We start from the raw sequence: 72,089 nt of genomic DNA on the forward strand, positions 1-72,089 counted from the left end.
ATTTGTGTAACATTCTGTTTGACATATAAGATGGCTAGAAAGCTTCTTCACTTGTGTAAGATTTTGTTTCACATATAAGAGGGAAAGAAAGCTTTTTCACTTGTGTAGGATTCTGTTTGACATATAAGATGGCAAGAAATCGTATTCCCTTGTGTAGGATTCAGTTTGACATATAAGATAGCAAGAAAGCTTATTCACTTGTTTAGGATTCTGTTTGACATATAAGATGGCAAGACAGATTCTTCCCTTGTGTAGGATTCAATTTGACATATAAGATGGCAAGAAAGGTTTTTCACTTGTATAGGATTCTGTTTGACATATAAGATGACAAGAATACTCCTTCTCTTGTGTAGAATTCTGTTTGACATGTACGATAGCAAGAAAGCTTCTTCACTTGTTTAGGATTCTGTTTGACATATAAGATGACAAGAATGCTCCTCCTCTTGTCTAGGATTCTGTTTGACATATAAGATAGCAAGAAATCTTCTTCCCTTGAGTAGGATTCTATTTATTCAGTTTCACATATAAGATGGCAAGAAAGCTTCTTCACTTGTGTAAGATTCTGTTTGACGTATAAGATGGCAAGAAAGCTACTTCACTTGTGTAAGATTCTGTTTGACATATAAGATGGCAAGAAATCTTCTTCACTTGTGTAAGATTCTGTTTGACATATAAGATGGCAAAAAAGCTTCTTCATTTGTGTAAGATTCTGTTTGACATATAAGAGGGCAAAAAAGCTTCTTCACTTGTGTAAGATTCTGTTTGACATATCAGAGGGCATGAAAGCTTCTTCTCTTGTGTAAGATTCTGTTTGACATATAAGATGGCAAGAAATCTTCTTCACTTGTGTAAGATTCTGTTTGACATATAAGATGGCAAAAAGCTTCTTCTCTTGTGTAAGATTCTGTTTGACATATAAGAGGGCATGAAAGCTTCTTCTCTTGTGTAAGATTCTGTTTGACATATAAGATGGCAAGAAATCTTCTTCACTTGTGTAAGATTCTGTTTGACATATAAGATGGCAAAAAGCTTCTTCTCTTGTGTAAGATTCTGTTTGACATATAAGATGGCAAAAAGCTTCTTCACTTGTGTAAGATTCTGTTTGACATATAAGATGGCAAAAAAGCTTCTTCTCTTGTGTAAGATTCTGTTTGACATATAAGATGGCAAGAAATCTTCTTCACTTGTGTAAGATTCTGTTTGACGTATAAGATGGCAAAAAAGCTTCTTCTCTTGTGTAAGATTCTGTTTGACGTATAAGATGGCAAGAAATCTTCTTCACTTGTGTAAGATTCTGTTTCGCATATAAGATGGCAAGAAAGCTTCTTCTGTTGCTTCTTCCCTTGTGTAGGGTTCTGTTTGACATATAAGATGGCAAGAAAGCTTCTTCTCTTGTGTAAGATTCTATTTCACATATAAGATGGCAAGAAAGCTTCTTCTCTTGTGTAAGATTCTATTTGACATATAAGATGGTGGCAAGAAAGCTTCTTCTCTTGTGTAAGATTCTGTTTGACATATAAGATGTCAAGAAATCCTCTTCATTTGTGTAGGATTCTGTTTGACATATAAGATAGCAAGAAAGCTTCTTCCCTCGTGTAGGGTTCTGTTTGACGTATAAGATGGCAAGAAAGCTTCTTCTCTTGTGTAAGATTCTATTTCACATATAAGATGGCAAGAAAGCTTCTTCTGTTGCTTCTGCCCTTGTGTAGTGTTCTGTTTGACGTATAAGATGGCAAGAAAGCTTCTTCTCTTGTGTAAGATTCTGTTTCACATATAAGATTGCAAGAAAGCTTCTTCTGTTGTGTAAGATTCTATTTCACTTATAAGATGACAAGAAAGCTTCTTCTCTTGTGTAAGATTCTATTTGACATATAAGATGGCAAGAAAGCTTCTTCTCTTGTGTAAGATTCTGTTTGTCATATAAGATGGCAAGAAAGCTTCTTCTCTTGTGAAAGATTCTATTTCGCATATAAGATGGCAAGAATGCTTCTTCTCTTGTGTAAGATTCTATTTGACATATAAGATGGCAAGAAAGTTTCTTCTCTTGTGTAAGATTCTATTTCACATATAAGATGGCAAGAAAGCTTCTTCATTTATGTAGGATTCTATTTGACATATAAGATGGCAAGAAAGCTTCTTCTCTTGTGTAAAATTCTATTTGACATATAAGATTGCAAGAAAGCTTCTTCATTTGTGTAGGATTCTATTTGACATGTAAGATGGCAAGAAAGCTTCTTCTCTTGTGTAAAATTCTATTTGACATATAAGATGGCAAGAAAGCTTCTTCGCTTGTGTAAGATTCTATTTGACATTTAAGATGGCAAAAAAGCTACTAGAGGTACACTTGTGTAAGATTCAGTTTGATATTTTAGATGGCAATAAACTACTACATTTGTTTACAGATTAGGTTCGACATCTAAGATGGTAAGAAAAAACTACATTTCTTGTACATGTTATATAGAATTCGGTTTGGCATCTTCGATGGCAAGTAACAACAACACTTCCTGTACATTTAGGGCCCGAGTCGACTGCTTTAAAAAGCTATTTACTTTAACAACATTTTAAACAACATGTTTTGCTTGACATTTAATGCATTTTCGCTAGAAACGTCATCAAGAAGAGATTTGTGTGTTATAAAATTTATTATATCCATCACATTAAAGAATCATGTTTCATGTAGTACAAAAATAGAATAATCTCATTTTACTTCATAAAGTTAAAACATCTCATTTAAAGACACATCTGACAGTTTCCTGTATGTATATAGGCAAAACATTTCCTACGGATAGAATTTCTTTAAGCTTTGTGTACTGACTGAGAATCAAGTTTAAATCGGAAATATGTATTAAAAAGCATAGGTACCGGTGCTTGATTTTGAATTATCTGCCCTTGAAAATCAGAAACTATTTTAAAATATCCAATTTTCAAGGGCAGATAATTCAGGATTAAGGCAAGGAAACTGTGCATTTTAATTCATATTTCTGTTTAGTCATCATTTGCATTCAGTATACAAAGTTTAAAGAAATCCGCTCCGTGGGAAAGACCAGGACTTTGAGGTATCATTTTGTCATGTTCATAGTCAAGGACAATTGCCACAGTGTCTATATTGACATGGGGCAAAATTTTCTTACGGATAGAATTTCATCTTTAAACTGTGTTTACTGACAGAGAATCAAATCAAAGGCAGACAATTCAAGATCAAGCACCGGTACCTATGATTTTTAATAATATTTCCGTTTTAAACTTGATTCTCAGTCAGTACACAAAGTTGAAAGAAATTCTGTCCGTAGGAAAATTGTTGCCTATGTACATATAGGAAACTGTCAGATGTGTCTTTAGCAGAATACTAAGTATTATATAACTCAGTTATTTGTGTTTACCCATTATGTGTTCACTGAATCTATTCAGAGTGGACACAGGTCTGGTGTAACACCGTCTGACTATGAAACCAAAGCTTTTGAGTTCGATTCTCTTTCCTCCATGCAGCTGTCAATTATTAGCATTCATGTAATAATCCCGTTATTCGACGCCGCCAGGAGGCGGCGTCGAGTATCTGGGATACACTTTTATTTTGGACCATGTAAAGGTAGTTATGAATAGTTTCAAAACGATAAGTAGAACACAGTGAATAATGTGTTAAAGGACCCACGATATTGCACAATGGATTTTAGTGAATAAACAAAAAATGGCAAAAAGAAAACATCAAAAATGTATGTTATGCAAATAATCATGTGATATAAAACAATGTTATTTGTCATTCCTCTCCTCATTTGAAGAGCAGATTTTTTTTATTTAAAAATTCTTCAAAATGTTGATCCGATTTATTGATAAGGGAGGTTACTGTAAGTCAAGTTTTCTATTTCTGACCTTAGTATAACCTACTTACCTGATAACAATGGCATTTATACCACAGTTATTATGCTTGCTAAATTTCCTGTAACCAGACACTGACATATTTCTTGTAACCTTTTGGTTCAACCAAAGAGGACTTCAGGTTCACCGTTCGTCCGAAAAATAAAAACTGAATTCTATGATATTCCAAAAGTATATAAGAAAGGTTAATGACATTTGCTTTGTGTGTAGGGGCAATATAGAGTTTATGCATGTTATATCATTCTTTTCTTGGACAAAAAGTTTGGTTACTTTGGCAACGGAAACAGCAAAATACTGTGTATAATCTGAAATGTAGGTGACTAAGGTCAGGTCCATGAAACTTTATCAGTGAATAGAAAATGATAGTAAAAAACATTTTGGTTTCTATGAACCACGACTTTGAAATAATTAATTTTCAACATATCCTCATTTCCAAACATACTGCATTTATGTGAACTTCATACACATGCACCTGCATATAAGAACTTTCCACAGGTGCTGACCTTAGCTGAATAGATGAAATAATAACTTTAATTTTGTAAACGTAAGACCGCCAACTCGCAACGTCAAGGTCATTGAGGTAAAGTATTTGTATTGCATGGTAATACTTCTTTATCATGTTTATTCTTGACTGTTTTTAACAGTTTATAACATATATTGTATTTAAGAAATAATAAATCTGTTCCTATATTTTATCAGTTAATAAAATATGGGCAGGAGTTTGGATGCGTAATAATTAAATCACGAGTGCGCAGCACGAGTGATTTAATCATTCGCATCCAAACGACTGCCCATGTTTTATTAATTGATAAAATTATTGGAACATATTTATTATTTCGATTCTAACAACGCAAATAATTCGCATTTTACAGTACTACATTTTCAGCGTAATACGTCATTCGGGTTATATGCTGTTACAATTTACCCCCTATGGTTAGAAGGAGTTTGCATAGCCAGTGGAACGTATAGATATTTGTTTCTTTTTATCAGATTTTCGAGAAGTATTCATAATTTAGTAATCTAACAGCTCGCAAACTAATTATGAAGAGAATCATCAAATTAGGCGAGTTGACCCTGTCTTACAAGTTACGAGCTTAACTTTATATGACGTCACATCATTATGACGTCATACTTTATGTCATACATTTATGACGTCACCGCTGAATCTTAATTAAGCTAATTGAATTCGCTCGTAGAGATCGAAACGTGTTTTACGGTCCTACACATAAGTCAGTATGACGTTTTATCATATTTATGTTTTTGAAATGCTGTTTTCAACCGTTTGGCCCTGAAATAATTTCTATGTAATGGAACTGAAGTAGAATCTCTTATGCCACAATCGTAGGGGGTGAAATGTAACAGCCAACCATATTTTATCGTAGATTCATGTATAGGCGATTTCGCTATATGTTTATATAGCAATTGCTGCAGATCGTGTTAGAATACGTGCTAATGTTGACCATTTGTAACCAGTCAGTCTAACACAGTAATGATTAGGTAATTTTTCATATTGCAGTAAATGTACTTCAGACACAGCACTTGGCGGTGTCTTTGATGCTTACATCAATGAATTTCCTTGTATTATAATCTGTTCTGTAAAGGAACCACCCAGCTGTGTTACCGGTGAGGACTATAAATAATCTTACACACAAACAAGGTGATACCTCAGTCAATGATATGCTTGTTAGCGTTTTTATTTACCTCATATGATACAGGTGTAAAATTTACCTCGTACACAACATATTTACATGAAACTGTGATGATCTTAGTTCTCATTAGTCACTTTAGTTTACAAAAATAAACGTCTTATTTTATAAGATAGTAAATGAATGATTACTTCGAAGAAGGCGGATATTTAAGCGCTTTCAAACGCAATGTAGTAACGAAAGATCAACATCTATCAGAAATAAAACGGTGTTAAAATTATGTACAACTTTGTGGATAATAAATCTGACAAATATGTGTAAACATAAACAAATGATGTAACCACAAAAATTGACAAATGACACGCAAACATAGTTGTAAAATGTCAAACTGATATTAGGGTCATAACGGGGATAAACAATATATGAAACGTCGCATATGACATCCAGTTAAGAAATAATAAATATCAAAATTAGGTTTATTGTAGAATGTTCTTATGCTTATGAAAATATCACGAAGGTCGTAGGCCTGAGTGATATATTTCTACGCATAAAAACGACAAACGAGGGTTTTTTTTTTCTACGAATCTAACATGACTTACTACAAATACTGTTAGACGAGAAATCAGAGGAGTATTTTCATCAAAGATTTTTACGTAAATTACAACTGCGTGCTACGCCGCAACATAGCCAAAACATGGTGCGCGCGCAGCATAGTTCAATGTCGGTTTATTGCAGAATAACCCGATATAGATTTTGCTCTACATGTATGTAGGTTATTAGCTGCTTCATAGACATTGTCCTTCGTTAGTTACTCGTTTCAATTAGATTGATTAGGCCTAAAAAAATCAGAAAATGAATACAAACAAGGAGCCGGGTTGTGCCTTTAGAGCATCAGTAAGTTGATTTTTAACATCACTGAGCATGTTTAAAGCATAAAAAGTGCAGTTTTGCAATTTTTTGTTAAAAAGTTGAAAAAATATTCTCCAAGGCCATAAAAACATTTAGGGTCGGGTCAAAAATTTAGGGTAGGTCGGGATACCGGAAACAAACAATCTTTTTTGACGCCTTATACGATCTTTATGATTTTCCAGATCTTGTGCAGTTCTGACATCGATATAGTTGTTAAAACCCGATATCTCGAATTCCAGGAGATCGAGCGTTTTACTTCGACATAACCGAAATTCGACTTAAAATGATATTTTGTTTTCTTGCGCTTTCGAGACGGGACTTGAAAATGCCTTCGAGATAGCCAGAATTTTGAGATAAGAGAGTTCAAGATATAGCTAGAGTTTCAACAGTACTTTTCCAGATATTTTTTTACTCAAAAGTGTATTTGCCTGTAAATTTATACCATAAAGTTCGTCAGGTGACATGTTTTGCTCTCGCTTTCTTAAAAATATTTGATAAAACTAGTTCTTTTTTGTGTAACTAGCTAGCATAAAAAAATATTTAAACTATATTTTTTTTAAATTGAGAATAACATTATTTAAATGTTATAGACTACAAAATCAATATTCAACATACGGTTTTGTAAAAAACACCTTGTTACTGTTCATATACCTTTTTTCAAAATATGTCTACATTTTCTTCAAGCCAGTAGAAACTGTGTTAAATGCTACCGCATCGACAGCTAACAGAGAAGTGAAGCTATTCACAGTAACTTAAATCCTCCACAGAGCTGACGTATAGATGGATGTCGATGAAACACTTTGATAAAATCAAGAAACTTAGAGGTATGACTACAGTATTGATACTTCAACATGTGAGAGTCGCTACAAGTGTAACTAGGACATTCTTGTTCTAAAGAACGCATTCAGAGTACACTTACACCTACTCGACATCCAGCCACTTTTAGGGTAATGACAGGTGTGTACAAGCTGGTTAGGAACCTTTGACTACAACACTCAGTGCCAATAGCTGTCCATGTAATAAGAAAATATTTATAGTGTAAATATATATTTTCAATGAGAGGCGGTTAAAATACAACATACAATGTAGGGATAACGCATGTTTTTTCGTGTTATAACATCTGCAGAATCCCGAGGGATTGGTTGGTGCCCGAGCCCGTTAGGGCGAGGGTACCAACGTATCCCGAGGGATTCTGCAGATGTTATAACACGAAATCAACATGCGCTAACGCTATTCTAGCATAAAACGCGTAAAAAACTGCTAAATAAATACATTGTCACTCAACGTCATTAAATTTCCACGAAATGCGCGGGAATGTCTTTGTTGTTTTTTACGTTGACGTCATTTCGTTTTGAATTATCCGTTTTGTGGCCGAATGGCGTTTACGCTTTGCCACGGAACGCGCATATATAAAAAGGTATTATAACAGCACGTGATCGCGAGAATCTCTGTTAACACACGTTTTCTCTCCTGTTAAAACACCCCCGAAAAGTGACAATAACTGCAGTTTTATGCTAGAATAAGTATTCATACGACAATATGATCAGTAATCTGCTTCAAAAAGGCGTATGAGTCAAATTACCATACAACAATATAGCCTATACCTTCGTACAAAGTAGACAATGACATGGAATAAAAATGCAAAGCTGAAAACAACATCAATATGCAATAAATCTGTGTGAAATTACTTATCACCTTATGACATATTAAACTTATGCTGAAAGCATTTTGTTAACGAAACTAGTGTGAACATGCAAAAATGACGTAACCACAAAAATTTGACGAATTATAGTATTTTGACTCATGACACAGTAATAAAATGTCAAAGTGATATCAATTCTTTACGACGGAAGACTTTTCCAGCGCAAACATTGTGCGGGACGACGTGTAGGCCATTAAGACCATCCTAGACATATCTCTTATCTTAACCATAGGATGTGACATGCCTGTCAGAAAAAAAATTATAATATTATGATAATGTTGTCTTATTTACACTATAAGAAATTCAAGAGTTGATTTTGAAGATCCTAAATGCATCTCAGACATTGAGATATAATCAAAAATGACTTTGAGAAACAAAAATGTTGTTTGTATTCAAGAACTTATTTTAATATATAAGCGCTTCGTGTAACGTTTTTGCACATTGCATGGGCGTTGCAGAAGTGTATATGCCAGAAAATCCACCAAATATATCCATTTATGTTGCAATCTTGCTTAATAAATTTTGTTATTTTTCATGGACCCACTATTCTACGTGAAAGTCGTGATGATAACGATATATATTAAGCTTTCGTCAATAATTACTCCCCTTGATTTGTCTCGTGCAAAAAAAATCTGTCATTTCATTTTTTGACAGCACAACATCATGTCTCTTCAAATAATTCTTAAATAATCTGCGTGGCATTAGTTTCATTCGTAAATTAGCCGCTCACTATCAGGTATCAACTTCTTCAAATGTATTTAATTATGTATTGCTGTTTTTCAGGTGAATTATTTGTAATTACAGAAATATTGTGCTTTGAAGCCTTTTTCAGTTTGTGTTATGCCTAGGGAAATGCGTAGACGGGCGAGGCGTGACGGCCGACCAGGCGTGAGACAGCCACGTGAGAGAGCAGCGAGAGCTAATGCCAGGCAACGAACAACGACAAGTGCAGCATGCGCTACAAGCCGCTATGCAGGATGACAATGGACGTAACGGCCAGGGGGTCGCGCCCCCTCTGCCCCCATTAAACGACGGCGCAGTTGTTGGTGCGAACGGCCAGGGGGTCCAGCCTCCTCTGCCCCCAATAAACAACGGCGCAGCTGGAGTTAACGGCCAGGAGGATCTGCCACCTGTGCTCCCAATACAAGATCTGGTGGTCGGTGGAGGTGACTGCCAGGGGGTTCCACCCCCTCTGCCCCCACAAGTTGCTACAGGCCAGGTTCTTGAAAATCCTCAGCAGCAACCAGCAAGACCACATGTTGCATGGATTGTGAGCTCGTCTATTCCCTTCTGGGCAAAGAAACGGGCCTTAACACGCTCTTCTAACAATCTAGGCCTGGAAGGGAGAAACATCAAAATCAGATGGTTGACTTAAAGGGGAATGCAGTGGAATGAAGTTTTACCGCTTGTAGAATTAAATCTTAGCAGAGCGGCAGACTACCCAGACGTTGTTGTGATACATTGTGGTGGGAACTCATTAGTCAGGACACCAAAGGCAAGGCTAATTCCAAACATTTCTATTGATATTAAAAAGATATGGAAGTTAACGAAAGAGTCTGTGCCAATTGTATGGTCGAATATCTTGCCCCGTCTTGTCTGGGGTTCTCCCCGGTCGGTCTGTGGTGTGGAACGAAAAAGAAATGCCGTAAACCACGCGGCTGCTCGCGAAGCTCTTTACTGCGATGCACGTGGTGCCTGGCTCAAAAGTGTTGAGCTCACCATGGACTGCCCGGGACTGTTCCGGCAGGACGGAGTCCATCTTTCAGATATTGGCCTTGACATCCTTATTATTACTCTTTTTTAAAGGGAGTAGTTGAGTCATGCGTTTTTTCTGATGAACGCCACTGAACAAATTCTATTTTTGACTAGAAAACTATATAAGTATTTTCCTTGGCTACAGTTAATAGGTGGAACAAATTAGTTTAATAGTATCTGTACGTAAATTAATTTCAGTGGCTCTTCAACACACATAAGTGCATTTCAGACATGGCGTATGGCAGGTTGATTTAGTATTTACGGGTATTCCAAGCAAATATTGAAGAAAGTTCCGCTACTTTTGGAATTTAAATTTTTGCTATTAGTTTGTACCTTTACAGTGTCGTTGGGGCAAATTGTTAGCATCAATTTTTGTTCTCTGTTTTTATGTGAAAATTGATAATTTCATAATATTTTGATATGATTATAGGAAATTATGACATAATAATTTCCATTCTTGCCATATGCCATGATTTATAGTATTCATGTTAAAATCAAGTCGCGGCCTTATTCCATTTTATAATGTCTTATAGTTGTTTTTTAGTAAAGCATCCAGTGCCTACTAAGAAGTTGGCGGTAGCGATGCGTTTGCGGGAAGTCTATTCATGAGCTGCTATTATAAATCCAGAAAGTTTATTAAATTGAATTTACTAAGTAATGGCTCATGCATTGGCTATCCGCTATCAGCTAATTCTTACCTGCTGTCCGTCTACGGCTTCGGCCAGTTAATGATTACCAATGTGAGGAAGTTGTCAGTTACTTCCGGTGAATAGTCTGGTACTGGTATGGAATCCAGGAACAGTCGGGTTGTCTGAATACAGTTACAGTAAGAAATAATATACTTACATGTCCTTGATAAAATAACACGTTTACTTGCGTTTCTATTTGTCAGACTAATTTACGATTGTTTTGTCAACAAAGAAGTATTCTCAAAATCTGTTTAAGCGAGCACTTTGTATACAATAAGCTATCAAAAATCATTTTAACTGCAGAATCGTTTTCAGTGGAGTAACACATTTGAAACTAGAACTTCTTTTGAGAAAAGCGCATGTCTCCCACAACTGCCTAATCATCTAAATAGTAAGTCAGTCTTTATATACTGTTTACTCACTACAGATATACCTTTGAAGAGTAAAAAGGCTGATTTTCGGTAATTCAAGTGCCATAATTCCGAAGTGCCTGGGCCGATTTGGCTAGTGATCGACTTGGCCGAAGACTTATGGTGAAACACATTTGCTCAAGTTTGGTGAAGATCAGATGAGGAAAGTTCGACTTTGAGCGCGGACAAGAGTAAAAAGACCGATTTTCGGTAATTCAAGTGCCATAATTCCGAAGTGCCTGGGCCGATTTAACTAATTATCGAACTTGGCCGAGGACTTATGGTCAAACAAATTTTGTTCAAGTTTGGTGAAGATCGGATGAGACTGTTCGACTTGGAGCGCGGACAAGATTTGTGACAGCCGGACGGATTGACGGACAGATTTGTGACAGACGGACGCACGGACGGACGCACACACACGCACGCACGCACACACACACACACGCGCGCACGCATACACACACACACACAGAGGAGATATTCAATATGTCTCAGTGGTGGGGGACATAATAATAGAAGGTAATAGGCATTGTAAATATTTAACATCAGATTCACTTACTGTATTTGCAAAACAGTCCTCATTTTGACATCTCGGATGACAAAATTTACAAACAATTGCCTGTTAAGATATAGAATTAACAGCAGAAGTAACAGTCCCTAATTATGTTAACGAATTAACCGAACAAAAAAGCCTCTGTATCTTTTTCATGTGGGCCTGGGACGATCTGTGTATGAAAAGAATTGGAACCACTGCCTTACCCGTGCATGATCGTAATAGGCGACTAATAGGGTCTCAACACTTGGTTTTGCTGTAACTCTGTGATTCCAGCAGGTATGCAAATTTTGATTCCATACCATGTCCTCATGTTTTTATTTCGATGTAAATGAGATGTGAAACCAAAATTTGTACTCCTGTTTGGTGCCATATAACCTATACTGTGTTGGTGCGCCGTAAAACCCATATAAAATAAAATAAAGTATCTTTTTCAACTTTTACCGCCTCGGTAGCCTAGTGGTAGAGCGCCCGCTTTGAGTACGGGTGGTCGTGGGTTTGATCCCTGGCCGCGTCATACCAAAGACGTAAAAAATGGCACTAGTAGCTTCCTTGCTCGGCGCTCAGCATTAAGATGATAGTGCTAGGGCAGGTCAGCACGGTGTCAGTTTAATGTGACTTGGTGAGATATCATGTCATGTGTCTAAGGCGTAATATTCCGGTGAGACAGCACTACAAAGTCGGGCATTGTGCTCACTGCTACAAGCAGACACCTTCGTTTATATGACTGAAAAAAAAAATGTTGAAAAAGACGTTAAACCTGACATTTTTCAACTTTTGTCTCTGAGAATTCCGGAAGCTAACACCGCCTCCTGCTTAAATATATACACCATAATCTCATACACACCTACATATTAACTTTAACAACATTTTATATTAAATAGCATGAAGAGAGTGATGTTTATGAAAATAACCATCTCCAGCACAAATAAAAATCATGTTTCACAAAAATATTTTGTTATTTCGTAAGATTGAAAACAAGTAAATTAAGAAGTCATGCATAATTTAGTTACTAGTACTTGTATTTTGCCCAATAGATATTTTAGCTATTACGTTTATGGGTCAGTCAATGATGACAGTGCTTGGAAATTTTATTTACATTGTTTGCTTATACAACGATATTCGTTTAAGATACATCATACATGTGAATGTGATCGTCTCAATACTCTGCATAAAAAGGCTTATCGGTCAACACTGTACGGCATGAATTATTGTATTAGTAGATAGCGAAAAAATATTTCAAGTAAGGCGGATATCTGATAACTTTGGTAGTAAAAAGAAATGCAAAATGTGACAACAACATTGTACTTCCTTAAATTAGTGCTTGAACAAAATATGTTTACGAAAATTGTTTAAATATGCAAAACTATGCAAAAACAAAAAGTTGACGAATGCGAATATTGACACGTTGACACATGCAAAGACACAGTAATATAATTTCTAACTGATTTTAGATCATCAAATTGTAATTGCGTGGGACAGGGTAAAAACATCGTCTTTTTTTTTCTCTTCGTGATGCGGTTTTTGGTGTTACGTAGGCCAACCTCCCATTCATGGACACAATGTTAGACTAACGTAAACAATGGTATGTTGTTTATTCATTAATACCTATGGTTTTATATTTATTAATGACTATTTTCTTTTTAAGATTTATCAAACTTAGACAAGACACCTTTTGAAGTGATCTATTAAAACGCAATAAAATTATCGTTTTCAAGGTGTAATAAAATACGCAAACGTTTTATTATTAGTGTTTGACATGTTAATCTTAGTACTGCAATTGGTCTTCAAACTAAAAAAGAAAACGTGTATTAAGAATTCCACCAAACACCATTATTAACAAGAACTATCTTTCAAAACGATCAATCAATAAATGAGCCGTGCCATGAGAAAACCAACATAGTGGGTTTGCGGCCAGCATGGATCCAGGCCAGCCTGCGCGTTCGCGCAGTCTGGTCAGGATCCATGCTGTTCGCTTTTAAAGCCTACTGCAATTAGAGAAACCGTTAGCGAACAGCATGGATCCTAACCAAACTGCGCATTCGTGCAGGCTGGTCTGGATCCATGCTGGCCGCAAACCCACTATGTTGGTTTTCTCATGGCACGGCTCAAATCAAGAAGTTCTGTGTATACCTCCGTGATAAAAAATTGTCCCTTTCTTTACCTGTAGCACTGAGCTTGAACATCAGTTACGCTTATCAATGAACACGTTTTCAAATCTCAAAGTATATCAACCCCTGTTTTTTCTTTCCGATGTGTACCGCCATTTTATATAAAACCAAGTATCCATTTTAATAATTGCCTATTTGACATAAAACCATGTCTACTATTATCTGGCACAGCAGATCAAAAGTAACTAGTTTCTAATTGCGGATTTATATTTCAATACATAAAAAACTTTACCTTTCAAAATTATTTTTACTATTATTATTTATCTATTTTATTCTAATTTGAATATGAAGAAAATAATATTACGATGAATATAGTAGTGCCGTGTGTAGTCAGGCAAATAAAATTAATGTTGGTGTTCAGTGTTACTAGAAAAAGTAAGAGTGTTCCATCGATCATAGAAAATTGCGTAACTGCTCTACACATCAACTATATCAGCCTCGAGTCAGAAACAATTGTGTTGGTGTTGATGGGCTGTTTACGTAATATAAAAATATAAAAGCCGGAAAACACAACAGTACTCATTGACCTTTTCATGCGATATCATCAAATCAACAAGTGCCTAACATAATTATTTTGCTGCTTAGAGCTTTTCGACTTCCGGACAAAAGCGAACTTAATATGACTGCGCCGAAAAGTAATAATATTATTATGCTATGACTAGGAACATGTTAAGGCTATATTTAACTTAAGTACAAAATATAATTCACCGTCTAGATTTTCAGAGTCAGAGTTCAAACATTGTTCATTCCTGATTCCTTTTGAATGTTCAATATAATAATACTGATTTATTTATCACAGGAAAGTATTGTACAACAAAAACAAATAATAAGTTAATGTTTTAGAACAAAAAGAGACATCAATCAAGCTAAACAAATGGTTTCTGTCGTGGTTTGAACGATGACACTTTCTTCTGACCAGAGTTTTAACCACCTACCAGCTACTCAGTCAACTGGACAGCATCTACAAGGCGATCGCCAGTGAAGTATATAAATCTTTGAAACTGAAATTTTGGCGGTAATAAGCAGTGTCACATGCACTTTTGACGCTGTTAAAAATGATAAAATCTCCTTTATAAGGGGGACTACTCATCGAGAACTACACATTAAAGTACTGAAAATGTATGGCATGCGGAAGAGGTCCAGCTACACTGGCAGTAAGTACAAAGTAAAAGTGACTGATTTTGATATGCACTTTCTCATCAAGTTTCATAAGCTTAAAAGGTTTCTGTAGCGAGAGTATCTATATAGGTATTAACGTCCCTTGAAACCAGCCAATACAATCTTTAAGGGGTCAGGGGTCAGAGGAAGGATATTTTAAGTGCATATTGAGCCTCGATATGAAAAGTTATTATTCCTTATATACAAACGCGTCAAACATCACAAAATAAGATGACTGTACATATTACAAAAGTGTCATTCACTGTATGTATATGTATTTGTTTTCACAGGAAGCATTGCCGGTGATTCTCAGTTAATGTTGTTGTTTTTTACCTAGGATAATACAAGGTCTGTTAGCATTGTTCTATGCAAAGCGATCATATATTTAGTCCTTTCCGACTGACAATACTGTACGAGTCAATGCTCGATTGCTTTAGGATAGACCATCAAGAAATGAGTCCAATTATATCTTCGGCAAAATATCCTCTTCATTATCTGCGTATTTTTCTTGTCAAGAAGAAACAAAATCAGGCGGTTGCGACCTTCTGATTTGGGTGGTAGAAAAGACTAATAATAACTCGTTTGCCTTATTTTCATTTATTGCAGTCACATTGCAGGACAATGAGTGACAACTTGGTAGCATAGCTTAACGTTACAACTGCAGAAATGATCGTAAAAATTAGATGAAACACCACCAGTACAAATTTTGCTCTAACTTTCGTGTGGCTTGTGGGTTTAACTGGTCGTCGTGCATCAAACGTGACCCCCATCCTTTTTATCTATATGATTTTCTTATCTTGAAGAATGAAAAATGGCCTGTTTGTACTACAGCGCTTATGTCAAAGAATAAAGAAGGCGATGGATTTAATGTGTGTATGCATTCAAAAATAAATTTGCCAATTGTTTTATCATAATGTTAATATTGCCCAAAATACGAAAGTACATTGTACGGTAATATGTTTCCTGGGCGAGTAAAGAGAAAATATGTATAGAATTTTGTCAAAGGACTTTACAAGGAATTGCCCTAAACAATGTACGAAGCTGACAAGCATCTTAAAATTGACAATTTAATGCTAGGAAATATAACTTAATTTGTTAAAGGAAAGGAGACGCATTCAACGGCTGTCAAGACATTTGAAAACGCATTCGATCTTCGTTATCTAGAATTTTGTTAAACAAAAAAACGAATAAGAATATTTTTAATGAAGATATTAAGATTGAAATGTGACTATTTAAAGGAATGTTCAAGTGATAAAGATAAACCAACGAAGAATACTTATATTCTTTTAATTCAATATATATCTGAATCACCACAAATAAAGTTAAATATGCACATGTTTCGAAATCCTTGCGCCATTTGTAAATTTCCCTTTTAACGCTCATCTCTTACACTTTGTAACATGAAAATGCATTATTCGTATACAACATGACACTCACTGTCTAGCATTTGGATGAATTGTCACATTAAAGAGAAACATTCCGCACGAAAGGAAACAGCTTTTCAAATATTTCACGTCATACCTCAATGACATATATGTTACGTTTTATAAATTTTCTGTCCAAAAAATGAATTTTAGAAAAAAGATGTGTCAATAACTTTTTAAGATATCATGTCAACTTATAGAATCATAAAATTTAATATACACTAAAAATCATGTAACATTTTACTAAGTATCTATTGATCATTCAAATGAGGTCTATACATTTACAAGACTGAAAAATAGTAAACAAGAAAATTACACAATGGCCTAAATACATTTTAAATTTAATAACGTTAACTCGCTAACACATTCTCCCATACTTTGAGCATCAGCATCAGTTTAGAGATTAGACAGATGTCTGCTTTGTAGATGTACAATTAATGCATGTTCACCGTATTGCCTGGACTGTGAACTTTTCAGCTCAGTTTGAATACTCCGCCTTATGCCGCTAATCACAACACCAGTTTCTTCGTAATTCGCGTAAAACATTGTTCAGGCTGAGCAAAGGAATGTCCGACAGTTGATACTGAAACTAACAGTTCAAGTAATCATGTTTGATACAAAAACTGGTAGAAATGTATAACTGTACCATTTAAAAAGTTGGTAGGTATACAAATCAACATACTTCATGTGCCGGTGCATAATCATACAAAGTGATATCACCCTGTCCAAACATTATTCAGTTTACATTTATACCGTATCTGGAATACAACATGGAGATGTACGCGAAATAAAAACATGCGATGTATTAAATGCCGATCTCGAAGCTTAACATAATTTACTTCCACACCATGCCCTATCAGTTTCATTAATATCATTGATCACGATCTGGTGTAATTACGCTGCCGCCGCCGCCTCCGCTGCCGCCGCCTCCGCCGCCGCTCCCTCCGTCGCCGCCGCCTGCTGACCCTGTTGTTGTTCTTGACCAGCCTGTTTCTGTGGTAAATGATCTAGTTGACTAGCAGGTATTGTACTTTTCTTTATCCACTGGAAAGTATCGTATCCATCTGCATCAGTATAAATATATTCCTCACCACGGATCAGTTTTATGTCGCCTAATACGGGGGCTGCAGTTGTACCAGTAGGAGCTGGTGTTGGTGGTGGTGGTGCTGCTGCCGGTTTTGCTCCACCTTTTCTCCTTCCTTGCCTTCTACGTGGTGCGGGTGCAGTATTTGCAGCTCCTCCCTGTACATTCATACCTTGATCATACGTTTGTGCATACGGGTCGTACACTGGTTGTTGCTGATTCAATCCATGATTGTATACTTGATCGTATGGTAGAACGTATGCATCAAAAGGTGCTGTCTGTTGATTAATGCCTTGATCGTACGGTGCATAAGGATCAGCTGTAGGCCCAGCGTTTTGGTATGGCTGAATATTTACATTTGCTTGCGGCCACTGACGATTTGGGTTGCCCTTGTTAAACCCTGAATTTCTTTGGTTATATGCATTTCCATTTCCTGCTGCTTGGTAAGGATATTGACGAGGATTAGGGGGTACTGGTTGATAGTTTTGTTGAGGATTAGGGGGTACTGGTTGATAGTTTTGTTGAGGATTAGGGGGTACTGGTTGATAGTTTTGTTGAGGATTAGGGGGTACTGGTTGATAGTTTTGTTGAGGAGTAGGGGGTACTGGTTGATAGTTTTGTTGAGGAGTAGGGGGTACTGGTTGATAGTTTTGTTGAGGATTAGGGGGTACTGGTTGATAGTTTCGTTGAGAATTAGGGGGTACTGGTTGATAGTTTTGCTGAGGATTAGGGGGTACTGGTTGATAGTTTTGCTGAGGATTAAGGGGTACTGGCTGATAGTTTTGCCGAGGATTTGGGGGTACTGGTTGATAGTTTTGTTGAGGATTAGGGGGTACTGGCTGATAGTTTTGTTGAGGATTAGTGGGTACTGGCGTTTCTGCCCTCCAAGTTTGTGCAAACTTTCCCCCTCCAATGTTCGTTTCTTGGAAATTATTATTATAAGGTCCATTGTTTAAATTGTTACGATTATTCCTATTAATTTTCGGTGGACCGTATGGAACGTTATTTTGCGGGGGTGCTTGACTTGGTGGAGGCATTTGTAGTTGCTTAGTCTTAGATAGTCCTCGTATTGTTTTCACCTGGTTGTTGTTGGTTTTCGATGAGCCACCAGTCAAAATATGTTTGACGCCATTAAGAGCTTCCAGCTGAGCCTGTAGATCAGTTACTTGGGCCATGTTATTATTCTGCCGAGCCTGAAGTAACTGACCATTGATTGTATTAATACGTCCTTGGATTCGTTTCAGTCTGTCGGCTGCAATAGGCCCGCCTTGTCTTGATTTTGCCGGTTGAATTTTATTGTTTTTATTAGGTCCTTGTGTTGCTTGATAATTGCCTTGTGTTTGACCTGTCGGTGCATTTCCTTGAAAGTTTCTTCTTTTTACAGGTTGTGAAGCTTGGTACATACTACTTTTTGTCTGTCCTTTATAACCTTGATTATTTATGGTTGACTGACCTTGATATATTTGATTGCTTTTAGATGGTTGACCTTGATTACTTGGTGGCTGACCTTGATACATATTGTTATTTTGTGATGGTTGCCCTTGATACATTTGATTACGTGGCGGCTGACCTTGGTAATTTTGACTGTTTTGTGGTGGCAGATTTTGATAATTTTGATTATTTGGTGGCGGTTGACCTTGATACATATTATTTATTGGTGGTGCCTGGCCTTGATATATTTGATTGTTCGGTGGTTGACCTTGATGCATTTGATTGTTCATTGGCTGACCTTGGTACATTCGATTATTTGGCGGTGGCTTTGACTGAAACGCCCGACCTTGATTCATCGGTCGGGCCGTCTTTCTAGGCCTTGGTGGATATGTAGTTTGCTTGCCTATTCGACCGGTAGGCCGTGTAGGATTAGGTGATGGTGGTCTCCTATTAGGACTTGCTGGTCCGTTTCTTATGTTTCCATTCCTGTTTGGTCGGTTACCAACATTTTGCCTCCTACCTTGTCGGTTTCTATTCCTCCTTCTACCTTGACGTCGCATGCCTGCATTTGCTCCTCCTGCTGGTCTTTGTTTTGGTTGAGGAGGCGGAACCGAACCTGGAGTTGTCATTAGATAATCTTGCACTAAATAGTTTAATGGAGCAGCATCACCAGTAAACTGACCACCACTTTCTTTTATGAGACGATCTATTCGCTGTCGTTCTGGACTATTGGTTGGGCTTTCGCCCATGACTTCTGCCATTTGTTCCTCGGCCATTGTAAGCCGAGCATTTTGCGCCGCTGGGTCTGGTCCAGTTGGTGCTAGTGGTGCTGCTGCACTTCCAAAGCTACTTCCCATCCCGCCGCCTAGCCCTCCTCCTGCTCCCAAGAAAGGGTCAAATGTTCCAAAGGGATCTGCAGCACCGCCCATGCCTGTGCCAAATCCAAACATATCAAAAAGGTTTCCTTGACTGTTTGCGGTGCGCACCAACAACATTAGCGAAATGATCTGAAGAAGCATCATCTGAAACAAAAGAAGAAAAGTGAGTAGTTTATTTAAGAAATAATATATCTCATTTTGTGTTCAGATGCGAAGGAATTGTATCACAAGAGCGCAGCCCAAGTGATATAATAATACGCATCTGAAGGAAAACAATGATTTTATTCAACAGCAAATCATAAAATGAGATATATCTTCTCTATTTTTTCGATTCTAACAAGTTACAAAGGAATTTAAAGCACATCCTTGACACTTGACAACGTTCATTAAATATTTGCCTGTTTTCAGCGCGCCACTATGTCGTTTAACGCTACTGGTTCAGTGCCTAAATCCGGACAGTGCTTAATTATTCGGACACCGTTTAAAATGATTTACGATCATGATTATTTACTGAAATGAACAGGATCGACGCAAACGAAAGCTTTGATGACCAGCTGTCAGCAACAGTGTACGAATGTAAGCTTTTCCAGAGAAAATTACTTTCAAATATCCGCACCGCATAAAGTAAACATTGTGTGTGTTTGGGGGATGACGTCATACAGCGCGCGCCAGTTTTTTGAGGTGCAACGAGGTACTGATTAAATAAGAAAAATATTTTGCCTATTGCAGACGACTCTTTTTGTTTGCTGATCGAAACTGGTGTAAAAACATGTTTTAGAATTCTGTACTACCCTCAGTATTTATATAAAAGATTTAACCAATTTCTGTTATATATCAATTAATTCAATAGAGAAAAAAATGCCAGCATTTTGCAGACAAGGGAAGCAATTCATTAGATAAAATCGGCGCAGTGTCATTATAATGATCCACGTAGTTGTGTCAAAATGTATAACGACAGCGACAGAATCTACATGTAAGAAAGAATACTTTTAAACATTATTTTTTGTTCAGATAAATTTTATTATATTATTGTTATATTTTGTAATTATATATATAAAGTTAGAAACTAGTCCATTTGATCACGTGATGAACAGGTAATAAAATTTAATTCGGACGAAGATGTTTGTATATATTTACAGGACTGTATTTGACTGCTTTATTTTAAACGAAGTTTATACAGGCCCAATTCGGATGACATTTTTATGATGAAATCAGCAATATATGATTTTGTTGTTTTGCAAAGAGATTTATAAAGAACCTACAGTTAAAATTTTATGCACGTGTGGTTTCACAATGCAAAGTTACTGTCAAAAACCCACCAAAAGTGTCCGGATTTAGGCACTTGACCAGTATGACGTAATAATTTTGACGTCAGTAAATAGAATTATTTAGGAAATAATAGGCCTATATCCCAAACAGTGTTTTGTCATTGAATAAATTCATTGTTTGGAGTTTAGCTGCGAAGGAATTATATAATAATACGCATCTAAACGAAAAACAATTATTCACGCGGAAATCACTGTTTGAGAAATATTATTTCGATTCTAACACATTATCAAGGATTATTATGTAGATCTACGTCCTTGACGATATCCATCAAATATTTCCCTGATTTCTGTTGATTTCTTTTCCAACGCGCCGCTATGCTGTCTAACGCTATTATTAAATTGTGACGTCAGAAAAATGAGTTGGTTGAATATTCTAACACGATCCGATTTGTTTTTCTATTAAACAAAGAAAGCTGAAAACTGTGTGCTATTATTCAACTATTCATTTTTCTGACGTCACAATTATTACGTGATGGCGTTAGATGGCATAGCAGCGCGCAGGAAAAGAAATCAGGCAAACATTTGATGGATGTCGGTAAGAACGTACATAGATTCTAATAATCCTTGATATCGTGTTAGAATCGAAATAATATATCTCACACAGTGATTTGCTCATGAATAAAATCATTGTTTGTCGTTTAGATGCGTATTATTACACATGTATATCACTCGGGCTGCGCCCTTATGATATAATTCATTCGCATCTAAACTCCAAACAATGATCTTATTCAACGACAAATCACTGTTCGGGATATATTATTTCTTAAATAACACACAGTTTTCAGCCTTTTTTGTTTAACAAGAAAGCAAATCGGGTCGTGTTAGAATTAAGAAATAATATATCCCAAACAGTGATTTGACATTCAATAAAATCATTTTTTGGAGTTTAGATGCGAAGGAAATTATATCACGAGGGCGGTTATACGTCGTCCGAAATAATTTCACTCGGGCTGCGTGTATAAATAGTGATAAAGCACTGTTTTGCTATAAATAATTTCTTAAATAACACACAGTTTTCAGCCATCTTTATTCAATAGGAAAATGATTCGGGTCGTGTTAGAATTCATGATAACTTTCTTTGCTCAATACATTTATTGTGCTAGCCGTTACAGTACTGGCTAGAGACCAAAAGGAAAGTGTCTTTGTCGATGTTCTACCCTATCCTGAGGTAAACTTTTGAAAACCGTGGTACACAAGGAGAAAATTTACTAGCCCATTCTCACCTCAAATTCGGAGTCCGGCAAATAGGTACTATGCATATTGAATAATTTTTACTAGCATTTTATTTTCCATCGTGAACAAGTCGCATTTTCTCTCTTTTTCTCATCGCAGAGACACGCGTAAATTAACAATCAGTTTTCTAACAATCAGTTATCACAACGTAACATTTTATTGTAGATCTAAACATACAGAGTCAATTAATAAGTAAAATGCATTTGCATACATTTGACAAGGATTTTTATGGCCCCAGCATCTACTGATGTGGGAGGCATATAGTGATTGCCCTGTCCGTCCGTCCGTTCGTCGTTCGTTCGTCTGTCCGTACGAGGTTAACCAAATGGGACCGTTTTGTCTAGCATCAATACCCATTACTAGAATGACTTGATACTAATGCAGATGTAACCTGTGACCATTCCTCATCTTCAGACATCACCTGACCTCAGTCTGACCTTGACCTTGACCTCATTTTGGACTTAGGTTGCTTTATATGGGCCATCTCTTGGTTAACCAAATGGGACCCTTTCGTCTAGCATCAATACCCCTTACAAGAATGAATTGATACTAATACAGATGTAAACTGTGACATTTCCTCATCTTCAAACATCACCTGACCTCTATCTATCAAATCTATCGACAAGGATGCCACTGGGGGCATCAAGCGTTTATTGGACGCAGCTCCTTGTTTAATGATTAGAAGTATGTATCTAATGATAGAATAGGGCATTGGATATCTTTTATCTAAAGTTAGTAACGTTAATCGATATCCAGAAGTAAACTTATTAATATTCAAAAAGTATATATATTATGACGCGAGTATGGATGTTGTTTTGACAAGGGTTATTTTTGTATCGAGAAATATGCATGTGTTCTTCAGCGGATATATTGCTCGCATTTATATTACTTCGCAAATAAAAGAGAGCGTAATGTTTCGATAAAATTAAAATGGTGAATGTTACACAATGACAACACAAAAAATGTACATGGTAAATCCCACAAGGTATATCTAATTTATGTAATTTGGTAATAAACTCTAAGCTTTATATATATAAGTATAGAATGAATCCAAACATCTGAAGAAGATTCTATAATAATAATAAAAATAATAATAATAATAATAATAAAGACTTTATTTTAAGAGGCAACGAATTCAGGTAAAACCCCGATCTTCCAAACGAGCCTCTTCATGATATAAACATTATTTACAACAACAACAACAACAACAAAAATATGTAAATAGCAATATGAAAAAATTCATGGTACACTACAAAGAACATTACATTGTTAACAAATTAATGACATTATATATACAGTATATAGGAAGAAAGTGAAGATGTAATCTAAATGTGTAATTCTCTACAGGCTTTAACAAATACATTTGTATTAGTAAACATTTGTATTAGTAAAATCTATAAACAATTATCGAAATCTTATTTTGTATTATAGTTATACTTGCATAGATGTACCGGCTAAACTTTTTAGTTGTAAGTTTATACTAACTATTATGCTTGAACAAAACCAATTTTAATACACCATTTTAGCACATACGTTTAAATAACACGGAAATCATATAACATATCCCATGTATGAACATGGTGACATCCTGACCACCGAATGCACCGGTGTTGCGGAGTGACTAAAACCAGGAATGAGAGGAAATGCATATAAGTACGTGCAAAACTATGGTGTTCCGGTAAGACCAGCGCGTGCTCCTTCAACACGAAGCGCGAAGATACGATGGTAAGATGGCGAATCGTGATGGTACGATGTCGAAGCACGACAGTACGATGGATTGTTACTACCATGCTGTCACGCTTCGCGATCGTACTGGTCGGACCTTCGCGCTTTGCGTTTATAGGGAGCAGCCGCTTACCTTAATGGAACATGGATGTCCCCGTCAAACACATAATGACGTAAAGACATTTATCATTTTAGTGAAATAAAATATAGATTTCATTTTCAGCAAACTATTATATATAGACTTATGAAAAATGGGACATTTATGCGTCTCTTCCAGTTGGTTATGTGAAGTTTATATCACGTTCGACCTTTAGTCTTGCAAGATATTAGAGAGCTTCAGACTTCATGATTGTATATATATATGATCTTTATTATATATTTCTATGAACCACTGTGCAGTCAAAGTTCAGTACATTGCCATTCTAGCAAATTTAAATGTAGCTTGCATAGCACACTCGTAAAGCGTGATTTCGCTGCTCAAATTCGTGTAAATTTACGTAACGAAACGACTTCATGTAAAACCATTCACAGGAATGGAGTAACGCGATTTTCCCAATTTTCATAAAATTAGTATGTTTATCTTTATCAATATCATCACAAGACTTATAAATGGGCTCGTCGGCAGTTTTCAAATAATGTCAAAAGTTCCTATTTGTAGGTCATTTTACGTATTTAAATATCATGCATTTATGATTCACACTGTTAACCTATCAAACCTATACCGATTTTTACTTCGCTCTTTGTTATATCAAAAAAAAATGTAGTTAAGAAATGACATAGTGGACAGGTTCATTGCATTTACTACACCTTTATGACATTGTCAGTTAACCATAGATGCCTAATCACCAAGGAACGTGTGTTTAGACTACAAACTACATGTACTTAGGTTAGACTAATTTATTTTTGCACCAGTCATTATGACATTAAACTATTATTTATGTACATTGTTTTTATGAAAGCGTTTAAGTTACACCGAGTGTAAATCGATCAAACTGGAAGCAAACCGTTTCTGGGGTACCTTGATTACTACAGAATATAACTTTATGAGGACGGACAAAAAGCAAGAATGTCCTATATATTATTAATGAATAAACAATCATTTCATTGCATCTTAAAGAAACGTGGCCCATAACGTTTGACACTTTTAATAGAAAGAAATTTCGTTTGTTACTTAATGTATTTTAAAAATTTATAAAAGTGTTACTGGAGTTCAATGTCATTTTACTGATAGTCGTTGTAAGCCTTGCTATAAATAGTAACACAACTGATACACCGCGTTATGTTCCAAGAACCGGAAGTAACGTTCAGATATATAGGCTATATACCAATAAAAGAAATTGTTCTTTGTTTCATATAAAATTCTGCTACTTCAGAACAATTTTTTTACAGTTTCTAGATTTTCACTCCTCCGTAGACCTATTTTCCACAAGATATCCATACATTTACTTCAAGAAAACGGAAAGATAAAGGGAAGTTGAATAGTATGCAGTGAAATGCAAGTCAACTGAAGTCAGGTACCCTCATATTGCCGCATTTCAGAAGGCGGTCCGCAGAATACACACCCTACTTTCGTTTTCAAGTAAACAACTCGAAAACATGCGAATATTATAGCATGAAAAGTGTCCTATTTTATGTAAAATTCATTCCACGAGTGAAATAATGCCCATTTGGCCCCCGATTTACGCGCAAATGCGCGAAAAATGGAAAAATTAGGATCTATTTATTAGGGACTTCTTTCGCACATTTTTGACCGAATTACTGCATTACAACCTATAACTGATGATGGCAACGGCGTGCTTTTGATGTTTATTGTAATTCCTCATTTAAAGGTATTTTCGTATATTTTATAAATTTTGCTACATTTTTCGCTCACCTGTCACATAGTGACAAGGTGAGCTTTTGTGATCACCCTTCGTCCGTCGTCAGTCCGTGCGTCCGTGCGTGCGTCCGTGCGTCCGTCCGTCAACAATTTCTTGTCTGCACGATAGTGGTTTCATTTAATATTTTATTTTAACCAAACTTGCACACAACTTGTATCACCATAAGATCACGATTCCTTTCTTGAACTGGCCAGATCCCATCATGGGTTCCAGAGTTATGGCCCCTGAAAGGGCCAAAATTAGCTATTTTGACCTTGTCTGCACAATAGCAGCTTTATTTATGATTTGAATTTTACCAAGCTGGCACACTACTTGTATCACCATAAGATCTTGGTTCCTTTCTTGAACTGGCCAGATTCCATTATGGGTTCCAGAGTTATGGCCCCTGAAAGGGCCAAAATTAGCAATTTTGACCTTGTCTGCACAATAGCAGCTTCATTTATGATTTTATTTTAACCAGACTTGCATACAACTTGTATCACCATAAGATCTTGGTTCCTTTCTTGAAATGGCGAGATTCCATTATGGGTTCCAGAGTGATGGCCCCTGAAAGGGCCAAAATTAGCAATTTTGACCTTGTCTGCACAATAGCAGCTTCATTTATGATTTGAATTTAACCAAACTTACACACAACTTGTATCACCACAAGATCTTGCTTCCTTTCTTCAACTGGCCAGATTCCTCTTGGGTTCCAGAGTTATGGCCCCTTAAAGGTTCAAAATCGGCTATTTTTGCTTTTGCAGCCATTATAGAGACTTCATTTATGGTTTTATTTGATACAAACTTCCAAAATATCTTCAACAACAATAAATCTTGGATTCCATGACAAATCAGATCCAATCATATGTTCCAGAGTTATTTTATATTTGATTACCTCCCCTGATTGTAATCAAAATGGATTTATATCAGTAAGTACTTACAGGACTTATTTGAAACTTCATTATTGTTATTAGTTGGACTGACACAATCAGGGTAGATAACTATGGACTGATTTTATGTCAAATTACCTCCCTTTATTTCAAATTAAAATTGTTATATCTCCATAACTAATGAAGATACTGATCTGAAATTTCATTTATGTCAACAGATTTATTTGGCAGATCCTTCTTTTTGTCCACTTACAATATTATTTTTTTTAATTACTTCCCTTTTACGTTACTATAAATAGCTTATTTTAGTAACATTTTTATTATTGGCCGTAGGGAAAACACGAGACCAGTTTTCTGTGGTACAACATGGATGGTACCTCCAATTTTTAGGTGTATTTTAACATATCTATACCTTGTAAGATTTTTTTCTTTTTGGTTAAATTCCTTCCCTTTGTTTTCCTGTCCTTTGTACTTAGATATTTTTTCTGAGGACTTTCTTGTCCTCAAGTGCAATGACAACAGGTGAGCGATAAAGGGGCCATCATGGCCCTCTTGTTATTGGTTTACATCAGTTTAATACGTTAAAGATGTGAACGGCATAACTACATCACAACGGTCAGTTGCCTCTTAATAAATTTAACGTTACTTGTCTTGATCAGGGTCCAGTTGTTCGAAACTTTAACAGGCGATTAAGCTTACGGTTGATTAACTTTTAGGGTTATTTTTTGACATTTCAGAAGACTTAGAAAAACATATGTGTGAGTTAAAAATTATGAACACTGGAAAATCTTTACAGTAAAGTCCTAATGTCATGCTAGTGTTTCCCACCAATAAAAGTATTTTGAATCAAAATTTAACCGGCGGTTAGTTTAACAACCGATTAATGTTTCGAACAACTGGGCCCAGGTGTTTTTAAACCATAATTCTAATATGATTGTCTCTGTTAAAACAAAATGATGTCACGTTAACGTGCGATGACGTCAATGTTTTTGTTGCGACCAAGAAAGAGCACTACTATATTTCATACTAGTATACTGTTTTAAATTAAGAGCATATTAGAATCGAAATAATGTATAGCAAAATCGTGTTTTACCTAAATTAATACACTCGTAATCATGTCCAGAAATGAGACCGTGTTTTGAAGAGCATTGTCCCTTGATTATTAAGCCAGATCGGTTAAATTTGGTTGTTTCCCTTTACACCATCTTAACGCGAGTATCGACTTTTGTTAATCTCTCTTATCTTGATAATCTTGACCTTACACTGGTTTTGTTAATTAGGGGTATTGCGACAAAATTGTGAAACTTTTTACACAAGCGGAGTTTATACCTTGCCCGAGGCAATTTGCAGTGTATTCCTCAAATTGGTGATTTGAATGATAATCGGGTTTTTGTTTCAAAATTGAGAGCCGGGAAGGATATTCCCATTTTAGATATGTATTTAAACTTTTGGTTATATCTTTTAAGGGCAAAATATATGTGAATCATAAATTAAAAGTTAATTAATCAAAAAATAATTTTTGAAATTTAAATATTTTTATTCAAACATGTAATTTAAAATAACAGTTTTAACCAAATTTGACAAAGATGGAATTAGATCAACGTACATGTTTATTACCTGATATACATAACATTCTTATTTCTTCAAATTGGTGATTTTGAATGATAATCTGGAATTTGTTTAGAAATTGTCAGGAAGCATATAATTCCCATTACTCAACGTATTTTTAAAATATGTATTTAATGACCTCCAGATTTGGCTAAAAATAATCATTCTCTCAAATTGAAGTTTGTTAATACTAGAAGATGTGTTTTTGTGTCTGAAATATTTCGTCGAAACCAATAGCGCTATAGCGGAATAAGTGAATTATGACTTCAAAATATAGATTTTCTGATAATCGAGACAGTTTACCTTGAGTAAAGCGTTACAATCGCTTTTCGATTTTCATCATATAAAGTAGAAAAACAGCAAATTCTCAAGTATTTCCGTAATATATAGTTAAACTTTGTCAGTAATTAAGTTTTAAAGCTTTCTTAAGAAATATAGCATTTATTTCCAGATATCTATAATAGTATTTTTTCTTGTTGTCGAACGATCTGGAGGATAGTCCCTTTAATTTTTAAAATATTTTTATGAGGGCGAAATATATGTGTATTTCGGGTCTCCTTGAAAATGTGTCTTTTCAATTTGATTTTTTTTTTAAATATTATGGATCCGTGGCCCTTAAATACATTTTACTTTACAATAATGTGAATTTGGATTTTGAACAGTAAGATAAATTATCAAAATTTATAACTCCATATCCATAATTAAGAGTTTAACTTTAAAGCGTTTATGCAAGAGCCGTAATAATTGTCCCTTTAGGCCGCGGGGCATGTCAGACAAACAGACACTTATCCAATTAGTAACGGTAATAAACAGAAATATGTCAGCATTCGGTTAACTTATTGTCAAACACGTTATTTGACTTTATCATACATATATAATCATTACAAAAAGATAAGATAAGAAATTTTTAACAAAAATATCATAATACTTACAAACAAGAAACATGAAATTTACACCCGACCCAATGGACTTGTTATATTTACATGTACAATATTCAAGTTTAAATATGAACATGTAGTTCTATATGTTAATCAATTTTATGTTAATACGTTTTAATGCAATAAATAATTCTAGTTGTGAAAATGGTATTAAATGAATTAAAAAATGGAATATTTTTATTTAAACACGTAATTTGAAATAACTTTATTTTTATTTAATCTGGCAAAGAAATGACATTAAACACGGAATTAGATTGATACACATGTCTATCTAATTCAGTTTATCCGGTGTCATTAGTACACGTGTACTGTGACGGGCAAAATTTTCCAAATTAGTAAAATCAGTGATATTCAAACGTTTAGGGAAGCAAGAAGACATAAAAGTAATTTAAAAATAAACTCATTGAAAGAAAGATTAACTTTTCTAGTTTACTTCAATAACTTAATAAATGTTGTGAGATGATTATAAATATAAGAATAAATCATTCTAAAAGACCATGTAAAGCTTAAAATCTGTCATTTCCTACAGAAATCAATGGGACTCGGGATCAAAAATAGTTACTTATTTCAAACGCTTCGGGAAGCAAGAAGATCATATTTTATTTTATTAAAAATTATATTGAAAGAAAGTGCAAATATTGCAGATTACTTCAATAACTTAATAAATATTGTCAGATGATGCTTTTGATGTCATTTGATGTGTTAAAGTTTTTCTCCTTCTATATTTCAATAGGCGTAAATTGACCGATAATGGCTAATCGATACACCCGATAACCTGTTTTCAAGGGAGACAATTTCGCCAATAAGCCAGCAAATTGGCTTAGATTTCTGGGTATGAGGTTATATATCGCCAGAAATATGCACTCGGGCTACGCCCTCGTGAAGTTATTCCGCGGACGTATAACCTCTTTCCGTGTATTACATTAAAACATGGTTTTGCTATACATTATTTCTTTTAACACAAAAAAGTATGTTTGACACATTCCAGCAAATATAGTCCAATCATTTAATAAAGTTAGCGTTACGGAAATGTACATAGATTGTATAGATTGAAATAATGTGTTATTAAAGCACTTTTCCTGTTATCTCAGTAGTATAAATTGAAATAACGTGTTATTAAAGCACTTTTCCTGTAATCTCAGTAGTGTAAATTGAAATAACGTGTTATTAAAGCAGTTTTCCTGTTATTTCAATAGACAGAAGGTCTAATCTTATCTTCAAGTTACTGTATAGTATAAATACAAGATTATCTTAGAATGAATGCTATATGGTATGCCATCTTGGTCAAAAATCATTAAAGTGAGACGTGCAAACATCAATATCCACAAACATTTCAAAGATGCATGAAAGCGTAATATATTGCTCATGCGACCGTTTCATAACGCTTTGGACATATAACCTTCGAGACAGCTTGTAAAATAGTGATATTTTCGCTGAGGTCTGTAATGGTACCACTCTTAAATGCAAACTCATTTCAAACGGGAGTCAAACGAATCCTGAGCTGGTGCATGGCTTATCAGCGAAGTCATTCCAAATAGTAATTAAAGGGAAACAGTCATTAACTAACCGATAAAATTGGCCGAATGTGAAAACATTTTGGTTTATTTTTAGATGGTATCCCATATTCAATATAAGTACATATCACCAACACATAAGAAGACGCGCTGCATGTGATTAATAATTATTTTAAAAGTTGCGTGATATTAAGAGCTAGTAAATTTTGCAAGAATGAATCGATATCAAACGGACAGACGCAGTCGTGCTTAAATATCAGATCATATAACGGACAAAAAATAAACTCGTTATAATTACAATATTTTTAAAGTGATCTTTTTTGATGGGCCTATGCACATGATGTCTATAAAACAGCATTCGCTAGAAATAAACCTACATGAGGAACAACTGTTTGTTTAAATTCAAATATTTATTATTAAAATGCGCAAAAATTAAAGTGAAATAGGAAGGCAGAAAACATAATGTTGCAGCAAATTGCTTACGTGCAGCAAAAACGAACAATTCTACATTGTTTGTTCCTAGGATCGCATTTGCGCAAATAAATTTACATGTTGACGGTATACATGGTTATTTGCTGATTATATTTGTTTATCATAATAAGAAAAACAAATATGTAAAATAGAAAAAGAAAGATAAAACTGATATTGCAACAGTTTTACTTACGTTCAGCTTAAACGAAAATTCCTTCACCTTTTTAATTATCCTTTAAAAAAGTTATAAATTTCGTTTTTGTGACAGTTTCTTGTCTGACTTTATACCATTACTCACGTCAGACGATGGCAAACTGTAGTGAAAGTGTTCATAAATGAAGACTATATGCATACCTTGTCTTCATTTGCATAGACGTGACAGCTGTGTTAATGGTTGTCCTTCTCAAGGAATTACGTCTATTTTCGTCTTAATATTAATGTAAAAAAAATACAGTTAGTAATAATACTTTTATTGTAACATGTTTTAATCTATACTCAAATAGCACCTAACAAAACCGTTCTGTATTATATTGAAACTTTATTTATCATATCTCTGGCTATTTCTCATTTTACTTGAGCTCATTTCACTTAATTGATTAACTTGAAAAGATGTTTTTCATTGATCTGACAAACTGAATATTATATAATGTCATTTTCCCCGTATTGAATCACTAGGCAGTGGTATCCGTCTTGTACTCGGCGACACAACGGTACACTGAACATGTCATGATGTTGTTTGTTTATTTAATACTTCATGAATTCATAAGTCATTCTTTTGTAAATTCAACACAAAATGATATACGAAATATTTTCACATGTGGCATCGTTTGCACTGCAACAGTTAACGTGACATTTATCTTGCATATATTTACAGATATCAAATAATTGTTGATTGATTTTAAGTGTTTATGTCTTCAACATAAAGTGATATAAAAACCTCATCTGTACCATACCAGAACGTAAAGTCACGGGACGGGACCCCACCTTCTTACTTGCTTAGCAGTACGGGGTCCGAACTACGCTTCGATTTGTGACAATCGGACAAATCATATGATTTTCCTTCTTTGTTTCATGTAAGGGAAGTTTAACCTTTAGAATTTCTGTTGGTTTACATTTCAGAAATGCAGTTTTACGGAGGTGGCTAGCATTTGTATGACTGATATTTTACTTTTTCATAAAATAAAACTAATTTTAATGTATTTGTGCATTTTATGATGTTAAATTAATATATTTTCAAGTTTTGTGTGATTTAGCGTGTAAAGAAATCCCACAAAAGAGCTAAAATCTTAACAACAACTTTTCACCATACAAGTTTTACGTTTCCTTGTAAAACAATGGTTTACAGCAGCAGTAATAACTAATATTATTCTCAAGTAGATTTTCAACATAAATACCAGAAAACACAGTATGTTTAATTACACTTAGTCAAAATGAGGTCATATGTCCGGATTTCACCTGTCACAAATCCGTCAGTTTACGTGATAATACCAAGTATATCATTCATCATTGTTTCGTACAGAAAACACAAACAAAATAAAGTTGTAACACTGTCATACTCATAATAAAACAAACGTTATAATAGTACGAGTTTGTTTTTGCTCTTTGGTTGGATTTAAAAACAAACCAAGAAAATGATACAAGTACGTCAAGTAGGATTTTTGCAGTTTTTAAATGTGGAGCAAAACCCTAGATGCCTCTCTAGGCTGTACTTCACCAGAGGCATCTGGGTAGACCCTTAGACCTTCCGTGAGTCAGCTGGATGCCTTCGTCGTATGACGGATAGGAATTCCACACGCCAAGCAAGGTTTCGAGTCTACAGCGTTGAAAAGGAGCAAATGACACTTAGTAAAGGCCTTTTATGTCCAAAATGCCAAGTAAAGGAAAAAAACTCGCAAAGAATTGATTTTTTTTTGTGTAAGTATTATTATGTTACAACATATAAAAAGTATAGAAAAGTATCATGATGCAAAATGTCTAATTTTGGAGTAAAATGTTAAAAATATAAATGAAACTGCGGATTTCTGGAATCGGCCCATAACAACAGAATTATGCATCTAAAGAGGTCCAGATTTGGCACAACATTAGATAACTATATTGTGCAAAATGTAAACTAATTAGAAATTTAGAAAAAAAATGGCGCCCTAAATCCAATATGGCCGCCATAAAAATGACATTTAAACCAGAATTGTCGTCGATTTTATGTCAAATTGTCTTATATCATTGTTTTTACATATAATAAGCTGGTTATTGTTAGTAAATGTATGCAGTTTACCTAAGATGGAAAACATACTGCCCGCAGATACAATACAGGGCAATAGTGAAGTATACAGACAAAATTGTCGAGTCATTTCAGCTGTAGAAATTGGCGTAAAGCAGCGATTACTTCCTTATTTATTAACAAAACATGAGTATGGGTACTTTTTTTCTTAGTAAGATCATTTCCCACCTGATAATTATGGTTTTGAGGCAAAATTACATTAAAATGTGTTTTCAATTTGGGGTCTTTTTTCAATAAATAGGTAAATGGCACGAAAAAAAAATTATAATAGATTCAAATAGTCCTCAGGATATTTTGCTCTGTAGAGCTATTTTCCTTATTTTCTTTGCAATTATTTTGCTGAAATGACATGAAAGATCTCTGCTTGACATGTAGGTAGCATTTTCACAATGAAATAACAACATGACAGAATTTATCATGGAAACTTAGATCATACACCACCACTACAATATGGGGTCTCATTTTTAGCTGATTTTGCAGTTTGTGTGCTTTACTGAAAATATTGTTCTTGCATCAAACATGACCCCCCACTTTTCTTTTGATTTTTAATCAGCACTGATAATATTCCTCAAGAAAATGTAAGTTACAGACATTTTAAATTGGTCCTGATGTGTGCTGCGGCCATTGGAAATATGTCAATTTCATATAGAATAAAGAAGAACAGCTATTTAGTGTGTTGTAACCTTATGGACAACTTGGCTTAATAACAGCGACAGCTGCATCTCAGCATCACACATTATGTTATATACAATAGTAAAAGAGACCAACTATTTGTTAGAGAAAGTACTGGTGTACTCGTTGTAAAATATGTTCGAATTTGGACCAAACAGAAACAAGTTTCATAAATAGCACCAATCAAAGGACACCTCTGCTAGGGTATAGAGAAGTAGACGGATGACAATGAAGTCATTCTGTATCCAGCAATTGATGTAAACACATCAAGCATACTGATGATTTATCCCAGTACCTTGATAAATGAGCTATTGCAGAAACACTGTCAGGGCTGAGTATATAAAAGAAGACGTTTGAGACTAAAGAAGAGTTGCAATATTGTATAATCGGGATAGTCAATAGCAAAAACAGGCCGAACATCGGAAAACTAAGACAGAGAAGTTTGGTTTGGTAATCTTCTGTGTCAGTAAGGGAGTTCCAGCTTACAAACAAAGTTCAACGTTATCGGCGAAGTACAGCCAAGACATTGGAGTCATACCCATATGGTGGTTTAACGCTATATGTTATAGTATAAGCGCTGAACAACCAGGAGTCGGGGCAATCATATTGAGTTGCAGATTCTTGTAAGAGAACATCGGCTGAACATCTATGCAAAAGGACACTCGTATGTTGTCGATTAAAAGACATTGTCTGACAGAAACTTCAACAAAAAGACCAATCAAATATAGTATCCCCAGCCTATAGGAGTTTGAGCTGATTATCATTAGTTGAAGGTTGTTTGTTTGAAACTTTGAGTGATTCGCCTGATCCTTGAAATTATCTAGCCATTAATTGAAATCATTTTTAATCATTGGCACACGAACCATTTAGGTGAGGTTGCCAGAGAAACATTTTATATATGATGAACTGTATATGGTCTCACCAGTTCTACGTTTGAACAAAAGACATTCTACATAGTGTGTCAGCTAGTCCAAGACATAGTCACCTTAGCCATTTGACCTATTACATTGTTCAAGATACTATTGGCGTAAGCACTTTCCTGGGTCATATAACTCGTATCCTGAGATTTACATATGCTATGTGAAAGTGTTGTTATGATATAGATTTCTATGCTATTGCGAATCGTATTTTAGTAAAATGTATTCAATAAATGTTCTTGCTAAAGGTTATGACACACTTAATAGCTGTTCTTTTTTATTTTTTATAAAATTCACATATTTCCAATGACTGCAGCACACATCAGGACCTATTTTAAATGTCTATAACTTATATTTTCTTGCAGAATATTGTCAATATATGAGACCCCAAATTGTAGTGGTGGTGTATGATCTAAGTCTACATAACAAATTCTGTAGTGTTAAAGAAAAACTTTTTTTCTCTAAGATTGTGCCAGATTCATTTGAAATGTACAAACAACCTATTAATGCATGAAAAAAATACAAGGTTTTAGTTTGATACCAACAGTTTCTAAGGTTGTATGGCAATTTTAGTAACGTATGACAATTCGTCAAATTTTGGCAAAAAAAGCTGTCACGACATAATTTTCAATCAGTTATCATAACTGTAGCCTACTTTTGCCCTGTTTTGTAATTTTCTACTCTGATCTGCGTACAAATTGCACATTAAACTGTTCAATATATTCAATTGTACCTCTAACTACTAGAAATTAGCAATCTTTAGGCTACCAATATACAGTTTTTGAGAATAAAAATACTGTACACCCAAAAACATGTGATATTTTTCTGCTTTATCAATACTTAACGCAAAATTGCAATTAATTTGTCATTTTCTATCACATTCTTATCAAAGTAAACCTTTCCCATCCTCATCTGGCCAGATTTCAATTTTTACCACTGTCCCCTTGTTTGTTACAGCACACTAAATAGCTGGTCTTCTTCATTCTATATAAAATTGTCATGTTTTAAATGGCTGCAGCAAAAATCAGGACCTTCTTAAAATGTCTGTAACTTACATTTTCTTGAAGAATATTGTCAGTGTTGAATAAACATCAGAAAAGGGTGGGGGTCATGTTTGATGCGAGAAAAATATTTTCAGTCAAACCATTTTAGCGCCATTTTCCTATTCAGTGTCTGTATTTTGAAACTAAATTGTGTATCTTCAATGATGCTGGTCATCTTTCACACTATTTGAACTTTGTGAAATACTTAAACGGTTTTTTCTGTATAATGAGAATTTAATGGCGGTCATCTTGGATTTTGGCGATCATCTTTGATTTTTTAAAATAGTCATGAGCTTAAATTTTTTTGTTAAAATTCTCTACTACCATGCAAAATTTGGCTTTCTTGATAAAAATATTGACACCATTATGGATCGATTCCAGAAATTCACAGTTTCAATTATATTTTTAAACTTTTTACTCACCCCCCCCCCCACACCCCCTAAAAAATGCATTTTGCACCATGATACTTTTCTATACTTTTAGTATGCTATTACATACATCTTGTATAATGCTTTCACCAAAAATCAATTCTTTTCGAATTTAACCCTTCGGTGGCTTTAACCCTTATTTTCCTAAATTTCTATAATTAACTTGTCCATCTTCTAATTTGGACAGTACCATTAACTGTTTTAATAGGGGTGTTTATCAAAAACATACTGACTGAATAGAGAACAGTGCAGATCATGATCAGACTGCACAGATGTACAGGCTGATCATGATCTACACTCTTCGCAAAGGCAAAATCAATCGTGTCCAGCATGGTAAGGGTTAATCCATTGGCCGCAGAGGACTACCAGCAAGTATAAGAAACAAAGACTTATGAAAATATGTGTCAAATACGCTGCCTCATTTTCTCGACACTATCCCCTCACACATGCTTCTACCGGAGCAGCTCGGTGCCCATATCAATTCATAGGTTACCATCCGCCCGCTTAGCGCAATAGGTAGAGCACAGATCTACGGATCGTGGCGTCGTGAGTTCGATCACTGGGCGGGCCGTATGTTGTGACGATTTGATAAAAGACACTGTGTCTGAAATCATTCGTCTTCCACCTCTGAATCATGTGGGGAAGTTGGTAGTTACTTGCAGAGAATAGGTTTGTATTGTTAACTGCCCGCCGTTACAAAACTGAAACAGTGTTGAAAAACGGTGTTAAACACAAAACAAACAAACAAACAAATTACATAGGTTACTATAATGCCGTTTACTCAAGTCAGTATATTTTTATTAATCTGGATCTTAAAAAAGCCCGATATCATTTTTACACAAAACTCATCTTATATTGTAATTACAGAGGTTCCTCGATAAATGCAAAGTGATCATAAAATATGATTTTAACCATAATATAACATCTTCAAAAGCTAAATTCCTCGTCGGTTTTTTATTTGCTTGACACGTACACGAAATCCATTGTCTATCTGAATCACAGAGACGGTTTGTAGCATCAACTTGGATTTGAATGACTCTTGGATTCCAGTTAAATAGATACGCGGTGCGTAATAATTTTACGCAGCGAATGTTGCGATCGTTCAATATATACTTTTACTGCAGAGTTTGCATATATTTTTGCAGCAAAGGTCATGTTTCACATTATACTGTAAAACTAAAACATGAATAATCATTTCCTTAAAACCTGACGGTAATGAAGACTTAATATCTATTTCAGAGCTGAAATGACAGAAATAGTGCGTTTGTGTCAACCTTAGCACGATTCTAATGATATAATTACTAATATGAATAAACCACTGAATACTTCTAACAAATGCCCAACATTTTCTTTTGTTTTACTCTTAACTAAAATTGTTGCGTTTCGACCTCTACCTTGGAGGTATGTAGACAGACATGCGTATAACAGCAAAACTGGATAGGACGCGGCGCAAGCTCCTGCATAAGTTGAAGGAAGTTAAGCCTTGCATTTTAGTTGGTCACTAGATCTCGCATTTGAAAACTTAGTCATACATCAAACAATTTAAATGTTTGACCTCCTTCCTCTTTGCAATAACGCCCCCCATTGAACTTTTAAACTCAAATTTTTGTATAAATATCACTAAAATCTAATGTCTTTAGATATGGTAACAGGATTTCCGGGGACAATATATTATGAAGCACCGAAATAATAAAATATAGCATCCTGTCCGTATGAGTGTTGTTGTTGTTTTTTTTTTTCAATATTTGAGCCGTGCCATGGGAAAACCAACATAGTGGCTTTGCGACCAGCATGGATCCAGACCAGCCTGCGCATCCGCGCAGTCTGGTCAGGATCCATGCTGTTCGCTAACAGTTTCTCTAATTGCAATAGGCTATGAAAGCGACCAGCATGGATCCTTACCAGGCTGCGCGGACGCGCAGGCTGGTCTGGATCCATGCTGGTCGCAAACCCAAAATGTTGGTTTTCTCATGGCACGGCTCATTTGTGTTTGTGGTATTTGATTAAAAATATCATTGCGAATTTTTTAACACTGTACTTTTACGACTGGTTCTACTATCTTGTTTAAAGGACAATAATAACATTAGGTAGAGTATGGCTGCCACAATTTTGTTACGTACTAAAACATATCAATTTCTTGCTGTTTCCCTCTTTCGATAATTGTTATTTTATATAATCATCGTTTTAACTAAAAGATTTATAAACACTGACAAAATATCTTCTTCAGTTACAATTAAGTTGTTTTTGTTCCAATGATATCATTACTTGGTTTTATTTTAAAATGCCAAACGGTGGCGCTGTCACTGAGAAATACCAACAAGGTCTACTCTCTAATGAAAGCATGCAATGTATGTTGGTTAAGAATGATTTAACGCCAAATGGTTGAACCACCTTCTTCATTAAGATATTATCTTATGTTAGTTATATATACCGTCTTTGTAACTTAAGTCATGATATGTTTTGACATAATACAGTGTCAAAATGTCGCATGATATTCTGAATCAGCTCTTTCCCATTAATATGTCCATCTTATCCTGTCTTCTTAATTCTAATAATATCTTAAAAAATTTGCTGTTGCAAATTGGGTTTATGCTGAATGGTTGAGTCATCTATTTCGAAGTCCAAAGGTACTGCCCGGGAAGCGAACTTTCCGTAAGGTCAGTATATTATTATGAACGTTCTGTTTCCTTCGAGTATTGATTCAAATAGTTTCGTTGTAACATTTTAAATGCTTTCTAGGGAATTTTCGCTCTTTGATGTAGTGAAAAGTTTCGTTTTAACAATTAAAAACTACACAATATCTCATTTTCTCGCTTTGCCTTATTTCATATCCTAATCCAGATTGTCTAGTGTCCTTCTAACTAAAACATATATATTTTTGTACCTAACGTCAGTAGACATGTAATGACATGTATGCAATTTAGGCATTCTACGTTTTTACGGAAGACTTTCATTAATATGCATGACCTGACACAGTTCTATAAATAGCGCACATAAAAACTTCACTTAGTTCCATTTTAATAACGATAAACATTGAGTATTTCGTTCAAAAACAAAACAACACACAAAAAGGTAGAGGTATATAATAAAAGGGTCATTATAACAGTAGCTAGATCTGTGATATTGTATTCGGCTGTCGTGGATTTTGAAAAGTTTGCGTTTACGTTTTGCCACGGAACGCGCATATCATAAGAAGATATTTAAACAGCACTTGAGCGCGAGAACGCGTTTTCTATTCTGTTAAAACACCCCTGAAAAGTGACAGGAACAGCAGTTTTATGCTAGAATAATTATAGTTACATCGTAATGTAATCAGACGGAAATAGACGAGTGTCATTACTACTTTAACAAGAGTCCGATATCTCCTACAAGTGACATTTTGTCTATTTAATTAAGTGTGTATTTGCAATCGTGTTATGAGAAATGGATGGTTTCAACGTCTTCATTTTTTATCATATGGTCTATTGTCTTTTTACCTTATCATTAAGCACGTTGTACAAACTTTTAAAACAATGGTATTATATATGGTGGTCCGTGAGGGCCATCGTTGTTTCACCCCTTTGCCATGTAGATTTTTAACGATAATAGTGCGGTATACAATACGAAAACGCAAAATCAGAACAAGAAAGGGTGATGTTAATATCACAATTTTGAATCTTTTTTTTTTTTTTTTTTTTTTTTCAAATTGGTTATCGTTGTTATCGCATACAAATGTATCTGCATTGTTATATCGTTATTTCGCCCTTATGTCTTTTGTCATGTTCTTTTCTAATCACACTTACCATTCTAACATTCTTTTAGCCTTTTCTCACCTTAGCTGATGTTGGACCCATCAGTCTTTTAAAACTCTTTTTCACCTTAACTAACAAGTCGACGCCCACCCAATGTCTTGAGGAGTTGACATTATTATATAGACAGAGATAGATGTCAAAATTATTGCAAAAATACGATGCGGAAACGCAGAAGTATCTTCGCATCGTGTTTTTGCTTTTTGCATCGTATTATCACGCAATTTGTCAGGCTATTGCATTGTATCAAATTTGTCCTGTGAAGGAACAAAAACAGGAACAGCATAATTATGTCGAGTGTATGCACCGTCTTCTTCCTCCCAATTATACGCGATATATGCTGCATATAGAGCACTGTCTGTTGAATGGCAATGTTTTGAAAATAATACCATTTCAAACAAGTGAATGAAGTATTGCCATGCAAAACAAAGTCCCCTACTGGAAGGCACCTAATTTTGTCTACTGCAGTATAACATAATGAACTAATATCTGTCAATACTGTACTATATATACAATATGTTATAACAAAACACTTGGATTAAAATTTATATATATAAAAACCTACACTTGTTTTCATATGGCATTTTTTTGACCGATTATCAAAAAAGGTGTCATAAGTTAATTATAGTAACAACAAAGGGAAATTAATCCTTAAAAAATCTATATAATATAAGTCCACAAGAAACTCTTTACCAGGAAGAGATAGGTCAAAATCCTCTTAAAAACTGGATGTAACATGCATGTTGTACCACAGAAAACTGGTCTTGATTTTTCCCTACGGCCAATAATAAATAAGTTACAATATAATCTATTTATAGTAAAAACAAAGGGACGTAATTCTAAAAACAAGGGTGCCTCACGGTGGTGAACATTTGTGCCAAGTTACATCAAAATCCCTCCATGCATGAGGAAGAAATGCTCCGAACAAAGTCATTCTTGTATCTGACCTTTGGTCTCTATGTGTGACCTTGACCTTAGACCTAGGGACCAGGTTCTTGCTCATGACACCCGTCTCATGGTGATGAACATTTGAGCCAAGTAATATTAAATCCCTTTAAGGATTGTTGAGTTACAGACTGGACAGGAAGAAAACCCCTTTTGGCCTTTGACTTCCAAGTTTGACCTTGACCTTGTATCTAAGGGCTCGGATTTTGCGCACGACACATTGTCTCATCCAGGGGAATATTTGTGCAAACTGATATTTAAATGCTGTTTTGCATGACAAAGTTACAGACCGGACAGGAAAAAGTCCCATTGACCTTTGATCTAAAAGTGTGACCTTGACCTTTAAGCTAGTGTTCTGGATGTTGCACATGACACGTCCGTCTCATCATGGGGAACATTTATGCCAAGTAATATTAAAATCCCTGGATGGATGACAGAGTTCTGGACCGGACAGGAAAAAAAACATATTTACCTTTGACCTCCAATTGTGACCTTGACCTTTGAGCTAGGGATCCGAGTTTTGCGCATAACAAGTCGTCTCATCATGGGGAACATTTGTGCCAAGTAATATTAAAATTCCTTCATGGATGGCAGAGGTTTGGACCAGACAGGAAAAGGACCCTATTGACCTTTGACCTCCAATTGTGACCTTGACCTTTAAGCCAGGGGTCCGGGATTTGCGCAGGACAAGTCGTCTCATCATGGAGAACATTTATGCCAAGTGATATTAAAATCCCTTAATGAATGACAGAGTTATGGACCGGACATGAAACAGACCCTGTTCATGCTATGTAAACATTTGACTGCCAAATGTGACCTTGACCTTTGAACTAGGGGTCTGAAAGTTGTGCAGGACACATCATCTTATTATGAGGTACATTTGTGCCAAGTAATATCAAAATCCCTTCATGGATGGCATAGTTATGGACCGGACAGGAAAAAAGTCCTGTTGACCTTTGACCTCCAATTGTGACCTTGATCTTTAAGCTATGTAAACATTTGACTGCCAAGTGCGATATTGACCTTTGAGCTACGGGTCTGAAAGTTGTGCATGACACATCATCTTATTATGAGGTACATTTGTGCCAAGTAATATCAAAATCCCTTCATGGATGGCATAGTTATGGACCGGACAGGAAAAAGTCCTGTTGACCTTTGACCTCCAATTGTGACCTTGATCTTTAAGCTAGGGGTTTTGCACATGACACGTCGTCTCATTACGGGGAACATTTGTGCCAAGTAATATTAAAATCCCTTCATGGATGACAGAGTTATGGACCGGACACGAAATTGCGGACGGACGGACGCACGGACAAAATGACGGACGGACGGAAAAGCGCATTCCTATAGTCCACGAAACTGGTTTTCAACCAGTAGGGGACTAATAATTGCATTATCATCTTCTTTGAGATTTTATACCTTTACAGATGGTCTGCTGTCTTTCTAATCAAAATACACATAACATTTACGTTGGTAAGTCTTACAGGTAGGGGACTCGTAATGATACTCGGCAATTTCCGTGTGATTGCGTATTCTACTTAGGCAATTCGGCGTTCTCCGGATATAAATGTACCTCAAAATGCCTGTGGCTTTCGTAAAAAAACGGAGAATGCCGAACTCATACGTAATTTGCCGATTGTCTTTACGGGTCTATTACCTTAAGTCTCGACCATCTGAAATTAAATCAAGTATATTCCAAGCCATCGCCGATCGTTTTAAATATCAACTTAGAGATTGATATATACAGTCTTGTAAAATATTACAGTTAGTGTATGTAAATGCGATATGTGTTTCTTTTCATTACGGTAACTTCTTTGATTTGAGAAGGCCTGGGATTTTCAAAGCTGGAAAAGGAGGTAGTTTCATGAAATATTAACTGAAATGCAGATCTATGTATTTTTGTATATACGAAATCAGTATAAATAAGAAAAATACAGTGTCCCATTTTTGTCTTGTGAAACTAGTCGAACATCCAAAGAACCAGCGATTTTATTATGACAACTATGAAATTCAAAGATGATATGTGAAAATAACTTGGGCGGACCGTTTGTTTCAAATGTTGCTTGAAGAATCACCAATATTGTTCGCCTTCTGTTACATGTCATCATCTCCAGATGTCCATATACAGCAAAAGTAAAAACATCCCGATACATGCACTAGGTCCAAACTTAATTGCGTATTTTGTCATTTAGAATTGCCATAAATCATTCGGTCTATATACTTACAGTTTTCAGAATATGTACATATAAGATTTTATCTAATTACAATTAACGAGAAAATGATTTAGCAGATACTTAAAAGGCAATATACATGTCATATAGTCATAGCAGGAAGCTCTAGTGTCACCGGTTCTGTTTAAGACAACGATTTCTTTTGACTATTAAGATAAAAAGATGAAGTCTGACCTTTAATATTTATTTTGGCGTGGCTTTGAATTCCGAATGAAAAAGTACCTAACAATTAACCTGTTTGAAATGCCATTGTAATTGACTATATAGGACCATCAAGTAAAAAACTAAAAAGTTATTACGTGTATTTGCAAAATTAATATACGTTTTCTATAGCATGTTTATACACCAAATTCCAATAAACTGACATGATATAAATGATATGATTTTGTAACTCCTACAAAATTCTATAATGTCACTTAAGTACACATTAATGTGTCAAAGGATTTACAAATGACTGAATCGCTTTCTCGTATATGTTAGAAACAAATTTGACTTTTATTGTTGATAACTTACTATACTATTAAAATATATTTATTCGCCTATTAAAAACAAAACAATTATGTATTTTGTCACTGATGTCGTAAAATGAACACGGAAATGAACAAGCATAGCTCGCGAAAAGGACGTCACAGAACTTCAGGGACTATAACTGTGAGAAGACATCTACAGTGAAGTATTCGCTGGTACACAGACAGGCTCACACAAAATTAACTAAATTTGACACTGGAAAGACGAAAGTTGCATTTGCGGGGCACCACCGTAGTGTCCGATTAACCCAAATATTTGATTAAAATGATACAATTTTTCAGAAAACTGCATGAATGTGTTACTGTTATAGTCATGCGTGTGGAAAACTGGTGTTTTGGTAATGGCAGCGGATAGGATCGAATCCGGTAACTTGACACAGAATTTAGAGGTCCGTTTAGCCGATCTCTTAGCAACCCTTACATGGGTTGTCTAGGAAAAGGTAATTACTAATAGTATTAATTACTGAAAATGGTGTTTGCAGCTCTAGAAGACATTCTAATTAGCTGTCAAGAACAACTTCTGATTTCCAAAATCAGATGAATGTGAATGAAGTTTTCATAAACCACAACTAGTCTGGTTCCCGTCGTACTGCAAACAGTAACAGATAGTAAAGGGGCAGGTAATCCAGACTAAAAACACAACACTCTGTTGTTCCATGTTTTAATATTTTGCAGATGATACGAAAAGGAAGTAAAATTAAAGTTTTATAATCCTCCAGTCCCGAGAAAAAAAAACACGATATTGAATAAAAATCATTACGCATCTAAATATATTCTACATAACAAGATATTGTTATAAACGGAAGTTTTATAAATTTACGAGCTCAGATAGCACAAATACCGCAAAAATAACAAAATTCTCGCCATATTTGTCCTATGTAGCTGACAGAAATATTTTATTTTTGACTCACAGTTTAAGCTATATTCGGGTTTAGTGAGCAGTAGTTTCAAAAATGACAAGTCATGTAAAAGCTTTGAGATGAGTGGAATGTCACTGAAAAGTTATTCATGAAATGTATCGTAAGCTCTACCGAAATAAAGCTTGTAACTTATACCAGCAATCCAACATTCAAATTTATACAAATTACTCCCCACCTCACAAGTACTAGTATAATATGTACAAGCACGAACGAAACAAATCATATTCGAAAGTTTTGTCAGTGTGTAAATGGCTAAATGTCACTTGTGGCACCCGGCATGGTAACAAAAGGGAACAAAACACGTGCTATTTTAGACTTTATTTCACAGCAGCAATTTCACTTCAAAAGACTTCTTCCTATCCAAATACTTCACCACTGTGGCTGTAAATATTTATATATTCCCGATAAAATTGGCATTCTATATAATAATTGCTCAAAATATTTCTGTCTTAGAGCATCTGATTACTTTAAACAAATATATGAAATACAGTACACCAAATGTAGAATACGTCCAAATGCTACTTTTTTAATTTCAAGACCGGATAAGTAAGAAATTATGAAGGCTGCAGTCAAATATATATGAGCCGTGCCATGAGAAAACCAACATAGTGGGTTTGCGACCAGCGTGGATCCAGACCAGCCTGCGCATCCGCGCAGTCTGGCCAGGATCCATGCTGTTCGCTTTCAAAGCCTAATGGAATTGGAGAAACTAATAGCGAACAGCATGGATCCTGACCAGACTGCGCGGATGCGCAGGCTGGTCTGGATCCATGCTGGTCGCAAACCCACTATGTTGGTTTTCTCATGGCACGGCTCATATGTTCTCACAAATGCTTCTCTGACTTCCTCTCCATATTCACACACTGTTGAATGTTAAACCATCCACAAACCTGACAAAAACTTATCAGTGCATGTTGTTTGTTTTTATAACTTTTTACTGGACTATAAAGTTCCAACTTGCATTTAAACCAGTGCATGTTTGTTCGTGTTTTTTGTTTGTTTGTTTGTTTGGTTTAACGTCGTTTTTCAAGACTATTGGCAGACAGTTAACCTAACCAGTGTTCCTAGATTCTGTACCACTGCAAACCTGTTTTCCGAAAGTAACTGCCAACTTCCCCACATGAATCAGAGGTGTAGGACAAATGATTTCAGACACAGTGTCTTTTATCAATCGTCACAGAGAACATACGCCCCGCCCAGGGATCGAACACACGGCTCCGAGGTCCGTACATCTGCGCTCTAACTATTGAGCTAAGCGGAATTAGTATGTAGATATATATTACGTGCACGCTACTGTAAATAAAACGCAATCAAGCAATTACATACCAAACATACTTACTCGGTGCTTCGTCCACACATGAAGTAATGCGATTGGTCACATTGCGCATCATGCCATTCTCCAGTTGGTCCAATTTGCGCACAATTTTCGTTACCGTTTGCATCATCCAATCCGTTTGCAGCCCAGTTCGAATAGGTGGAGTTATTAATTATATAATGGCTGTTATACCACACCCACTGACCTTCGATTAAGACATCTGCGGCTCCGATCCAGAAGTCATCTGTAATTAATCAGAAAATATGTCTATGTTTGGGACAATCTCCTTGGCCGATGCTTATTCTTGAATACTCAATGTGAAAATTCAATAGAAATGCTTTACACTTTCATGTTAGCCAAGTACATTGATGTCAAGTGAATTTTCTTCTTTATTCGAAATAAAGTTCCAATATTTTATACAGGTCCATTTTTTTTTCAATTTCATTAATACCCCATCTCTGAAGTAAAAGTACAGGGTGATATTTGATATAATTATTTAAAGTTTCATCCACCAAACAACTGAAACTTGACATATAAACAAGATTTAATTATTAGATTTCTATAAAGAAAATTATTTCAATAATGAATTAAAAGCAAAATACGGTTTAGGTCGCTGACAAACTTGGTCACGAACTTATTTTCGGCTTCGCTGGTAATTTCAGCCAGATGAGCATTATAGTTTTTGCACATCAGCTGAAAACATAAAAGTCAAACTTTAAAGCTACTCGCCCGACCTTTGGGTGAAAATTTTCAACATGATCATTTCCATCCAGTTTGGCATACTAGAATATATATGACCCTGAAAAATGTTAAAGTGGGTGAAAATAAATAGAGGATATTTGTTTGTTTTGAGTGAATATGGAATATATCTCACTGAGAAGTGAGAAAATTTCAAATATTTTCATGATCGAGCGCGTAGCGCGAGTGAAAATGTGAAAATGTTCTCACTTCGAGGTGAGATATATGTCATATTCACGAAAAACAAACAAATTTTCTTTTTATTTTATGCTTAGGACTTACGTTGAGATGTGCATTTTGCAACAAATTGTAATCTCAGCGCGGGAAACAGACGCCCGTAAACGGACATGACGTCAGACGTGTTGTGACGTTAGAAAGACGCACACGACATACAGTTCAATTTTATTTTATTTTTTGCTGCATAACGGTATGAAATTCTCACTAAGTAAAACGATTTGAATCGAGAAATATACTATAAAGAACAAAGTGCGACTACAATTTTCATCCTGTTTTAAGCAAATAATTTTATTGTATTTAGAGCAACTGTTCGCTCATACATCATGTAATATGATTTGAGATGAAATAAAGTGTTGTTGTCTGTCTATTAACAAAATTTCATTAGAAGTCGTCTGCTGCAACATGGTTGTCCGTTCTTAAGAAAAAAAAAAAACGGTAAAGAACTACTTTGGTGGTGTGTGGTCCCAGGTGTGTGGCTATGAAAAGTTAGGTGGGGTTGGGTGGGGTTTGGGGTTTTTTGGGGCTTTTTTTTGGAACAAAAGGGGGCTACTGGCTGCCCAGAAATTGGGAAAAATTACTGACAATCATTTTTGGGTTTCGTTAAAAATAAAAAAGGGCCAAAAATTTCAATTTTTAATGTACTTTTTTTGGGGCGGTTACGAGTCCCAAATTTTCCCTGCATAAATGCCCCCCAAAAGGGGGTTGCATTTTTTTCGGGGTGTTTGATGAAACAAAAAGGGTGGCATGGGGTCTGTAATTCTGTTTTGCATCACTTCTGTGTAAATCTTCAACAATCCCATGATCTGCAAATGAAAAAGACAAAAGTCTTTGAAACATCCATTTTGCCCTCTTATTCTTAAACAAATTTTTCAAATTCGTTTTTATCCATGTGTCTACAGCAAATACCCTAGTAGAACAAGTAGAATTCTAGTATAAAAATCCGACACAAAAAAATATCAAGTTCCCCAAACTGGATTCGACAAGCCCCACTACGAATTTGTTTTTTGATATTGCTAAATTTTCCCCCTTTTTTATCAAAAATCCGTCAAGTTGCTCTCGCGGGTTACTTTTCATGACATTCCCCGAGGGGAAAAATACTTCTCTGTCTTATTAATATACGTTGTGCGTTAAAAAGCTTGTCGAGATTTTGAACCTCTTCCATTTTCGTTTCCTAAAAATTTTCACCTTCACTTCGGGAAATTTTATAAGCTGTATGATAGTTTGAAAGGGGTGTTGACAGCCCGTTTTGCATTCGATAGAATAAAAGCTCAGGACTTTTTCCCGGGTTTACTGAAACCAAAAAAAAATAATTTTTTTAAATCAATCTGCTTTCTGTTTGGGTTTTAATACAAAGTAGGCGGGGGTTTAAATGCGACATTCTGTTTGGGGTCAAAACTTTTTAGCTAGATATGGCTGCCCCGGGATGGTCAAAAACCTCTCATTCGTACAGAAAGATGAACAGAGCACTAAAAATTTTACTTAGCTCTTTTCATGACAAGAGCCTCAAAAAGCAATGGAAACATTTTGTTTAACAAACGAAGAGGCCTTTTAAAAGAGCTCAGAACTTGACGAAAACCGAAAAACGTCGTTACTTGCTCAACTTGGAGGGGCGGACGAGATCCTTCCTTGTCAAAGTAGCAGGGTTCGGGCTATCCAAACTAAATTTGTGGGAAAAACGAAAAAGAAACAAGAATGACAAAGATATGCCGACATCATATCACTGCGAGGTTTCCCCTTGGGAAAACCCCAAGGGCTTGCTGTTTGGATAAAATTGGTGAGTTGACCTTTCAAATTGAATAGATTTTTGTATTTTGTTTTTTTTTTAGCAAATTGATTGACTTTTTTTGAAAAACCATGAAAACTTTTTTTAAAAAATGGTTTAACGAAATTGGTTTTTTTTTCCTTCCTGTTTCAACAATGGGTGACAAGCAAAGAACATTTTGTTTCCCCGACAGATATCATCGCAAAAAATTGGGGACGAAGAAAAGAAGATATGATGATGTTTCAACCAGTAAAATTTAATCCGATTTTAAATGAAACACCTACGTGTATTTTTAAGTAAAAACGTCCCGAAAAAGGGCATAAAAAGGACTGCAAGGCTGAAACCGTCCCAAAGGCCTACATAAAAGGTTTCAAGTGCAAGCAGCACAAGCAGTAAAATTGTCAAAAGGGTTTGGGAAAAGGGGAGAAAATGAGATGCTGGTGGCTCATCAAGAAACTTTCTAAAGTAAGCAAGGGGGCCAAAGACGAACTGTTATTATGTGTAATATGTCTATCAGCCGAGAAAGACACACACTAGTCCCCTTGCGGACACCCTTTTTTTGAAAAGATTTGTTCACAAAAGAGTAAAGCAAGGGGAAATGCTTTTTTGCAGACAAAAGTAAAATCGGGGTGTAAAAATGAGACGACAACTAAAGACTGCAGATCATTCCTTCTTGTTTTTATCAATGGCAATAAAATGCAAAACCTATATTTTTCCCTTTTTTTTTTTAACAAATTCTAAAATTCCCAGGAAAAAAACCACATTTCCCTGCCCCTTATCAAAAAACATGCTTCCCCGACTTGAAAATTAAAATTTTGGATCTCAAGTAGCCCAAAACCCATAAATTTTGAAATATTTTAAATTAACAGTATACTAGCATAAAGAAAAAGTCACTAAAAATTTCGCTCTTCAAAATTTAGTAAAAAGATACTTTATGAAAACCAAACCCATTTTTTCAGTTCATGCGGGATATTTTATCCCTTTAACAGAAGGATTTGTTTGTGCAAAACTTGGCGTTACAAGCCTTTTACGTGAATCCCCTTCAAAAAATGACCATTGCTTTGTTTTACAATTAAATAAATGTCGATTAGATATAGCTTTTTTTAAATTAGGCATCTGTGCTTTTTGGGCTGAAAAAAATAAGGTGCCCAAAAATTAAAAGCTTAAAATTACTTTTTCTTTTTTCCAATTTTAAAAGTTAATGGGACATGGGGCCTGAGGTTTTTGCCGACGTTTTCTTTCCCGGGAAATTGCAATTAAACAAAAAAAGGTCCCAAATTTTCCCTTTGGACTCGCATTTGTCCAGATTTTCCCACTGGAAATTTTTCGAGACCACGGACATAAGAGAAACCCTCTTGATCACGGGTTTCAAAAAGATTCGCTTTAAAAAAAATTTTGGGGATAGAGTGCCAAATAGAAAGAAGTTTTTAAATTTTTGAACAAACGTATCTCTGCCAGACTTTGCCCAGGCTTGTCCCCGAACACCATCACTACCACTCGGATGAAAGGGCGTTAAAAGGTGTTAGCGAGCGTCTCAATAAAAGTTAGCCTTCCAATGAACGGGAACGCAATGTTATATCTGGCAGCCCAATCATAGCAAGGGGGGGGCCAAGTAATTCCCTGTACTAGCGCCTTCCCTACGGAGCACAGATTTCCGGCTTTAGCCCATTAACGTTTGCCCCACGCTGATCTTTTTGGAATCCCAAATAGCGAGTTTGTGAAAAAAAAGTAAGACAAGGAAAAATAAAAAACCCCAAATTCCTTTCAAATTGACCAATCGGAAAAATTTCGCAAGACTTTTGGGCATCCCAGCCCCCCAAACCCCTTTCGCTACATTTTGGTCAAAAGGCTGTATGGGGTGTAGCGAGCGCCCTCAATAGAGAAGTGTAGCTCTTCCAAAAACGTGGCCCCGAAAAGCTTTTAAATGCAAAAAATCATCGGGGAGGGAGGGCAAACAAAATTCCCCCCGCCCCGGGTTTCATTGCCAAACCAATTGCGGTGGGGCCGAAGCCAGCATTAAACATTTTTAACCCGCGCCGACAATAAAAAACGTCAATCAAATTTGAGAATTTTCCCGGTTGCCTTTCGGTCCATTATTTTTTTTGTTTTGATTGTTGAAAAAAAAGATAAAGAGATTTGTGTTCCCCAAATTTTTTTAAAATTTTTCGACATGACTACACCAGAGCCCGGGCTTAAAATTAATTTTTTTTGTACTAGGATGGCTTTCCAAGTTTGTCAAAAAAGTGGGGCCCACCCTTTGGCATACAGAGCTGGTTTGTAACCCAATCTACAATCTTAGCGGACATAAAAAGCCCAATTTCCTGTCACTAGAGGGGGAAAATTCCACTTTACCAAGTTTGTAACGCCTGGGTGATGGCCAAAGGGGGTTTCCCCCTTAAATGCAACTGCACATAAACCCCAAACCATAGCAAAATTGGGGTCAAACGACCCCCCCAAACCCTTTTGGCTGCCCCTTTTTTTTTTTGGCCTAAACTTAGCCCAACTCTGGGCGATATCGGTTGCCGTTGGGTCCAAATTAGCATTATTTTTTTTGGATTTTTGGTTTTTTTTTTGAAGAGCAAGAGAAGAGAGAAAAGGTTTCCCTCGTTTTAAAAGTGCAGCGTTAAAAGCCAAATAAGCTGTACACATTATACAACATTGAATTTTTAAGCTTTGGGTTTTTTTTAAATTTAAAAAGTAAGAGCTTAAGTTTGCCAAAAATTCATAAATTTTGGGTGTCACTTATTTTCATGTAGCGTGGGGAGCAAACCAAGAGTCGTTTTTTATATATGAAAAACTAAACAATTAAAAGGTTTTGAAAACGCCCCCTTGGGCCCTACTCCACCACCAATTATAAAAAATTTACAAAACCCTGGGAGAGAAACCCCATCCCAAAAGCTACAATAATTGTGCACAACTTTTTAAAAACTTTTAAAAAACTAACTTTTAAGACATAACTATCATATCTAAAAATCTTAAACACTAATTTTTATACAAAATTGCCCAAAGGGCCCCCTCGCCCTTCCCTTTCAAACAACTTGTCTTGCCCCCTAACATGCAAAAAAAAATGAAGGGAAAAAAAGTGGTTTTGTTTTTAAATTTGGGTATCCGCATTTTTCCCGGGGACCCCGCCAAAAACACTGAAAGATCAACAGGTACCATTCCAAACCCTCAATATCGGGAAAACAACATCAACATGAAGCACCACTCAACATTTAAAACTCCCGAAAGCCCTCGAGAAAATATAACTTTGATGTCATTTTTTAAACAAGAGAGAACCCCAGCTATTTTTTGGGTGGGAAAAAAATTCGCCACTATTTGGGGGCAGGAGGGCCCAAACCCTCTTTCCGGTTTTCGGTATAGCGGGGTCTCCTCCCCCTAAGTGGTTACGGGGCCCAACCCCGGACATTCTCAATTGATCGGAAAACCCCCGGGTCAAGTTTTTAGCCGAAAACCCAAAACTTGGCATTTGCAAACCAAAGGCGTTCCAGCCTTTTGGGCCTAACCAAGGGCCCTAACATAGGGATTTCGGGGGGGGAGGGCGCCCACCCTTGCCCTAGTAACCTCCCCCCAGGGATTCTTCATCTGGGCTTGTAAATGCACATACCCCGAATAACACTTTTAAATCCATACTTGAACATTTTTAAAAAACAAAAAAAAAAAAAAAAAAAACGGAAAGCGAAACACCTTTAAATTTGGGAAACCCCCCCGACCAACTGAACAACTGACTTGGGGCGGGGCCCCTTTTTTTAAAAGGCCCGCCTGCCGAAAAATAACAAACGGTGGGCGTCACGAACGATTTTAATTTGGGGGATGCTTTAAAAATAGTTTTTTCCCACAGGGCAGTCTACACCCAAAAATAACTACCAATCACGCGAGCATTTTTTCCCCAATTTAAGTTCACATTACCAAAAAATACAGGGCCCTCGAGAGCAGACGTGGGTTTTTTTCATTGCTCTCGCTAGTTGTGCACAAAAGGAAAAGGGTTTTATCCGGGGAAAAATTGACATAGTCCAGGGCCCAAAATAGTTCACAGTAAATTGAAATGGCCAAAAACCAAAATTTTCCTTAAAAACTTTAAAAAAAAACATTATGGACCAATTTGGGGAAACTTCTCTCCCACATTAGACAATTCGTTAGTGTCACTGAGGCCGGTTTTTACCAAACCTGAAACCTACATATAATGTAAAACTCCAAGATGGGGTGTTTTGGAAAGTTTGTTCCCCTACATACAAGCATACAAAGCTTTTTACATTCCAATTTCATCAAACACGTTTTTAATAGGACAAAAAACATATCTGACCCAGGGTCCGGCCCCCTTTTGCTGCCACAAAATAAAAAAGGCGGAAAAGGATGGTCAAGTTCTCCATTTGACCAAAGGGAATGGCATACAAAAAAAACAATTGCTTTGACATTCAGGAGAGGTTTCTCCTACAAATCGCTTTGCTAGTACAAAATATAAGCTATGACATCAGCAAAAACAGTAAAAACCCTAAAACCCCTTTAAAATTATCAAGGATACAAAAGCTTTGCAATTTCCCATTTATCATCACGTTATGGGTAGGGGGACAAAAACATATCTGACTAAGGCGCCCTTGAGATGCAAAAAGTTCGAAAGGCAGAAAAGGGCGGTCATGTTTTCGTTGTGAAAAACTTGACACCCTATGAAATGTCTCAACATACGTAATTTACCAAAGGGAAAGGGGATACAAGGATAACCCAAATTTCTTTTTACATTCAAAGGAAAAAGTTTCTCCTATCAATCCAAGGGGGGGAAAGGGGGGGGGGGGTTCAAAAGCCCTTACAATTGACATTTTCCCAAAAGTAACCCTCATGTTTTAAAAGGAGGACAAAACATAGCTGACCCCCCCCCTAACATTATCAGCTTGACTGTTTTTTCAAATTTTTTTCTGTAAGGGAAAAAGGGAATGGGCCTTTCAAGGATACAATTTCCTTTTTACACCAAATTTTTTTCCAAACCCGATGCTAAAGACTACGAACGGGTTTTATGAAAACAAGTAGGGGAAAATGTTTAACATCATGTATGCCCTCGTGTTTTTTTATCCTACTGAGGGGGAAATTTGGGGAAAAGCATAGTGGAAACCCTTTTTTATTGATGGCAATTTTTAGGGATTGTAGGGGAAAAAATGCATTTGGGGCAAAATTCCATTAAACATTTTGTTTTTTTCCTACTGATTTAGGAAAAAGGGGTTGTGAAAAAATAATTAAATATCCTGTGAAAGCATCGGAAAAAATTTCCAACAATTTTGTAGTGTAAAACGATTTTAAATTTCCCGAAACAAACACAGAAAGTTTGGGATCGGTACATGGATAAAACATTCGATCCCTTCCCCGTACATCTAACTGCGGCGTCCGGACAGTTTGGCAACCAAAGAGTGTATTTTTGCACATCTCATTAGAGGGAAAAGTCGTGCTTCCCTTTGGGGGGCAAGAGCATTTAATCCCTGTCCAAGAATCCCGCAGCGTCGGGCAAAGTAATTCCCCAAAACCGCTTCCGGGTGCCTTTGCCCAAAAACGGAGGGCGGGTCGTTCCCAAACCAAACAATTTAAAGCTTTTCCCTGCCGATCAAAATTTTAAAAAAATGGAGGAAAAAAATGCTCAACAAACAGGGAAGGACTAGAAACAATTTTACCAACATGTAGGATTAAAGGTTGGGGTGAAAAATAAAAATTTCCCAAAATCATACGTTGGGAAACGAAAAGCATTTTAAAACTTGATAAAGCCCTTTTGGTCCCTGTTTTGACATTCCCCATAGCTTGATTTCTAGTCTTTAAAGATTTTGCTTTTCAAAATTAAATCGATAGTTTTTATAAGAACATTCTAGGGTTTTGTAATGGTCCCTTTCAGATGTTCAAGTTATCCCCATTGAGACTATACTTTGTAAGTCAAAATATTTTCAATACCAAGAGTACCAAAAATTTGGGCTGAAAATTTTGATGCAGCACAGCCTGGGGTTTGGGAAAATAAGGGGACAGGGGAAAAAAATAAAATGAGACGTTTAAGAAAAAAGATCAGTCCCGAAATCAAGAAATTTTGTTGTTCAAAAAAAGTTGAAATTTTTAAGGACCGTCTACCCTTTCTGAGTATCCCCAGAAATAAGTTAAAATATAACACGTCTCATTTTATCTTTTTCAACGACCCTTACTTTATCTAAATTATATGTATCTCCCCAGATGTATAGACCACACTTGCCCACCCCTTTCACTTTAAAACACAAAGGGACTACCAGCATGATTGGAAAAAATGTTTACTCAAAACTGGTTTAAGCCATGTCCCCTTAACATTTCCCTTGGGATAGCATTTCTTAGCAAACAAACGACAAAAATTTAAATTGGGAAAGGGAAAAACCCGGACAGGCTAAAAAGGGCTCATAATACAGACAACAACAAAATAAACCTTCATCTCGGAAAACCTTTTCCATTAATTTTTTAAAACTGCAATACAACAAACACAATAAGCAAAAAAGGGGCCCTTTTACGGGGATAGCCCCCCCCCCCCTTTTTTCCGGACCCAAATTTTATCAACAAAACAAACAAACAAATAACAAGTCCCATCATTTTTAAATTTTAAAACGTTTTTTTCTCCCCGTTTTTCATCAATAAAAGCCCTCTGGTCTCTGCTCTACTACCTTTAAAAGAAAAAATATAAACTGAAAGGGATTTTTTAAATTTTCTAACAAAAATAAATTTCCCCCCCAAAGAAAACAAAAAAAAACTGAAATGAAAATTCTTGTTTAAATGAAAAAACTATTTCTTTTTTCTCCCCAAGAAAAAGGGTGAAAGGGAAAAACTATCATTGTGTATGAAATTTATGAAACAGAAAAAACCCTCTGTAACTCACTGTTCCCTATTCTTTTTTTGCATCACCAAATCAAAAAGTAAAAAAGAATAAACTACCTGAATTTTCTTTACAAATTGCTAGTAAAAGCCGTCAAACCCACACTTCTGTTTGAATGTACAACTTGAGACCCTCTTGGCCTGTGCAATTCACTGCAGTGCACTGAAAAAACAATAAGCAAATCATTAGAAAATCAATGCATCTTTATAATTCATTCTGTAAAAGTGCTTATGTATTTAAATTTATACACAATGTACAAGTAGATCGGCATTTACAGTGAGTGATATGCAGTGAGTGATATGGATTATATCTAGAGCGGGTGTGGGTATTTCCGAACAGTTAAGCAATAATGTTGAATGTTCGAAAATACCCACTTATATTGCCATTTAAAAACAACTTGTTTATAGAGTGATTCCAGCTGATTTAGCGTGTATAATTCCGAACTATATAAGTATACAGATATTGTCAGTATAGTGTATTGAAGATATTACCTATTGGACGTGTATTTCCGAACAGAGGGGGTAATTCCGAACAACAGGGGCTAATTCCGAACAGTTCCAACTTCTAAAAACAGAATGTTGTTTGTTTACAATGATAAACAAAGACATTCTTTACGGTATTACTTGCATTTTTAACAAAGAAACTTTTAAAACAAAACATATAACTGGAATTTACAGAGCATCTGTATCTAAACCTAAATTTGCAGAAGCAACATCTGTGACAACTTTCTTCATGATTAATGTCCGAAACATTTAATATGGTATTAACACCCTTATACATGATGGAGTGTGCAGTGTTAAAAATGTCTTAGAATCTGTGTTTAAATTAACAGTATTTGCATTCAAACGGAAGTTCGTCTGTATAGCCCAATAATTCATCTGCCACACATTTAGGGTGAAATCTGCATTCACAATTGGTGCATGTAGGGTTTTTTCACATGCATAGCAGTAACGTGGACCTTGTCGTGCAGTGTTGTCTTGGCACCCAAAATTTGCTTGCAACTCTTGACAAGCTCATGCTATTGCTACATGAGTCGCCGCCTCCTCTACCAGAGTCGGATCATATTGCACATGTTTAAAACAAGCCAGTATGAATGAAAGGAAGTTGAACTCATTTTACAAAGTAGTAGATTTATTTATTTGTTACTGTATCTTTTTTATATATATATTTATTTATCAACTTATTTATTTATTTATAATCTAGCTCTAGTTATTTGCTTCAAATATAGTACAAGTCTTTATATATACTTATTTTGGATAAACTGTTCCTCATACATTGATTGTTTGGAATTAGCCTCACATTAATTAACAAGTGTGTCTAATTCCGAACGGCCTCTTTGATCTTTCAACGTTTTCCATAATGAGAAATGCAGTTAACTCCCTTCCCACGGGACACTTGTGATGTAAGAATTCCATCAAAACATTGTCAGCGGTAAAAACCAATACTTTTAGATCCTTACATACTACTACTACTCTAGTCTGTTATTTTCAAAATACGAAAACAGGTAAGAACGACATGCATGCAAGCTGTCGTATAAATTCTAGTCTGTTATTTTCAAAAGGTGCGCGACAAAACTTTGCATTCATTGCAATATGATATGGAATTCGTTGTTATCATGTATGTGACGCCGTGGATTAGATTGGTGCCTTTCAAGAATACGAAAATGTCATTGGAAAAATGTGTTCGGAATTACCCCCCTGTTCGGGAATACCCACACCCGCTCTAACTGATAAAACACAGTATTTCATCAGTTAGCATGAAATAAAAGTAACATATCGGTAAAAATGCAAACGAATGTAAACTTTCTGCATTATTTCAAAAGCGTTGCAACGATTTACCATCTTCTCAACAATATTTTTAGTCATTTATAAGAATATCTTGCAAAACTCTTATGTCAATACGTTTGTACCACTAGACACCCTTAGAGTACTTTTCATGTATTTTTGAGAGAAATTATTTTTCGCCTAGAATTTATGGGTTAGACCCTTTAAAAATCTTAATATTTGCTTGTGCCATTGTGCTATTGGTATGCTGGAAGAAGATTCAAATGAGCCGCGCCATGAAAAAACCAACATAGTGGCTTTGCGACCAGCATGGATCCAGACCAGCCTGCGCATTCGCTATAGGCTTTGAAAGCGAACAGTATGGATCCTGACTACTATGTTAGTTTTCTCATGGCACGGCTAAATGACATTTTTATCCTATTAGGACTAATGTATATGAGAATGTCAGTGGCCGCTGTCTGTAATATCTGTATCTGATTCAGCAGTTATAGGTAAACGTTATGAAATATATTATATTGCTACTGTATCGCAAAACACGATCTTGACAATTCTATAGTAAATATTACACTCAAGTTTTTAGAAAACTTGCAAAACGTATTATGTCTGCATCCTAGACGACTCAGGATACAGTTTTTGACTAAAACCATATGATTTCCAAAAAATAGGGAAAAGAAAATGTCAGGAAAGGCATAAAAGATGCCGTTTACGCAAAAATTTCAGTAGTGTATAAAACTTTATTGTTGGATTTTGGCATTTTGACGTAGTTTAGTTATTTTAAATGGGCATTATTTAACCCCCCCCGGTCTGTCCGTAAAAAAACCTTCCCCTTAAGAAATGCCAACGTCCATACATGGGGTGGATGAGAATAATCGATCCCTTTTTACCAATCGCAGAATTACACTTCGCCTGGGACGAAAAGGATAGTGTGGTGAAAGGGGGCAAACTAAATGGATTACCACATGGTTATTCGGGTACCTACTGTGGATCGTACCGCCCTGTGTATTTATGTACATGTGGGTTGTTAGGGTTTATAAAAAAATTAAAAGACAGTTTCGCCCCGAGGAAATGTTTTTATTCGCACTGGTGAAAATATCAGTCCTAACAATTTTGTATGACGATAAAATGTGAAGAAATGTAAAAAATTCTGTATTTTTACGTTTTGAGACTTTTTTTTTTGTTAAAAGTCGATAATAAATTTTGCCATCTTTTGGTAAAACTATACGTCAATACAAAACGTTTGTAAGTACCGCAAGTTTTTGCTTATAACATGAAAAGGCTGATTGTAGTGTAAGCTCTCTTTTTCTTTTTCTTTTTTTTTCATTTTTTTAACGGAGAGGGTCCCCAAAAACTTGCCCATATGTGGAAAAGGGGATTTTCCCCTGCTTTCGTCCATGTTTCAGTGTTTTTTTGCTGAAGAAGAAGCACTGGTTGCCTTTTTTTCCCAGTGTGAGGACAGGGAAAAGCTTAAAAAGAAAATAAGAAACACATCTTTCAAAAAAAAGGGTTTAAAAATGCCAACAGAAAATTAGCTTCTCAAAAGTGCAAGTGGAAAGACAATTTTGAGATAAAATAAAAAAAGTGCACTGCCACCCTCCCCCTTTGTTCTGTTGGAATCCCCAGTAAAATTTGAGGATTTTTCTTGTATGTTTGAATCTTCGAAAATTTTTAAAATCGTAAATTTCTTTTTTTCAAAAAAAAAAAAAACAACAAGAACGATGCTTTTGTCTTTTTTGCTCCCAAGTGTTAAATCCCCTTAAAAAAAACATTTTTTTTCAAAAAAATTTTTTTAAATTTTAAATTCGCTGATCGAATAAACAGAAAAAAAAATAGCACCAATTTATCCAAGTAGTAAAAAACGAGACACAGCTTTTGAAATTCCTTTTTGTTATCTGGGTTCGAACCGAAGTAGAGTCTAGGAGCAAATGTCGCTTGATTGTCGAGTTTCTGCCCAAAGGTCTTGTTTTATATCAGGTTTTTGTCTGGTTCAAGTTATTGCTGTTAGTTACACTTATTCCTTGACATCCTTTTTAAAGTTTTTTTTTTTTTAAAGCATTCTATAAAAGATAACCGGATATTCAAGAAGTATTTGCAGGAAATGCTTTGAAGTTGTCTTATTTATGCAATAAAATGTAATATTTTCCAGTGCCCAGTTAGAGCTTTCTCCTTTTCCCAAAAATTTTTAATTATTTTCTTTTTCGTTTTCTTTTTTGCTAACTCAAAACAGGTGCTATCAAAATTATCCGACCTAAAAAAATTAAAAAAATCGAAAGGGGGAAAAAGCCCCATGGAAAAAAGGATTTTGCAAAAGTCTAAAAAAGGTCAATTTCACCCTTTCGGGAAAACGACAAATATCGGGGAAAATACACATTCCCATTTGGGAATTGACTGTCCATGTCGAAACGATTCCTATGGGAATACAGACTGCCTAGGGGGAAAATACAGCAAAACCGTCGGCCCATCGGGGAATCAGAATACCACGAAAAATACAATCCCCATAGTGGATTATAGACTCCCCTAGTGATATACAGACAAACTATAGGGATACGGGATATACCGGGGAATCGGCTACCTTCAGGGAATCAGACTTCCTCGGGGTAGCAGGTACCTTCAGGGAATACAGACTTCCACTGGAAAATAAGGTCCCTATCATGGATACGACTATCTCCCGGGGAATACAGGTACCTATCAGGGAATACAGACTATCCCCGGGGAAACAGGCTCCTATCAGGGAAATACAGATACCCCGGGGGAATACAGGCTCCCTTTCGGGGAAATAAGACTTCCCCCGGGGGAATACAGGCTATAATGGAATAAGACTTCCCCGGGGAATCGGTACCTATCAGGGAATACAGACTACCCCGGGGGGAATTTAAAGATTCCTTCGGGGAAATTACGACTATCCCCGGGGGAATACAGGCTACCTATCGGGAAAAACGAATCCCCGGGAAATAAGGCTCCTATCGGGAAATACGACTACCCCGGGGGAAATACAGGCTCCCTATCGGGAATACAGTTTTCCGGGGGGGGTACGGTACCTTCGGGATACAGACATCCAGGGGGGAATAAGGCAACCTTCGGGAATACAGACTATCCCCCGGGTATGCAGCCCCATCGGGAATTACGATTATCCACTGGAGTACAGGCCCCCCAACCAAAATTTATAGATAAAAAAATTGGGGGTATACGCTAACCATCGTGGAATACAGACTCCCCTCGGGGAATAAAGAATACCTTCGTGGAAAAAAGACTTTCCATCGGGGAATTTAAGTATCTATCGGGGAAAATACGCTCCCAAATGGGGGAATACGACAAACCATAGTGGAATACAAACTCCAAATCGCGGAATACAGATACCATGGTTTGTCGAATAAGACATCTTAGGGAATCAAATACCCTGGGGGAAATCGACTATCTTTGGGGAATACAAAACTCCCAAAACTTCAACATCCTCTCCTTGTCATTTTTTCAAAAAAGATATTATGAAAACGTTATTACGGTTTGTGTATCAAAAAATAATAGACATGAAGTTGAAGCGATAGTTTATCACGGGGTAACTAATGTATTTTTAAACATTTTTAAAAATGGTGAATACGGTCAGCGTGCTAAGACCAGATCTGAACAGAGACCACCTAACGAAACAGACCTCTGGTTTTATTCTTATTTTAACGTTCACATTATATTTTCACCTGTGAATAGAAACTTGCTAATAAAATCTTTTTTTTTTTTGTCTCTCCCAATGGTAAATGTTATAGACAGGCTCCCTGCAATTAGATTTATTTTATATATTCAAGTGATTTCTAAAAATTTTAATAATTTTAAAGGATGGGTAACTGAATGTTCGTTTGTATTAAAGGTTGTCTTCCCTTCTTTAACCAAAGCAAAACGCAAAGAACAACAATGGTTGCTTAACAAAGGGAAGGGGAAAAAAAAAATATGTCCCTAAAAATTTACGGGCTTGAGACTAGCTTGAAAGGGCTCGATTGTTTGTCAGTTAAACAAAAAAGGAAATCAAGTGTTTGTTACTTTGTTTAAAAACAACCCCGGGTTCCCTTGTTCATATTTAGATAAAAAAACGGCGAGTGATCAATGCGCGTTTTTTTTTGTTTGAATAATTAGTGTATTGCCAACTTATCAACAGAGCTAACTTTATCGAAAAAAATCTTTTGAGAGAACTTACATTTTTAAAGCTAAATACTTTATATGAAAATTTGTTTAAATTTTTATTTTTATAGCCCCTTTCTTTGGTTTTAACACGTCGCAGTTTAAATGTAAGAAGTGTTTTGACTCGTAGGGGGAGCTAAATCACGTTTTGGGCTTAGAGCAAGGGTCCTAAAATTAGACGCCAAAAAAATGTGACGTCAACACTTTTTAAATATCAAAACAGGGGAAAAAAATACATTGAAGAGAAAAAATTTTTTAAACAATTAAAAAAATCATTCCAGGGGACTAGTCAAATTGAATAGAGTATCCATTTTTTTCCCATACTGGTGGAATAAGTATAAAATTGAGTGTGTTTGTTGAATTTGTAAATATAACGTTTTACAAACAATATAGTAATTTGCTCCTCTATTTTAGATTTTTTTATGGTAATATTGTACCGGCCAAGGAAAACCAACATATGGCTTTGCGACCGCAGGGTCCGACCAGTCTGCGCATCCGCGCGTTGGGGCAGGCTCCATGCTGTTCGAACAGTTTTCCCAATTCCAATAGGCTTTAAAGCGAACAGCACGGATCCCTGCTGGGGCCCAAACCCACTATGTTATTTTCTCATAGCAGGCTCAATTGTAAATGTTAAAATTTTGTAATTTTTCGGTTTTTTTTTCGAAATCAAAAAGTCCCAAAATGTAGGCCTACAGTCCTTAACGTCAAAATTTAATATCGATATTGATGTAAAATGAATTCTCGCATAGTTTAAGGCTGGGTTACGAAGGGAACGATATTTATTTTTTAAAAGTCATTCATCCTCGATATGTACTTTTCCCAATAGCATCTTGCTGCGTTTTTTGTATTTTGAGCATTCTTTCGAAAGTGCATGCTCATATCCAAAAAGATAAAAAAAAGGGAACGTAATGACTTCTAAATCGAAAGTGAAATGAAAGAAGCGAAAAGGATTTAGTTTTGGGGGTTGTAGTTAATGTCCTAACTTTCTTTAAAAAAAAGCTAAGTTCCTTTTTTTTACTTTTTTTTAGTAGGATATATTCTTGAATGGAATATTAAGTCTCTGAACCGTTATTCAGAATATGTGAAAAAAACATTATCAAGTAAGTGGATTTAGTTATGAAATAAAGAATTTCTGATTTAAATGGTGTTCAAGCGTATTTTTTGAAAAACATTTTTCCTTTTTTTGTAAACCCCCTTTGGGAAAAAAGTAGTCGTTAATATGTTTTTTAAAAGGTTTTAAAATGGTATCTAATGGTTAATTTTATTTTGGTTGTTTTTTTACGACCTTACTGCTTTGTCCATTTTTTTGTTTTTAAAATTTTAAAGAAAATTTGAGTTATGATTGAAATAACAAATATCCGGGACAGAATTTATGTGTTCAACCTGAATCAAAATTTTCATGCAGAATAATTTCGTCTGCCGAAATTTCTTACATAGGGTAAAAAATTTAAATTTTTTTCGTCAAAAGGTGTGTTTGTAGTTAATTATATTTTTTGTCGAGAGTTCCAAAAAATTTAGCAAAACTTTAATAAGCAATCGTTCAGAAACAGAAATAAGTTCGAACAAAAGAAACGAAAAAATTTTTAACCTATGAGATCTGTCAAAAATAGTAAAAAAAATGAAGAGTCCTAATCTTTCTAACTGTCCTCGTGCTTTCTATAAAAACAATTGTGTTTATTTTAGTATTTATTTGTTGCATTCTGTCGAAATCTACTTCTATCGCATGCTAAATGGTTAAATTGTAGAGGTAAAATAGTAATAAATAGGTAATCAAACAGCAGTTCCGGGTTCGGATAATGGCGGGAAGAAAAATCCTCAGGTTTGTTTTTTTCAAGTTAAAGTGGTATAAATTTTACGTATTGTGTAAACCAGTTCTTTTTTTATTTCATTGAAGACCTATGCTTGACATTTTGGTAGCATTTTCAAGTAGATTTTTGGTTTTATAAAAGTAAACAAACCTATACTCATGTTTTCAAATTTTTACTTTTGGCTGTCAGTTGAAACTATTCCATGTTTACCCGTCACACAAAAAACTTCTTAAAGAACTGATGCTACTTTTTTGTGTTTTTTGGCGGTTTTTAGACCCTTTTTGAAATAAGGCTGTAAACCTTTTTTCAATGGGGGCGGCGGTGTTACGCTCTCAAAAATTGTTAATTTTGAATAAAAACAAAAGCAAATTTATTTTCTATGTACACCCATATGATATAAAATTCGTTGTTTAGTGGGGTTTTAAATGTAGGTAAGTGAAATTTTCCCTGTAATAATTGCATTTATCCGTACAATGCTTTTCGTCGTAAAAGGTCAACCAGCGGTGAAAAAATTTAAATCTGATAAAAATATCTTAAACGTACATTTGGTTTTTTTACAGGTACAAAGTTTGAAAATTTTTTGGTACGAAATTTGAACCCCTTGGTTCCCCGGTCCCGCCTTAATCCGTAATGTACGTAAAGTAGCAAAATGATGGTAAAGGTGCAAAAAGGGGCGTAATGTTTATAAATTTAATATTATGCAAAAACTTAAGAGTGATTGGTTTATTGATATAAAAAAATTTTATATATTTTGAAAAAATTTTATTTTTATATATGGTAAAAACCCTTATCTAGATAGCATTCAAAGCTCCCTCGGGGTAAAGGTGGCCCGTAAAATGATAGAAGCGTAATTAGTTGATTAAATACTGTATATTTAACATACAAAATGAATCTTCTTGGAAGAAAAAATCCCTTTTCTTCCAATAATGGATAGAAAAATTGTTTTATGAACGGCAAAACAAAATACATATGTAGTTCAAAATCAGACCGACGTAATGATACCCGTAAAAACTGTAGAAGCGTAAAGCAATATAAGTTTTCCTGATCAAAAATTTTTTTAAAAAGCATCTTTTATGGGAAAAATTTTAAATTTTCTTTTATTAATGAAAACAGTAAAAATCAGTTTTTAAATGGTAAAAACACATTTTAATGTGCCTTCAAAGATATGCGGCGTATCGATGATCCGTAAAATGGTAAAGAGTTTTTATGTTAAAATTTTAAAAAAATTTTATAAAAACTTTCCAAAGACATCTTTTGGAAAAAAATTTCTTTTCTAGTAGATGGTGGAGAAAAAATTTTTTTTTTATAAATGGAAAAAACACATTCCTGTGCAGTTTTTAAACTCTTTTCTACTAAGAGGGCCTTTTAAAATGGGGAGGCGTTTTTAATATATAAATCGAAAACAATTAAATCCTTAAAAATTGATTTATTTTTTTATGCTTCCTGAATGAAAAGTAATGTTTTTTCAATTTAATCAATGAAATTTTCTTTAAACAATAAACAAAAATAATATTTATTATTTTAAATTTTTTTCGCAAAACGTAATTAGTGCAAATTCTTTTGTTTAAATTGTATATGCTCATAACACAGTTAAAATTTTTTAATTTTCTATGAAAATTTAAAAAAAAAGTCCAAAAAAGTTAAAAAATTCATTTTTTCTGAATACAGATTTCATTTTACAAAACCACTTAAAAAGGTAAAGGTACAATGTTTAGTTGTTATTTTTTTAAATATGATAAAAATTCGGTACAAATTTTCATAAGAAATGTGAAATATGTATATGTTATATAAACTCAGTTTCTTTCAAAACCAAAGAAGCGTAACAATGTTGTTAAAAATACTTTTCTGTAATTTTAGTTTTCACTTACCTATCGCCCCTTAACAAGTAAAGGTAGCATTTGTTCAGATAAAATTTTTTTTTTGAAATATGAAAAGAAATATCGTTAAATTTTCGTTGAAAAATTTAAGAAAGTACCAATTGTTTAAACAGTACATTTTTCAGTAAAAACATTTCACGTACAAATTGCATCTTTCAAAAACAAGTACTTGTTTTGTATCCATGAATTATATGAAAAAGAAATGTCGGGTTCACAGTCCGGGACTGTTTTCTTATGGCAAACAGTCCATCCGCGTCAGATAAAACAGTTTCACTGTTTTTTATTAAAGAATGTCGGTGCTCACAGGCCCGCAAAGTTTACGGGGATTCAACCGACATTAATTTAAAGGCCATTTTTTTAATTGCTCGCTTTTCTTGGGGTCGCCCGTTCTGTATATCTTATATTGTTTAAATATGTAAACTTTATAAAGTCCAATTTAAAAACAACCCAAAAACCCAATTTTCAGCGAAATTAAATTTTTTTTACTTCGAATAACGAGTAAAAAGAAAAAAACCCCCAAATCTTTTTTTCAAAAATTAAACCAAATGCAACCAATTAAACAACCATTGAACATCTTTTTTTAACATAGGATAATTCTAATTTAATACCTTTCATGTGGATTAGCGGCTTCCTATCCTAATTGGTCCTTTAATATTTTCTGTGTTATACATTTTGTAATAAGAATTTGAACCGCGGTATCCTTTGAACATACAAATGCAATGAATTGCATTAGACGTTTTATGAAAATAAAATTAATATTGGATTTTTTTTAATGTCATAATAATTTAAACACAATGTATTTTTATGATACAAGTGGGAAAGGAATGTCGAAGTATAAACAATAGCAAAACATAAAAAAATCTTTCCCTTTATAGATTATTTGCAAATTTATTATAGGCTTCAATGTTCTGAATATACTTAGGCATAATGCAATAAATTGAACTCTTTTTTCCTTCCCTTACAACAATCAATAAAGATATATATACATTACGCACGTCCTTTAAGGGATCATAATTTATGTCATATAAATTATTTGCCGATTTGTTATAGTCTGTATTTTCTTTTTAATAAACTTATGCCAGCTTTAGGCTAAAGATGCTAATTCAATAAAATCAAATCTTATTCCTTCCCTTACAACAATCAATAACCAAGATATATATACATTACGCACATCTTTTACAGATCATATATCATATATTATATTTGCCGATTTATTATAGTCTGTAATTTTTTTTTAATATACTTATGCCTACTTCATGCTACAAATGCATAATTCAATAAAATAAAACTTTTTCCTTCCCGTACAACAATCAATAACCAAGATATATATACATTACGTACATCTTTTAAGGATCATATAACATATTTGCCGATCGATTTATTATAGTCTGTATTTTTTCTAATACACTTATGCTACAAATGCATAATTCAATAAAATAAGAAAAACCTTTTTCCTTTCATTACAACAATCAATAACCAATATATATATACATTACGCACATCTTTTACGGATCATATATCATATATATTATTTGACGATTTATCATAGTCTATAATTTTTTGAACATACTTATGCCTATTTCAGGCTACAAATGCATAATTGAATAAAATCAAATCTTTTTCCTTCCCTTAAAACAATCAATAACCGAGATATATATACATTACGCCCAATTCCCCCATACTTTATATAGCACTCCGCCTCATTACGCCTCATTTTGCATCATTACTCCCATGAATATACATTACTGTATTTAAGGCACACCGGTTGGTTCCCCATTCAAATTTCTACTCGGAACCAAAGGTCAGGTCACGGGGAGCCATGCGAACGTCTTCGTAACCTAACGGAAACGTGTTGACAAGTGACAGTTACGTAAAAATCTGCGTCGGTGTTTGTGGCTGGAATATCATGTCGAATTTCAAAGTCATGTTGCACAGAATATTTAGCAGTACATCGCGGCGTTCACAGGAGCAGCTGCTCGCAAAATTGCAAACGGTTGCAAAATTGACGGGTGGGGTATGGTCAAAATCATGTGTGCGATTGTTCAATGACAAACTTGCAGCTATGAAAAACATTGGTTTGCAATGTAATGTGATAGCAGCTCACAGAATTAGACGGTCGGGTCAAATTTTGAGACTTTATCACACTTTGTATGGAAAGACTTCCCCTGTGCAGTTTTTCAGGAAACTAGGAGAATTGATGAAGAAGAATCCTGAGGGAAAGATGTTTTTCCTTCTTGGTGCAGCCTTTTTTGACTGGAATGAGAACAGGGTATCAGACCCTGATCTCAATAGGTAAGATAAGGAGAATGGTGTTTGGTCAAAAGTGATCAGGTTCGTGATAAATGTTAGTCCAACTAATTGTACGCGGGTCAATATCTCTCCTCCACGTACAACATAGGAAGGACCTTTTCTATGTTGAACCTTCCGCGACAATTCATTGAGGCAATTTTTAAATCGCACAAACTATTAAAAAAACAAATATCAGTAAAATTTAAGATATCTGGAAAGAATATACTTTTTTCTTCCATTCAGTTGATGTTTATGTAAATAAATGGCAAAACACAAGTTTGTCACTGTTTTAAACAACGCACCCTAAAGTTTGCACATATTTTACATGGCTCTGATTCGTGTCACGTGATCGATAGCGACCAACCATGTACTGAGTGTAATGGCGGAGATGTAAACTAAATACAGCGATGTAGCCAAAATGAAACATGCAGAATAAGTTTGGACGTGACGGAGACAGCGACAGTCAAAAGTTATCATGCTGTCCCGAAACGTCCTATTATTTGGACTATACATGACAGTGTACTGTGATTTCTATCCATTCTTTTGGTCCTTCGAAGTTTTGATGGTTAGATTGCCTGTCACAAATTTAAAACAATCTGAACGAGTGAACGTCGAATTATTTTGACTATGATAAGTGTATGGTATGTCCGCTGGTAAATACGAGTAGAACTCGGTTCAAGGCGAGTGTAACTTGAGATTTTTTTACCAAAGATATAACATAATAATAACATATCCAATTAGAATGGAGCCTTGCAGAAGCAAGATAGCTAAATGATCCAAAACAGTTAGTGACTTTGTTGTTCACTACTCAGAAATCTGCTCCCTTACACCACCGCATTGTGATCGCATTAGTTAGATGCTGGATACACAAGAACAAGATTCTGGTGTTATTGTTTATAACAGACTTTAATGTAGATGCTTTCTGTTCCTAGTAAATCATGTAAATTGCAGGACAAGTATAAATTGTAACAGTATAGATTTATGGCAACTGCTTTTAAAGAATATGTCGAACCGAGGATGACTGACCATACAATGAGCAGTGGCTAGTTAACTTATCAGGATGGCATATTTCATGATTCCTCTTCACTTTGGACAGCAATCATCCAAAAATTGTAAAGCTGTCAGGGCCTGTCCTGCCATTAGCCAGTGGCTAATAAAATGCCACTTTGGCTACAAATTTTTCCATTTGGCTCCAAATTTGATGGTCCATTTCGTAATTCTAAACGTATTTTTGTATGATTTTGACAACTTTTCTTCATTTGGCTACAGCCAATTATTGGCCAGGGCAGGCCCTGGCTGTCCTAAACATCCTGTTAGTTGGACTAGTGGCTAGGGCTGTTGAGACTGTGTGCATATCCAATAATATGAATGCTGAAATGATAGTTAGTTTGCAAATGAGATGATTTCAAAAATCAAGAAAATATATACATGTATACAACTTTTGTGTAAATATGTTTATAAGCTCTCTTGTTTTGTTTTGAATATATTGCAAGTGATGCAATTGATAGGATTCAGTCCCGAGAAAAACTATAAATTTGATTAAAGGTAAGTTATTTATCAAATGTCACAAATGAACTATTTGTAATTGTTGTTTCAATATCTGTGGCATTTTACTGCTGCCTAGATGGACTTCCTATGCTATCTTAAATTAGCTAATGCCATTGTTGTATGGTACTCTTCTGTACTGAGCCCCATGTGGTTCTGGGATGATTGTGTATGAAAAGAATTGGAACCACTGCCTTATCCTGAAATGACGTAAGAGGTATAATAGGTCTTAACACTCTTTGTTTGCTGTAACTCTGTGATTCCAGAGTATGCAAATTTTGATTCCATACCTCATGTTTTATATTGCGATTAAATGAGATGTGAAACCAAAACTTGTAGTCCTGTTTGGCACCATATAACCTATGCTGTGTTGGTGCGCCGTAAAACCCAAATAAATAAATAAATCTTCTGTACTGAATCACTTGAAAAAGTAATTGTGTGGTGCGGATCTAACATCAGTAACCTAAAGAAATCTTCCAGTGTCTCATGTAGTCTAACAGTGATAATATTATGATGAATCTAGCAGTTTTGCTTACTTCCCTATCCCCAAGCAATTATTCCTTCCTTCTTAATTTTTACAAGTGTGACGGTGTCCCATTTTTAGTCATCTGATTTTGTTTGAAAAAAAATGATGAGTTATTGTCATCAACTGAGCGGTTTGTCGGCGTCGCGTCTGCGTCGGCGTTGCCTGGTTAAGTTTTATGTTTAGGTCAGCTTTTCATCCTAAACTATCAAAGCTTATGCTTTGAAAACTTGGAATACTTGTTCACCATCATAGCTGACCCTGTATAGCAAAAACATACCTCCATCTTGCTTTTTGCTAAGATTTATGGCCCCTTTTGTACTTAGAAAATATCAGATTTCTTGATTAAGTTTTATGTTTAGGTCAACTTTCTCCTAAACTATGAAGCTTTGCTTTGAAACTTGGAATACTGTGTCACCATCATAAGCAAGAACCTGTACATCAAGAAAAATAACTCCATACTTGCTTTTTGCAAGAATTTATGCCCTTTTGGACTATAGAAATCGTTTTCTTGGTTAAGTTTTATGTTTAGGTCAGCTTTTTATCCTAAACTATCAAAGCTATTCCTTTAAAACTTGAACACTTGTTCACCATCATAAGCTGACCCTGACAGCAAGAACATAACTCCATCCTGCTTTTTGCAAGATTTATGGCCCCTTTGGACTTAGAAAATATCAGATTTCTGGTTAAGTTAGTTTGGTCAACTTTTCTCTTAAACTATCATAGCTATTGCTTTAAACTTGCACACTTGTTTACCATCATAAGCTGACCCTGTACAGCAAGCAACATAACTCCATCATGCTTTTTGCAATAATTATTGCCCCTTTTGGACTTAGAAAAATCATTTTCTTGTTGAATATTATGTTAAGTCACTTTTCTCCAAAACTAATCAAAGCTATTGCTTTAAAACTTGCAATCATTTTTACACACATAAGTGGGACACTTACATCAAGAAACATAACTCTATCCTGTTTTGTTCAAGAGTGATAGGCCCTTTTAGACTTAGAATATCATTGTTAGGACAATTATTCTCTTATCAAACAATATATTCTTTGATCAGCACCCAAGGCGGTGCCTTGTTATATGCTGGTTTTGGAAAATCAGACGTATCATTTGATGGCATGTTGGTCTGTCTGTCTTAGTATTATAATTCTTGTCCATAGCTTTACTCAATAACAATTCATGGTATTGACTTTAAATTAGGCATATAGATAGATGGTGATTAGTGCATAGCATATGAACCAGGTTGGTAGATCAAAGGTCAAGGTTGTAAATGGAGCTTGAAGGTCAAATTTGACCCTCGTATTTCTTGTTTGGAGCATAACGTAATATCCATTCAAGATTTTGACTTCGAACATGGCATGTAGGTTAGTAGCAATGAGATAATGTGCTAAGCAAAACTTGGTCCGTAGGTCAAAGGTCAAGGCCACAATTGAGTTCAAAACTGTCCTTTGTATTTTGTATCCGGAGCACAGCTTCAAACTTACTAAGGGTATTGACTTTTAACTAGTAATAAAGGTGGGTGATGATAAATTGACTTCAGGAGTGCAACAATCCACATACATTTGTAACCTTTAAGTCAGGCATATATTGCCCTGCTTTGCAGAGCTCTTGTTCTCACAACTTCTCATCAAATTTGGACATAATATTATGCACACAAAGTTTGCAGTGACCACTGATTAGCTTCGTAAATGAAATGAAATTCTGTCTCCTTGTGTGTATACTCCTTCCTACATTATCAAAATCACTCATTCTACCTGTGATTTCATTCAGATCATCATTGTTGTCTTTGCTGTTTCTCTTTGCTTTTTAGCTCGACTATACGAAGTATAAGGAGAGCTATCCTACTCGCCCCGGCGTCTGCGTCTTTCCGCGTCCCACCTGGTTAAAAGTTTTATTGGTTGCAACTTTCCACCTTTTTTCAATTATCCTGTATTACTAGATGGATTGAATTAAACTTGAAATATTTATTCCTCATCATCATCCACATCATCTGACATAAGGGCCAAAACCTGGCACAATATTTCATGAATTAACCCCCCTTTTCACTTAGATTTTCAGTTAAAGTTTGATGCACTTTTACTCAACTCTGTATTACTGAATGGATTTGATTCAAACTTAAAATAGTTGTTAGTCAACATCACCCACATCTATGACCAAGGTTGCATAACTCTAGCACCATTTTTTCATGAA

At 35.3% G+C, this 72,089-nt stretch overlaps 2 protein-coding genes and 1 long non-coding RNA gene across 3 annotated transcripts in view; 1 reads left to right on the forward strand and 2 right to left on the reverse strand.

Annotated features, from left to right (window-relative positions):
- Positions 1-16,139: 16,139 nt before the first annotated feature.
- Positions 16,140-31,600, reverse strand: LOC123547149 (trithorax group protein osa-like). Its single transcript, XM_045334019.2, has 2 exons — positions 31,443-31,600; positions 16,140-19,827 (listed from the first exon to the last, which is right to left on the reverse strand). Exon 2 carries the CDS (start codon positions 19,825-19,827, stop codon positions 17,185-17,187), a length of 2,643 nt encoding a protein of 880 aa, XP_045189954.2. The 5' UTR covers positions 31,443-31,600; the 3' UTR covers positions 16,140-17,184.
- A 13,701-nt stretch (positions 31,601-45,301) lies between these two features.
- Positions 45,302-47,007, reverse strand: LOC123547996 (uncharacterized). Its single transcript, XR_008372542.1, has 3 exons — positions 46,916-47,007; positions 46,338-46,557; positions 45,302-45,379 (listed from the first exon to the last, which is right to left on the reverse strand). It is a non-coding gene; the product is annotated as an uncharacterized LOC123547996 (long non-coding RNA).
- A 20,316-nt stretch (positions 47,008-67,323) lies between these two features.
- The window catches only part of LOC123547148 (stAR-related lipid transfer protein 7, mitochondrial-like), a 16,610-nt gene continuing 11,844 nt past the window's right edge, over positions 67,324-72,089 (forward strand). Inside the window, exon 1 of the mRNA XM_045334018.2 lies at positions 67,324-67,831. Coding sequence (XP_045189953.2) covers positions 67,446-67,831 — 386 coding nt within the window. The 5' untranslated portion in view covers positions 67,324-67,445. The remainder of the gene's footprint in view (positions 67,832-72,089) is intronic.

The sequence above is a fragment of the Mercenaria mercenaria genome, chromosome 9 (assembly GCF_021730395.1).
Source record: "Mercenaria mercenaria strain notata chromosome 9, MADL_Memer_1, whole genome shotgun sequence".
Classification (NCBI taxonomy): Eukaryota; Metazoa; Mollusca; class Bivalvia; order Venerida; family Veneridae; genus Mercenaria; species Mercenaria mercenaria.

Excerpts from the sequence above, each read along its gene's own strand:
- LOC123547149 (XM_045334019.2), bottom strand. The coding sequence starts at position 19,827 with ATGATGCTTCTTCAGATCATTTCGCTAATGTTGTTGGTGCGCACCGCA.